This window comes from Rhinopithecus roxellana, chromosome 20, assembly GCF_007565055.1.
Source record: "Rhinopithecus roxellana isolate Shanxi Qingling chromosome 20, ASM756505v1, whole genome shotgun sequence".
NCBI lineage: Eukaryota > Metazoa > Chordata > Mammalia > Primates > Cercopithecidae > Rhinopithecus > Rhinopithecus roxellana.
Genome location: NC_044568.1, coordinates 24162281 through 24230570, shown reverse-complemented (window position 1 = coordinate 24230570; position 68290 = coordinate 24162281). Strand labels below are relative to the sequence as shown.

At 53.3% G+C, this 68290-nt stretch overlaps 4 protein-coding genes and 2 pseudogenes across 10 annotated transcripts in view; 3 read left to right on the top strand and 3 right to left on the bottom strand.

The window, feature by feature from the left end:
- Positions 1 to 119, bottom strand: part of LOC104655660 (cocaine esterase-like) — a 12763-nt gene extending 12644 nt beyond the window's left edge. The window contains 2 exon segments of the mRNA XM_010355150.2: positions 28 to 88; positions 90 to 119. Of these exon segments, the coding sequence (XP_010353452.2) occupies positions 28 to 88; positions 90 to 104 (76 nt within the window). The 5' untranslated portion in view covers positions 105 to 119.
- A 9010-nt stretch (positions 120 to 9129) lies between these two features.
- Positions 9130 to 20343, bottom strand: LOC104655658 (annotated as a pseudogene). Its single transcript, XR_004055399.1, has 12 exons — positions 19753 to 20343; positions 14997 to 15197; positions 13893 to 14038; positions 12897 to 13030; positions 12557 to 12815; positions 12046 to 12144; positions 11631 to 11774; positions 11429 to 11509; positions 11012 to 11156; positions 10460 to 10597; positions 9880 to 9951; positions 9130 to 9416 (listed from the first exon to the last, which is right to left on the bottom strand). The product of XR_004055399.1 is annotated as a cocaine esterase-like (transcript).
- A 3518-nt stretch (positions 20344 to 23861) lies between these two features.
- On the bottom strand, positions 23862 to 35966 carry LOC104655662 (annotated as a pseudogene). The gene is made up of 12 exons (XR_004055398.1): positions 35533 to 35966; positions 29904 to 30108; positions 28801 to 28942; positions 27834 to 27967; positions 27494 to 27752; positions 26967 to 27065; positions 26539 to 26682; positions 26337 to 26417; positions 25920 to 26064; positions 25367 to 25504; positions 24790 to 24862; positions 23862 to 24326 (listed from the first exon to the last, which is right to left on the bottom strand). The product of XR_004055398.1 is annotated as a cocaine esterase-like (transcript).
- CIAO2B (cytosolic iron-sulfur assembly component 2B) lies at positions 35637 to 39169 on the top strand. Of its 2 annotated transcripts, XM_010355151.2 has the most exons (5): positions 35637 to 37016; positions 37173 to 37252; positions 37500 to 37625; positions 38405 to 38450; positions 38927 to 39169. In XM_010355151.2, the coding sequence occupies exons 1-5, from the start codon at positions 36413 to 36415 to the stop codon at positions 39022 to 39024; spliced, it is 954 nt and encodes a 317-aa protein (XP_010353453.2). In that variant the 5' UTR covers positions 35637 to 36412; the 3' UTR covers positions 39025 to 39169. The 2 variants fall into 2 exon arrangements, with proteins under 2 accessions (XP_010353453.2, XP_030780624.1); XM_030924764.1 differs by lacking the exon at positions 38405 to 38450.
- A 6141-nt stretch (positions 39170 to 45310) lies between these two features.
- Positions 45311 to 49476, top strand: RRAD (RRAD, Ras related glycolysis inhibitor and calcium channel regulator). 4 transcript variants are annotated; one of them, XM_010355155.2, is made up of 5 exons: positions 45311 to 45672; positions 45886 to 46270; positions 47251 to 47324; positions 47450 to 47654; positions 48814 to 49476. In XM_010355155.2, the coding sequence occupies exons 2-5, from the start codon at positions 45901 to 45903 to the stop codon at positions 49089 to 49091; spliced, it is 927 nt and encodes a 308-aa protein (XP_010353457.1). In that variant the 5' UTR covers positions 45311 to 45672; positions 45886 to 45900; the 3' UTR covers positions 49092 to 49476. The 4 variants fall into 4 exon arrangements, with proteins under 4 accessions (XP_010353457.1, XP_030781494.1, XP_010353458.1 ...); XM_030925634.1 differs by having other exon boundaries at positions 45311 to 45618; positions 48814 to 49327; XM_010355156.2 differs by having other exon boundaries at positions 45825 to 46270; positions 48814 to 49327.
- Positions 49477 to 51915: 2439 nt separating this feature from the next.
- Positions 51916 to 62780, top strand: CDH16 (cadherin 16). The gene is given in 19 exon segments (XM_010355159.2): positions 51916 to 52093; positions 52819 to 52876; positions 53172 to 53255; positions 54491 to 54646; positions 54717 to 54855; positions 55541 to 55699; positions 56497 to 56693; positions 57297 to 57419; positions 57629 to 57779; positions 58026 to 58057; positions 58059 to 58254; positions 58358 to 58434; positions 58508 to 58696; positions 58798 to 59039; positions 59629 to 59762; positions 60449 to 60691; positions 60858 to 60965; positions 61511 to 61627; positions 62413 to 62780. Coding segments are annotated over 18 exon segments (2490 nt in total). The 5' UTR covers positions 51916 to 52093; positions 52819 to 52831; the 3' UTR covers positions 62511 to 62780.
- The last annotated feature ends 5510 nt before the right edge of the window (positions 62781 to 68290 follow it).

The following is a 68290-nucleotide window of genomic DNA, read 5'->3' as shown; positions in this document are numbered from 1 at the left end:
CCTGTTGCCCCTCCGCGGGAGCCTCACCCTGGCCGCGGACTAGAAGCAGCAGGAGCCCACAGGCCACCGCACTCAGCCGCGCTCCAAGTCCGATGCACCCGCATGGTTGGCTCGCTGGTCTCGGTTGGCTGTCCTCGGACAGGCTGCTGTTCACCCAGAGGCTGCCCGGGTCGTTCCAGCCGTGGATCAGTGCCTCGCCCAGCCTCGGAGTTTGGACTGGGCAGGGAGTGGGTGGGGTGCGCTGGCTTTGTGGGGAAAGGTGGGTCTGGTAGGAGAGCAGGACTGAGCAGTCATAGATGGGTGGGGATCTAGTGGCAGGCAGGCCCGGGCACGACCACTTCCCTTCTGCCCGGGCCCCTTTGGCACCCTCGAAAGGGGCTGCACAGCTTCTATAGCCCCACCACGATCCAGGGAATCCTCTCCTCAAACCAGTCCTTGTCCACAGGCCTGATGAACCTGCAGGAGGATCCATAGAAGCCAGCAATAAACTAGAATTGGAGAACCCAGGAGGGCTTCTCTGAGGAGGTGCAAATTCAGGATTCCCACAGATGGAGGAATGGGAAGGACTTTGGGATGAAGGAGCTTGAGCAAAGGCAGGGAGGCCTGATGGCGCCCTTCATTCTGGAAACTCCTCCTTGCTGTCAGGACTCAGTTTCTTGGGTCCCCCTAAGGAAGGAGACCACTACTACTCCTGCTGCCCTCCTTCCCACACCTTGCCTAGTTCACAAGACAGGAGGAAAGTGAGAAAGAAACAAAAGTAAGATCAATAGCCAGACAACCTTGGCACCACCACCCAGCCCTAGGAGTTAAACAAAGTAATAATAACAACATCAACCCCAGGCCTAAACTACTTGTGCTATCTATAAATTCCAGACACTGTATGAAAAAAGCATTGTAAAACTTTTTGTTCTGTTAGCTGATGCATGTAGCCCCTAGTCACGTTTCCCACGCTTGCTCAATTTATCATGACCCTTTCACGTGGACCCCTTAAAGTTGTAGGCCTTTAAAAAGGCCAAATATTTCCTTCTCGGAGAGCTTGGCTCTTAAGACGCGAGTCTGCAGACGCTCCCGACCTAATAAAAAACCTCTTCCTTCTTTAATCTGGTGTCTGATGAGTTTTGTCTGTGGCTCGTCCTGCTACATTTCTTGGTTCCCTGACCGGGAAGCGAGGTGATTAACGGATGGTCGAGGCAGCCCCTTAGGCAGCTTATGCCTGCCCTGTAGAGCATCCCTTCGGGGGAGTCTGGCCAGCTTGAGCGATGTGGATCCTGAGAGTGCTCCCGGGTAGGCATTTGCCCTGGTGGAATGCCTCCTCAGAGCAGTGCACAGCAGGCCCCTGTGGAGGATCAACACAGTGGCTGAACACCGGGAAGGAACTGGCACTTTAAGTCCGGACATCTGAAACTTGGTAAGCCTAGTCTTTGGAATTTGCCCACTCCATTTGAGTGGAAGGGTGGCCTGATCACCCATGGCGTGCCTGTACAGGCACTTTGGTTTTTGTTTTTGACTTGAATTGATTGCTTGATACTTTGGTTTTTGTTTTTGACTTGACTTGAATTGTTTGATACTTTGATTTTGGTTTTGACCTGGCTCGGATTTCTGGATACTCTGATTTTGGTTTTGATTCTGATTTGGTATAAACTGAAAAGGTGTGTGTGCGCCCTTTTTACCCGTTCTTTGTTTTGTGGTGTGCATGTGGTGTGAGCGTGGTGTTTTGTCTCGAGGAAACATGGGTCAGACACAAAGTAAGCCCACTCCGCTAGGAACTATGTTGAAAAATTTTAAGAAGGGATTTAATGGAGACTATGGGGTTACTATGACACCAGGAAAACTTAGAACTTTGTGTGAAATAGATTGGCCAGCATTACAAGTGGGTTGGCCATCAGAAGGAAGCCTGGACAGGTTCCTTGTTTCTAAGGTATGACACAAGGCAACTGGTAAGTCAGGACACTCAGACCAGTTCCCATACGTAGATACTTGGTTACAACTGGTGCTAGACCCCCCACAGTGGCTAAGAGGGCAGGCAGCAGGAGTGCTAGTAGCAAAGGGACAGACAGCCAAGAAAGGATCCCGCTCCGCTCGCCGAGGGAAATCAACTCCTGAAGTTCTGTTCGACCCAACATCAGAAGATCCATTGCAGGAGATGGCACCAGTGATCCCAGTGGTGCCCTCCCCTTACCAGGGAGAGAGGCTCCCCACTCTTGAGCCCACAGTGCTTGTGCCTCCACAAGACAAATATATCCCTAGGCCACCCAGAGTAGACAAGAGAGGAGGTGAAGCCTCGGGAGAAACCCCTCCCTTGGCAGCTGGTTTACAACCCAAAACTAAAAGGAAAACAAGGAGACTCAGAGCAGGAGGCCCCAGACAAGGAGGAGGGGGTCCTGCTCAACCTGGCAGAAGGGTTATTGAACTGAGGGGGACCCGGCTCAAGTGCCCACAAAGAGCCTATGGTCAGGATGACAGTCGGGGGTAAAGACATTGATTTTCTTGTAGATACCGGTGCTGAACATTCTGTAGTAACCACCCCAGTCGCCCCCTTATCCAAAAAGACTATTGACATAATCGGAGCCACAGGGGTTTCAGCAAAGCAAGCTTTCTGCTTGCCTCAGACTTGTACTGTAGGAGGACATAAAGTGATTCACCAGTTTTTGTACATGCCTGACTGTTCCTTGCCCTTGCTGGGAAGGGACTTGCTTAGCAAGCTGAGAGCCACTATCTCTTTTACAGAGCACGGCTCTTTGCTGCTAAACTGACCTGGAACGGGAGTCATTATGACCCTCACGGTACCCCGAGAGGAAGAATGGAAACTTTTCTTAACTGAGCTGAGCCAAGAGATAAGACCAGCTTATCTGGCCAAAAGTGTGGGCGGAAGACAACCCTCCAGGGTTGGCAGTCAACCAAGCCCCTGTACTTATAGAAGTTAAGCCTGGGCACAGCCGGTTAGGCAAAAACAGTACTCAGTCCCCAGAGAAGCTCTTGAAGGTATCCAGGTCCATCTCAAGCACCTGAGAACCTTTGGAATTATAGTTTCTTGTCAGTCTCCAGGGAATACTCCCCTCCTGCGGGTTCCCAAGCCAGGGACCAAGGACTACAGGCCAGTACAGGATTTGCGCTTGGTTAATCAAGCTACAGTGACTTTACATCCAACAGTACCTAACCCGTACACATTGTTGGGGTTGCTGCCAGCTGAGGACACCTGGTTCACCTGCTTGGACCCGAAAGACGCTTTCTTTAGCATCAGATTAGCCCCTGAGAGCCAGAAGCTGTTTGCCTTTCAGTGGGAAGATCCGGAGTTGGACCGGATTCCCACTTGGACCTGGCTTCCCCAAGGGTTCAAGAACTCCCCCACCATCTTCGGGGAGGCATTGGCTCGAGACCTCCAGAAGTTTCCCACCAGAGACCTAGGCTGCGTGTTGCTCCAGTACATTGATGACCTTCTGCTGGGACACCCCACGGCAGTCGGGTGCGCCAAGGGAACAGATGCCCTACTCTGGCACCTGGAGGACTGTGGGTATAAAGTGTCTAAGAAGAAAGCTCAGATCTGCTGACAGAAGGTACGTTACCTGGGATTTACTATCCGACAGGGGGAGCGCAGCCTGGGATCAGAAAGAAAGCAGGTCATTGGCAATCTACCGGAGCCTAAGAGCAGAAGGCAGGTGAGAAAATTCTTAGGAGCTGTGGGATTTTGCAGACTGTGGATCCCAAACTTTGCAATATTAGCCAAGCCTTTGTATGAGGTCACAAAGCGGGGGACCGGGAACCTTTTAAATGGGGATCCCAACAACAGCAAGCCTTTCATGAGTTAAACGGAAAACTTCTGTCAGCCCCAGCCTTGGGGCTACCCGATCTGACAAAGCCTTTTACATTGCATGTGTCAGAGAGAGAAAAGATGGCTGTTGGAATTTTAACCCAAACTGTGGGGCCCTGGCCGAGGAACAACTAGACGGGGTTTCTAAAGGATGGCCCCCATGTTTGAGGGCCTTGGCAGCAACTGCCCTGCTAGTACAAGAAGCAGATAAGCTGACTCTTAGGCAAAACTTGAAAATAAAGGCCCCCCATGCTGTGGTAACTTTAATGAATACTAAAGGACATCATTGGTTAACTAATGCTAGACTCACCAAGTACCAAAGTTTGCTCTGTGAAAATCCCCGTATAACCATTGAAGTTTGTAACAACCTGAACCCACCACCTTGCTCCCAGTATCAGAGAGCCCTGTCAAGCATGACTGTGTAGAAGTGTTGGACTCAGTTTACTGTAGCAGACCTGACCTCCGGGACCAGCCTTGGGCATCAGTAAACTGGGAAAGAGCAAAAAGAAAAAGAAAGACTAAGAGTAAGTGTGAAAAAAGAGAAATGAGTCATGTGAGAAGACGTGGATGTGGATGGAAATGTGAAAGAAGTCAAGTTAGGCAAGGATTCAAGACCCGGACAAGGCTAGAGCGAGATTAATGTGCGAGATGCAAAAAAAAAAGGACACTAGGGCCGGGCGCGGTGGCTCAAGCCTGTAATCCCAGCACTGTGGGAGGCCGAGGCGGGTGGATCACGAGGTCACGAGATCGAGACCATCCTGGCCAACACGGTGAAACCCCATCTCTACTAAATAATACAAAAAACTAGCCGGGCGAGGTGGCGGGCGCCTGTAGTCCCAGCTACTTCGGAGGCTGAGGCAGGAGAATGGCGTGAACCCGGGAGGCGGAGCTTGCAGAGATCCGGCCACTGCACCCCAGCCTGGGCGGCAGAGTGAGACTCCGTCTCAAAAAAAAAAAAAGGACACTAGAAGGATAAATGTTCAAAAAGGCAATAAAGGCAATGGCCAAGGCCGCAAGACAAAGAAGCCATCGGCCAAGGGCTGCCGCACCTTGGAGGAACCAAATACTGATCTGAACAGACTGACAGGAGCTGAATATAAAGACTGGGGCAGACTAAGCACCTTCTCATTAGGCTCCCAGGAGCCCATGGTCATATTAGAAGTTAAAAGCAGCAAGATTCTGCTGTATCTGGATTCCAATTTCTCACTGAAGGCTAAGCCACTAAATAGAGTTACAAAGGTGGGGGGGGGGGGGGAGTAAAACCCCTCCTCTAAGAAACTTAAACAGTAAAAAGAGCCATACCTTGTGAAAACTTCCTTATAGACTTTACAGAACTGCCCCATGCTGGAGACTATTGTACATGCTAGTGCTTGTTTGCTCATTTAAGATAAAAATCAGGTTTTTGCCTATGGTCCTCCTCCGAGTCAGGTGCATCCCCACCAAACAAACTAGGTATTTGCCCTATAAAATTTTGTTTGGTCGGCCCCCCCAAATCATAGGTCAAATTAAAGGTGACCTTCAGAAACTAAAGAAATTAACCTTAAGAAAGCAAATGCAGGCTTTAAAAATAGCCATACAAAGTGTTCATCCTTAAATAAATAAAAATGCCTATAAGCCTGACACCCCTTTATATCTAGTGACTCTGTTTAAAGTAAAATCTAATTTTTCTAGCACCCATATAGGATGGGCTCTACACTGAAACCTTGCCCACTCCCACTGCTGTTAAAGTTGCAGGTGCTGTGTCTTGGATCCACCACAGTCAGCTAACACTGGCAGCTCAGGAGAAGTGGACCAGCCAGCAGGACGCAGATCATCCAACCCGACTGATCCTGAGACGAGACCAAGCTGCCGCTGAGGACAACAGCCCTGCTCTAGTCACACACCAGAGGCTGACTAGTCTACGCACAGCCGAAGCTTGAGGACTCATCAAGCAATTAAATGTAGTTAAAAATCTTAATAGTTTTCCCGCAATACTAACTGTTTTCCTATTGTTCTGTTGCTGTGTTCAACCTTTTGCCCAAGTAAGGACCTCTTTTACCCTTGCTGGATATGAATATGCTGTACATTGTTTTGTTGTTACTACCCCCCATAACTACGCTAGAAGAAACACCTATATAAGGTGTCCCCACTGTACATTTACTGTACATTTAGGAAACCCAGACCTGTTCAGTCCAGCAACAATTCCGAGTCTTACAGTCATCTTTGAACATATAAACCAGAAGTTACCAGAACCTCTTCCTTTAGAGGTTCCTTAGTAGAACCTCTTTCTTTAGTAAAAACAGAAAAAAACCTATTTGCTCAGTTGGCTGAAAACATTGCTGGCAGCCTAGATGTTTCTTCATGTTGTGTTTATAAAAAGGCTAACATAAGAGACCAATGGCCTTGAGAAGCAAAAGAGTTAATGCCTCAAGATAACTACTTTAACTCTTTCCCCAAACAGATGCCCTGAGTTCAAGCATCTGGCTCTTAAAAACTTCTGTTATTAAAAAAAACTGTGTTACTCGCTAAGAAAAAGCTTTTCAGACCCAGTGACAAAACTAACCTGCTTAGGACATGACAAAGTTGATACATGTGCCTGTACAAGTTTAACACAGGTTTGATCCTAGGTCTTCATTTAGAAAACAGTTTCCAGCTATAAAAATTTAACACCCTCATTATAAGTATGTTACTGGTAATAGAAAGTTGCTTGCTGCTCCCCTGTGTATTACACTTGTTCCTTCAAATGATAAAAGGTTTTGTAGCTACCATGGTTCATCAGAAAACTTCAGCACAAGTATATGACATAAAACACTATCGTTCTGTCTTGCAAAGAGACTCAGAAAGTAAAAATAAAAGTGAGAACTCCCACTAATTAGTGAAAATTCTCAAAGGTGGAGATAAGGAAGGAGACCACTACTACTCCTGCTGCCCTCCTCCCCCCGCCTTGCCTAGTTCACAAGACAGGAGGAAAGTGAGAAAGAAACAAAAGTAAGATAAATAGCCAGACAACACTGGCACCACCACCCGGCCCTAGGAGTTAAACAAAGTAATAATAACAACATCAACCCCTGGCCTAAACTACTTGTGTTATCTGTAAATTCCAGACACTGTATGAAAAAAGCATTGTAAAACTTTCTGTTCTGTTAGCTGATGCATGTAGCCCCCGGTCACGTTTCCCATGCTTGCTCGATTTATCACGACCCTTTCACGTGGACCCCTTAAAGTTGTAAGGCTTTAAAAAGGCCAAGTATTTCTTTCTCGGGGAGCTCGGCTCTTATGACGCGAGTCTGCCGGCGCTCTCGGCCGAATAAAAAACCTCTTCCTTCTTTAATCTGGTGTCTGAGGAGTTTCGTCTTCAGCTCGTCCTGCTACAGTGGAATCACGACTCACTGTGGCCTTGACCTCCCAGGCTCATTGATTCGCTGGCCTTAGTCTCATGAGTAACTGAGACTACAGATGTGTGCCACCACATCCAAATATTTGCATTTTTTTTTGTAGAGATGGCATTTCTCCATGCTGCCTAGACTGGTCTCGAATTCCTGGGCTCAAGCTCAGGAGGCCCACCCCAGCCTCCAAAAGTGCTGCAATTATGGGCATGAGCCACCGCACTTGGCCTAACTGGTAATATTTATTTATTTATTTATTTATTTATTTTTTGAGGCAGGGTCTCTCTCTGTTGCCCAGACTGGAGTGCAGTGGTGCAATCTCAGCTCACTGCAACCTCTGCCTCCTGGGTTCAAGTGATTCTTATGTCTCAGCCTCCCGGGTAGCTGACATTCTAGGTGTGCACCACAAAGCCTGGCTAATTTTTGTATTTTTAGTAGAGACAGGGTTTCACCATGTTGGCCAGGCTGGTCTCAAACTCCTGGCCTCAAATGATCCGCCCACTTCGGCTTCCCAAAGTGCTGAGATTATAGGTGTGGGCCATTGCACCTAGCCTAGCCGGTAGTATTTTTGCTATAGCAGCTGAATGGATTAAGACACTAGGATTCCGGTATCCAGGTTCCCTACTGACCACTCACAGATATAGGATCACTTGGGGCTTGTGGAGAGGCAGATAGAGGCTTTTTTAGAATTTATTTTTATTTTTTCAGACCTCTCACGGATGAACAGACATAGGCTTCTCACACTCAGGTGTGGGCAACATTCTTCAAAGCACCTCCCTCAAAATGGGAAAGGCCTGGGGGCTCAGAGGAGAGAAGAGAGAAGGCAGGTGGAGGTGAGGGAGGGAGGGAGGATGGGGCCCAGCGCTCAGTGGGGTGTTGGGGAGGGTGGGTTTCCACTGGGGTTTGCCCATCCACAGCTCAGTGGTGGGATCTAGCGAGTGTGTCTAAAAAGAGAGGACCTGTGCCAGGTTTGGTAACTAACATCATGCAGTAGCTTCTTCTATTCTCTCTCTCTCTTTTTTTTTTTTTTTTTTTTTTTTGAGGCGGAATCTCGCTCTGTCACCCGGACTGGAGTGCAGTGGCCAGATCTCAGCTCACTGCAAGCTCCGCCTCCTGGGTTTACGCCATTCTCCTGCCTCAGCCTCCCGAGTAGCTGGGACTACAGGCGCCCACCACCTCGCCCGGCTAGTTTTTGTATTTTTAGTAGAGACGGGGTTTCACCGTGTTAGCCAGGATGGTCTCGATCTCCTGACCTCGTGATCCACCCGTCTCGGCCTCCCAAAGTGCTGGGATTACAGGCTTGAGCCACCGCGCCCCGGCCTTTTTTTTTTTTTTTTTTTTTCAAACGGAGTCTTGCTCTTCTTGCTGAGGCTGGAGTGCAGTGGCACAATCTCAGCTCACTGCAACCTCTGCCTCCTGGGTTCAAGTGATTCTCCTGCCTCAGCCTCCTGAGTAGCTGGGATTACAGGTGTGCACCACTGCGCCCGTCTAATTTTTGTATTTTTCGTAGAGATGCGGTTTTACCATGTTGGCCAGGCTGGTCTCAAACTCCTGTCCTCAGGTGATCTGCCCACCTTGACCTCCCAAAAGTGCTGGGATTACGGCATGAGCCACAGTGCCTTGCCTATTATTCATTTTTTATTTTTATTTTTCTCAGAGTTTTTTTCCTTATATTTTGTTTCCTTTGCTTTTCAAAAATCTGTTTTACTTGTCACTGACTTGAAGCTCAAAACTTTCCTATTTAGTTTCTAATCTCTCTCTCTCTTTTTTTTTTTTTTTGAGAAGGGGTCTCACTGTATTGCCCTGGCTGGTCTCAAACCTCTGGCCTCAAGCCATCTTCCCATCGCAGCCTCCCCAATAGCTGAGATTACGTATATGAGCCCTCATGCCTGAGTAAGTTCTTAATAAATGCTTTCTGAATGGATGGACGGAAGAATGAATGAATGGCTACATGAATGAAGGAATCAACTTCTTTCTCCTCAGTGGGCGTGTGTGGGCACATCAGGCTGATGCTCGCCTGTAAGCGAGCCCACCCCCTCCTCCCTGGCACAGGGGGCTACAGCTCTGTGTGTCTCTCTTCAGGCTCCTCGAGCTCCTGGATCTTCTGGGGCAGCACCTTCTTCCAGAACTGGAACCTGTGGGCCTTCAGCGCCCGGCCCACGGCAGGCTGTAGGTTCAGCTGCAGGTATTGCTCCTCCTGGTCGAACAGCGGCCAGTGTGGCAGACCCTCGCCGTTGGGGTTCCTATAGACGTGCCGTCCCAGCAGGGCGATACGAGGGTCATTCTGAGCCCCTGGAGCCCAGACCTGAGCACCCTGAGTCTGGTCAGGCAAGGCAGCTCAGCAGGCCAGGTAGGCTTGGGCAGTGAGGGGGGCGTCTTCCAGAAACAGGAAACAAACTCTCTCCAGCTAGTGTCAGCTCTAGTGGGGGCGGGGCGGCCGGCTCTGATGTGTCCCTCTCTCTGAGAGGGAGACCCTGCCGGTGGCACAGCACTGGTGCCCACCCTCCAGCTAGACCAGGGAGATGGAGCATGTCCACTGCCCCACGGCACCCCCACCCTGTCTGAGTGGGTCCCAGAGCTGGGGAAGGGGCTACCATGTGATTAAGGATGCAGGTGTGATCATGAGGTCACCCCAGACTAGGAGATTGCTGGATGGGCACAAGCCCCCCAACCCGGGGAGGTTGAGGCAGGAGTGTGCCGTCTCACCCGTTTCGAGCAAAGTTGGCCCAGTACTTCATCGTCTTCCTGCTAGCCCCTCCTCCTCCTCAGTGAATTTAACTGCAGAGAGGAAGGGGACCTGTGTCTTGGTCAGGATGGCCCAACTCAGCATCCCAGGTGGAGCTTGTCCATGGCCCCCCAGCCCTCGGTCCCAAGTCCTGCTTCTCTGCTTTTTCTCCCACCACCCTCAGAAGACAGCCCTCCCCTTTTCCAAATTTTCCCCTTAGCCCAGGCTCTGGCTGACTCCATCCAGGGCTCCTTCCTGGCCCTGAAGGCCCCTTCTTCCTTCTGTCACTGGGAGTCATTGAAGAAACAAACGTCCTGAAAACCTGCTCTGCACCAGGCAGACACCCAAGGGTGGGGAGGGACGGAGGGAGCACAGGCCACAGTCTGAAGGGTCATGAATTCTAATCCTGGCACAGCCTCTGGAGCTGTAAAATCTTGGACACCTGATCTCATCCTGTCTCTGAGCCTCAGTTTCCTTATCTGGGCAGTGAGGACAATCAATCACCCCTCAGGGACCCAGCCAGGGACCCAGCCCACCTCCCGGGAAAGGAAGAAGACTCACCGTTGTTGCCCCAGAAGAAAGTTCCGAAAACAAAAGGAAGCTCATCACCATGGTTTGCCTTCACGTGCGGCGGCCTGATATTCTTGACCCAGCTGGGCTGATGCTGGAACTCATAGAAGTACACAGGGGCCCGGGAACCTGTGGAGTGGACAGCCCGTGACACAGTGGCCCCTCCCCTGAAGCCTTCTTGCCTCACCCATGGTGATAAGATACCTAGGTCCAAAGCTGGCTGGAATCTGGACAGTGCGGTGTGGAGCCCCAGGCTGGGGCAGGAGCAGAGGAAGAGACGGGATAAATCATGGCCTTGGACTTCTTAGCTGTATCATCTTGGGCTAGTCACTGAAGGTCCCTAACTTCAATTTCCTCATCTGTGAAACGGGGAAATGTCTGTCTCTTGGGCTAGCCATGAGGATTTACTGCAATGATGGACCTCAAGTGTCTGCAGAGCCCAATAAACATGAGTGAGGACCTGGACAGCAGCAAGTCTCACCTGGGACCCACAGCCCTGAGCTGTACCCCTGCCAATCAGACCTTAGGTCCAAATATACTCACGCTGAAAATGTGCTACTTGGAGTGCAGGGAGCACGAACATGGAGTCTGCCATCATCTCCTGGAACTGGGCTTGGAGGTTCTGGGGCTCCCCATTGTCCCCAATGTACTCCTCCATCAGCAGGTCACCAAATGTAGGAGGCAACATCTACCCCAGGTGGATCAGGAAGAGGCAGGTTAGGCTGGATGTCAAGGGCAAGGAGGAGGTGGCCTCGGGCTTGGGGAGATGGACTGTGAGATGGAACAGGAAGTGGGAGCAAAGGCGAGGCTCTGAGGTGACCCCACCCCCAAACACACACACATTTGAGCCTTTGCTCATGGGGGTCACTACATAGGCAGGGTATCTGGGGGTTGAATTTCCTCTGCCTCAGGACAGGAGAGGAGCCCCTCTCCATTGGCGAGGGACCCCAGGAGCCTTACCATCAGCGTTAACATTTTTTGCAGAACAGCCTGGAAGTCCTCTCTGTTCATTTCCTTCTGGGTGTCATAGATACTTGTGTCCTGGGTGGCCGGGAGAGAGTCTACAGTTGGGGATGGGATGAGCCTGAAGCTGTGAAGCCCTGAACAACCACCACTACCAGATGGGCTACCCAGGCACTTGACAGCTTGGGTTGGGCCTCACAATGGGGTTGATCCAGCCAAATTCATCATTGTTGACACCAATGATGCTGGGAACAGGTTGAAACTCAGCAGAGGCCAGCAGCTCCTGGGGGTGCCGGGGCAGGAAGACCCCATCCACCACTCCGGGGATCATCATGTTGAAAGGCTGAGGGGAAATGCAAGGTCAGGGAACAAGGTCAGGTCCCAGACATCTTCCCATGCCCTCTGAGTACCTTCCACTCCTTCCCGGTTCATCCCCGGATGCTCATATCCAATCAATGCCTGGCTCGGGCATGCACCAACCTTTAGTCTCCACCCAGGGCTATGATACCCAGGCAGGCAAATAAGGTAATGTGCCCAGGGAATATGAGGACCATGCAGGCCTGCCAGCCCCATGCCTCTTGTACCCCTTCCTCTAAACATCCATTTAGACCAACCTTGTTAATTGCAAGAATCTCCTCTTTACTCTTGCCCCTCAGGCAGCCCACTAGGGCCTCAGAGTCAACTTGGTCACAGGCTGACAGATTGGCCACCACCTGCAAAGGGACGAGGCAGGGGCTGGCTCATCCTTCCGGGTAGAGAAGAGGAGTTTGCCCAAGGCCCTGGCCAAGAACAGGGACACCCCAAATCTCACAGGGTACTGCGTATGAATTCCTGCAGTTCTGACACTGTTCCAACTCAGAAGTTGCAGACATAGGAGCCATCTCATCTGCCTAGATGGTTCTCCTCATGATGGGGATCCCTAGGGTGACAACTTTGCACAGAGGCCACAGAACAAACTTGGCCTCTGCAATGGCAGAAGGATGTGCATTCTGACCCTGGAGCCCCCAGCAATTCCAAGGTAGGCGGCAGCTCCTGGGGGATGCTCCCTGATGGCCCTTGTCATCCCCACTTAACAGACAGAAGGGGAGGTAGCAGGCCTAGGCCTCCACAGCTGAGGGCACTCACCGTGGAGATAACATCTGCTGAGCTGGCAATGAGGCAGGGCATGAGGGCCACGCCACTCTCCATGATGGCCCCATGGAAGAGTCCTTGGGATACAGGGGACACAACAAGCGAAGACACACTCGTGCCACCCGCAGACTCGCCAAAAATGGCGACACGGTCAGGGTTGCCTCCAAAGTGGGCGATATTCTGCTGGACCCAGCGTAGTGCGGCCACTTGGTCCAGGTAGCCCCAGTTGCCGGTTGCATGCTTGTCTCCAGTGCTGAGAAGTAGCAGGGACAGGGATCACAGGGCTGTCCTGGCCCCGCTCAGCCCCCATTGCCCAGCCCAGCCCTAATCTCACCTGAAGAAGCCCAGGACACCCAGGCGGTACTGGATGGTGACCACCACCATGTCCTCAAAGGCAGCCAGCATGGAACCATCATACATGGAAGCCATGCCAAAAGCAAGCCCACCACCGTGGATCCACACCATCACCTGGGGAAATCAAGGCAGCTACCACGATGTTCCCATCCAGTCTGAACCCCACCAGGGCCACTACCTAGACCAACCAGTGCTTTGCCTCTGTCTACCTCCCCATTAGAACTCCAGCACAAATTCATTACGTGAGGCACAGACCAGGTACCCAGGATCTATCAGGAAGACTAGGCCTCACATCTTTTGGATTGACCTCTCGTATCAAAGCCTGGTTTCATTTGTCCCAGAAAACTCTCCAAAGTGGAAAGAAAAGGGGCGTCTCCCTGACGGCTCCACATGAACATCAATCAAAAATGACCTTAACCTGAACTACATAGCAAGACCCCCTTTCAACAGAAAATGTTTTAAAAATTAGCCAGGCATGGTGGCATAGGCCTGCATTCCCAGCTACTCGGGAGGCTGAGATGCGAGGATCGTCCAGGAATTCGAGGCAACAGAGAGCTATGTTCACGCCACTGCATTCTAGCCTGGGAAACAGAGCATGATGCCACCTCTAACAAAAAAAGTTTTTGTGTGTGCCCATTCTCATAGGCCCAAAAGATTATCCATGGCTGGGATTCTTGGTAACCTCAAGGTGCAGCCCTTGGGCACTTGAGTGGATGTCCTGGGTGTGAGTTGGCTGCGTGAGTCCTGGGTCCAGCCCAGAGCCACAGCCTTTGACCTCTGGGAGCAGCCAGAACTCTGTGACCTCATGCCCAGGGGCCAGCTGCCTAGCTGGGTAAGGAGCATTTCCTGGACCTGACAGTGAGAAGTTTCTCAGCATGGTCCACTCTGTAGCAGGGCCTGAGCTAATATTGTCCTTTCCAGCTTCTTGCAGACGATCTGTCCTCCAACTCCCAGTGAACTGTGGCCTGACACTCACCGGTAGGTTAGAGCCTTTGTGGCTATAGGCCGGCGTGTAAATGCTGAGGTACAGGCAGTCCTCGGACATGGAGACGGAAGGGATGGTCACATTGACTTGGTTCTGAACCTCTGAATCCATTATGGTGAGGTCCTGAAGACACGTGGTAACCAGAGCAAACAATCAGTCCAGTGGTTGCATCATGGCCGAAACCAGACCCTGGGTTCAGATGTGCCCCCAACCACCCTCAGCCCCTTCTCACAATATCCTGCTCACACATGATCCCTCTCAAAAACCCCTTCCCACCAAGTTACAGGCCACAGGCTCTGGGGAAGCTGGGATGGAGCTTGGACTTCCAGGGAGGTCTCGAGGTCAGTGAGGACCTTGGGTATCATTCCTCCCGACACCGGAAACCTTGACTCTCAGGGGTTTCTATGAGAACCATTGGCTGCATGTGTTGACATTCACCACTATATCACTGTACCCCCTGAGGCCTGGGACAGGGGTGTAGCCCACATATGTGTGCTACATGAGTGAATGATGTTAATTTCTCATGAGAAGGGCAGTGGGATGTCCCTCATCCCAAGTCTAAACTCAAAAACTCATCATTCCCACATGGCCTCCAGTTGGAAAAATATACACGTCTCTTGGCCAATGGCTCCTGGCCCTGTTGGTGGACACAGTGACCGTGGAGAGTGCGGGTCCCCAGGAAGCTACCACTACTGTTCTCTTCAGCTATTTGCAACATCTGCCACTAGAGTTAGGGGCTCCTACAAGGTTCATAGAGCTACATCGAACCTTTCCCAGAGACACCTGCCCCTGGTGGCAGAGAAAGCTTGGCATAACCAGAATCTGGGGAGATCTGTGTCTCTGCCCCTCCCTTCAGCACCTGGAGCCAATGCCTCCCGAATGCCAAGCCTTGAGCCAGGAGTCTGAGAAGTTATTCACCCTCCCCAGCCTCAGCATGCTCATTGGAAAAATGCACGTGGGGATCCACGAAACTCAGAAGGAAAACTGGCTGTGGGGGTTTAGGTGACATGACAATTGCAGCCTACTGAGCTCAGAGCACCCCCACCCCTGTCCCAGGGCCTGGAGTTCCCTGGACCCCTGGGAGAGCTTACGCATCCGGATGGGTGGTTCCATCTCTCACACCACTCCAAGATTCAGGGGGCTCAGGGGGTGCAAATCGCAGTGGACCTAGAGGTGGCTTGGCAAAGGGAATTCCCAGGAAGGTATGGACCCCGGTTTCGGTGCCCCTGACATGGACAAGACTCCCCAGCACCTGGCCCGTGTGTGTGGTCCGGATGGGACTGGCAGAGTCCTGGCCTGTGGGCAGAGAGACAGACATCACAGTTGGGTCTGTCCAATTGGTTGCCCTACCAGACTGTTGGTATTGCTGCCTCCTTGCCATCCTCAGCTCAGCTCAAGGGATCCTGATCTATAAACACGGGCTTTACGAACTTCCTGCCTGTGACACTCGCTTCCTGCTCTGCCTTCCTGGGCCTGTCTCCATCCCACCAGGCTGAGGCTTCTTGGGGTCCGACATCATCATTCAGCCCTAGGACCTTCAAACAAAGGGTCACATGCCCTTGATGGGACTAGAGTGTCCTTTCAACTGTGTGCCAAGTCATGTGACAGTAGGATGATGGTGGGAATTGGGCAGGCAAGGTTCCTGTCCTCAGGGATGTCATGTCCAAGGTGGCAAGAAATGACATAAATAAAGCATCCTCCAAACCATGAGTGACGTTGGTGAAAAGAGCTACAAGAGAGAAGTATGGCTGTGGCTGGGACATAGAAAGCACAGCAGCTGGCTTGGGGACCCTAGTGGGACTCTGTCTCTGAAAAAATCAAGAAAATAAAGTAGCAGGGCGAGGTAGCGCATGTCCTTAGTCCCAGCTATTTGGCAAGCTGAGGTGGGAAGATTGTATGAGCCTGGGAGGTTGAGGCTACGTTGAGCCGTGATCGGGTCACTGCACTCCAGCCTGGGTGACAGAATGAGAACCTGTCTCAAAATAAATAAATAAATAAATAAAAAAGCAGCCTATCTGCTGTGGGGATCAGGGAGGGAGGGTAGCCCTTCAAAAAACAAAACAAAATAAAACCTAAAACCCAAATCTGATTATGCCTCTAGAATATAAATACAAGTTTAGAGGGAAGACAGGGGACAGAAGAACAGTTACAAGACACCACTGGGATGCAATCAGCAAAACCTAAATGGTGGGATCCTCTCCAGAACAAATAAAGTGTTCTCTTCAACATGCAACAAAATTTAGAAAGAAAATAAAAGAGAGGCACGGGGTAAATCTGAAGACTGAAAGAGATTCAAGAAGCACATAAAAATGACACATAATAAGAAGTGTTGGTAAGGATGTGGAAAACTTAGAACTTTCATACATTGCCATTGGGAAGGCAAAATGGTGCAGCTGCTTTGGAAAATAGTCTGGCAGTTTTTCTGAGATTAAACATAGAGTTGCCATATGACTTAGCAATTCCACTCCTAAGTATAAAACCAAGAGAATTGGCCAGGCATGGAGGCTCACACCTGTAATCCCATCACTTTGGGAGGTCAAGGTGGGTGGATCACCTGAGGTCAGGAGTGCGAAACTAGCCTGGTCAACATGTGAAACACTGTCTCTACTAAAAATAGAAAAATTACCCATGCGTGGTGGCACGTGCCTGTAATTCCAGCTACTTGGGAGGGTGAGGCGTGAGGATCCCTTGAACCTGGAGATGTAGGTTGCAGTGAGCCTGGGTGACAGAGTGAGATTCCATCTCAAAAAAAAAAAAAAAACAAAAAAACTACCAATTTGCAAAGTATGAACTTTATTTAATCCTGATTTATTTTTTAAAAACTTGTATTAATACAAGTATCATTTATAAATGTTAAAGAACATTTGACTATATATTTAATTAAATTGAGAACATATTATGTTGTGGAAATATACAAGTACATATATAAATGTTTCTTTTCTTTTAGTAGGACACGATGAAAAATTTACAGATGATATGATGTCTGAGATTTGTTTCAAATAATGGTGCAAAGGGGAGGTGGCCATCCAGAAAACACCCAGTTATATTCAACCTGAGAAAGCTGATTTAAAACAAAAACAAAAACAAGATCTTTGTCATTGCTGAAGGTGGACAATGGGTACGCTGGATTTGGTACATTACTCTTTGTACCTCAGACTGGGCTCATCCCTTGATGCTGTGCAGCCCTCAAGCAGCCTTGACCCTCTCTGTGCCTCAGGGAGGTTCACCTGCTGTAGTTATTCCCACCAGCTCCCACCTGCCTGGCACCTTACCTTTTGGAATCTCAGGTTCTGCTATGTAGGATCTAGCCCAGTTCCATAATAAAAAGTCAAAAAATAGGCCAGGTGTGGTGGCTGACGTCTGTAATCCCAGCACTTTCGTAGGCTGAGGCGGGTGGATCACTTGAGGTTAGGAGTTCGAGAACAGCCTGGCCAACATTGTGAAAACCCGTCTCTACCAAAAGATACAAAAATTAGTTGGGTGTGGTGGCGCATGCCTGTAGACCCAGCTATTTGGGAGGCTGAGGCATGAGAATCGCTTGAACCCGGGAAGCAGAGGTTGCAGTATCTCAAGATGGCACCACTGCACTCAAGCCTGGGGGACAGAGTGAGACCCTGTCTCAAGAAAAAAAACAAAAATCAAAAAATGAAAACAGCCTTAGGGAGCTAATGCCACCCTACACCTGTCAGTTCAACATGGATCAACATGTTTGATGCCACCTGGTGTGGGTGAGGCCGGGGTCAATAGACATTTACAGGCACCAGAGAGGACATTTTAACAATGTCTCCAAGTCAAAAGGCCCACTCCTCTCCCCAGTAACACGCTCCTGCACACAATTCCTTGCTGGAGGGGATGTCTATCCAGGTAATTCCCTGTGGCCACTGGCCACTGATGTCTGATGTTTGTTACAGCAAAGGATGTCACCTGCTGAAATGTCCCTGGTTAGAGACCTGTTACATCAACTCATGTAATAAAGAGATTCATTACTTACTTCATCCTTGAGAGAAGCCCTTCCATTAATCAGTATGAAGAAGGTCTACCATGTAGGCGTGTGTGGAGGCCACCCTATGTGTTTGAAAGTGGAAAAGACTGGCCCCAAAAGTGGGTGATTTTATGACTGTTTAGATGAAAATCAAGGACAAGTACACACATCTGTTCTTGTGTGAACTGCTGGGCACTGTGTGTACTGCAGTGTGAACAGGCAGTTTCAAATGTGCGCCATGGGGACTTTAATGGCCCCTGAGGAGAAGCCAAGACTGGTTGGGTAAAAAGAGTACGGCACACATCACCTGTACCCTCCTATGGCTTGTCAATTATTTTTTCTGAATGTGAGTCCAACCCAAAATTTTGTATATATATTTGTCAGACAAAGTCTCCATCTGTTGCCCATATTGGAGTGCAGTAGTGTGATTACAGCTCTCTGCAGCCTCCACCTCCTGGGCTTGAGATCCTCCCACCTCAGCCTCCCTAGTGGCTAGGTGTGTGCCACTATGCCTGACGCTTTCTTTCTTTCTTTTTTTTTTTTTTGGTAGAGACAAGTCTTGTTGCCCAAGTTGGTCTCTAACTCCTAGTCTCAAGTGATCTTCCCATCTCTGCCTCTCAAAGTGCTGGCATAACAGGTGTGAACCACTGTGCCTGGCCCAAAGTATTTTAAAAGGTAGCCATCTGTGAGGTCAGGCAAATCTTCATGCCTGGGCTCCTGGTGAATTCTAGAATGTGGTGAAGGGCAGACACTGGAGGAAGCCCTGTGGGAGTGCACCATGGGGCGGGGGCGGGGGGGTATGGACTCCACCTGGGCAGATTAAATTGGGAAAGGGTCAGGAGAGACAGTCAGATCATAGACTTAGGAGAGTTTCAGGTGAGAGGACGAAAGCCCAAAACACTCCCGGAGCTTCTGAAAAATGCCTGGAGAAGCCTGGCAGGCACACAGAGCCATCACCTTTGCCCTGGAAGCCAAGCTGTGTCCTTGCCCAGGATGAGATAAATGGTATCAGGGACACCATGAGTTCTTTGACTTTTTTTTTTTTTTTTTTTTTGGAGGCAGATTTTTGCTTTTTCACCCAGGCTGGAGTGCTCTAGTGTGATGAAGGCTCACTGCAGCCTCAACCTCCCCTGCTAAAGTGATCCTCCCACCTCAGCCTCCCAAGTAGCTGGGACTACAGGTCACAGGCCACCACAGCCCTCTAATTTCTTTAAATATTTTGTACACACCGAGTCTCACTATATTGCCCAGGATGGCCTCCAACTCCTGGGCTCAAACGATTCTCCCCCTCTACCTTCCAAAGTGCTGGGATTACAAGCGTGAGCCAATCACTCCCAGCCACTTCAGCCTTTTGGATTCCCTTTAGGATTTGGCCCCTGGGGGCTTCTGTTCCCCAAGGACCACTAATCTTGTCTGAGGCCCCTTTGCAGGGGTCAGGGCGCCCCCCTGGCCAAGGACGCCACACACTCAGAGCCAGATGCTGCGAGAAGGTGTTATTGTTATTATCGGCCGGCAGCACCGGCTACGGCCACAATCATAAGAGGGAAATGGACTGAATCCCCGCACCCCCAATCCCTCACCCACTCCGACCCAGGGCTGCTGACCCGGCCTGGCATGTCCCGGCGCCCCTGGGTCCCGTGTACTCCGCTGGTTCCTCTCCGTGGTGTCCTGCAGCCAGACCCTTTCTGCGCTTCTAGGAGCCCACCTCGGGCGGCTGGGAGGCGTCGCATGGGGCTGACAAGTTCCACGCTGTCATCTCCACCAGCTCCCACCTCCCAGGCACCTTCCCTCCCGCACTGTCAGGTTCTGCCTCCGCAGCATTTGGCAGATCTGAGCCCGGTCCCTGTTGCCCCTCCGCGGGAGCCTCACTCTGGCCGCGGACTAGAAGCAGCAGGAGCCCACAGGGCACCGCACTCAGCCGCGCCCGAAGTCGGTGCAACCGCATGTCACTCGCTGGTCTCGGTTCGCTGCCGATGTACACGCTGCTGTTCACCCAGAGGCTGCCCGGGTCGTTCCAGCCGTGGATCAGTGCCTCGCCCAGCCTCGGAGTTTGGACTGGGCAGGGAGTGGGTGGGGTGCGCTGGCTTTGCGGGGAAAGGCGGATCTAGTAGGAGAGCAGGACTGAGCAGTCATAGATGGGTGGGGATCTAGCGGCAGGCAGGCCCGGGCACGGCCACTTCCCTTCTGCCCGGGCCCCTTTGGCATCCTCGGAACGGTCTGCGCGGCTTCTACAGCCCCACCGCAACGCAGGGAATCCTCTCCTCAAACCTGTCTTCCTCCACAGGCCCGATGAGCGTGCTGGGGGATCGATAGGAGGGAGCAATAAACTAGAATTGGAGAACCCAGGAGGGCTTCTCTGAGGAGGTGCACAATCAGGATCCCCACAGATGGAGAAATGGGAAGGAACTTGATCCGGGTGAAGGAACCGCTTGAGCAAAGGCAGGGAGGCGTGACAGCGCCCTTCATTCTGGAAGCTTCTCCTTGTTTTCAGGACTCAGTTTCCTGGGTCCCCCTTCACAAACCCTCATCTTACAGTCTAGCGTCTGAAGGTCGCCGCGGTCCCCTCCCTACTCAGTCACGCCCTTCTTTTGAAACGTACACGTGTCTGAGGCACTTCTTAAGGAGGGCTCCCCTTTGCCTCGGTGGCTTTCAGTTTCCTCACCTCTGGCGGAGACCAGGGCCATGGTCATTTATCCAGTTGACAAACATTTCACAAGGGCCTGGACCTGTCGTCTGAGCGCTGGGGACCCGGCACTCCCGGGCCTATGTTGCAGCAGGAGAGGCTCTCACATCACCTGGGGGTCCAGAGACACTGGGAGCCCTGACAGGCCAGAGGCAAGCAACCCACCTAGGCACAGGAGTGTGCCATGGCCCTGTAACTATAGGTTTTAGTGTCTCAAGCCCGGAGGTGGAGGCTACAGTGATGTGTGATTGCATCACTGCATTCTAGCCTGGGTGACAAAACGAGACCTTGTCTCAAAAAAAAAAAAAAAAAAAAAAAAAAGGAGGAAGTAAATTCAAATATATTTCACCATAAAGCTGATTTAAAAAAAAAAATTAACTATTAAGTCTAAACAGTAATCCTGGGAACCGACTTTGGGAAAGTATATTATACATCTGCAGAACTGAAAAACATACAGAGACATGCAGGCAGTTGGTGCTCAATAAACGCTATCAGAATGTAGTGGGAACATTATGCACCAAACAGTGTTCATTGAAAGGAAAGTCTCCTCCCTCTCTCAAATTCAAGTCAGTCCAGGCTTAATATTATCTTTGTCTACCACCGGGTGGCCAAAATGGGCAATGTGGGTGTTCTGGTCTTTCACGCCTAACTTCAAAAGGCTCTGTAGTTGGGCTTAAAGGCCGTGGGTGGAAAGAAGGGAGACTTTCCCCCTGGAAAACGGGTGCCCTGAGAGGCAAATTGGTCAGAGGTAGGGGCATAAGGGGATCGTTAGGGTCTATGGGACAGAAATACAGCCTCTTAATGACAGAGAGAATATACTTTGGTGAAACCAAGATGCTGCTTGAACACAGTTGGCCACCTTTGCACACTGAGATAAAATATGAGGTTTTTTTGCAGAGCAGGGCAGGAGAAAAGTTTAGGGACAACAATGAGGTAAGTAGGAAAATAATCATGTGGACACACACGGTGAGTTCGGGGATGCTCAGGGGGTTGAAAGGTTGGCAGGGGAATTCTGAAAGGCGAGAGGACATCTCCCTGGATAGAGGTCCCTGGGAGCCAGGGGACAGGAATCTCTTGGCAAGTGTGCTAATATCCTGCGAGTATGGGCCTTACAGTGTCTATAGAACCACTGAGAAGAACAGCAAACTTCAGGAGACGGGCCACTGAGGAAGCAGCTTGGCTTTCCTGGCCACTGTGCAGGCAGCCCAGGCTCAGGGGCCTATGGACAACCCAGTCTTGCTTCTTACAAAAGCAGAGTGAGTCACCTCTGCAGGACATCGATAGTTGGACGGGTGGCTTGTTTTTGTTTGGTTGGTTGGCTGGTTTTTGTGAGATGGTGTCACGCATTGTTGCCCAGGCTGGAGTGTAGTGCTGTGATCTCGGTTCATTGCAACCTCCGCTACCCGGGATCAAGGGATTCTCCTGCCTCAGCCTCCTGAGTAGCTGGGATTACAGGAGCCTGCCACCACGCCTGTCTAATTTTTGTATTTTTAGTAGCGATGGGGTTTCACCATATTGGCCACGCCGGTCTTGAACTCCTGACCTCAGGTCATCCCCCAACCTTGGCCTCCCAAAAGTGCTGGCATTACTGGTGTGAGCCACTGCCCCCGGCAAAAGGTTGCCAACTGTTAACCAGAGAACAAGTCTTGCCAGACACCAAATCTGCCAGCACCTTGATCCTCGATGTCCAAACCTCCAGAATTATAAACAATATATTTCTGTCATTATAAGGCACCTAGTTTGTAATATCAACCTGTAGTATTTTGTTTAAGTTTTATATCAATAGAGGAAACTCTATATTTTTTTGAGATAGGGTCCTGCTGTGCTGCCCAGGCTGCAGTATAGTGGTACAATCACCACTACACTGCAGCCTTGACTGCCCAGGCTCACTGATTTGCCGGCCTCAGCCTCCTGAGTAACTGAGACTACAGGTGTGTGCCACCACATCCAAATCATTTTTGTATTTGTTTGTAGAGATGGCGTTTCTCCATGCTGCCTAGGTTGGCCCACCTCGGCCTGCAAAAGTGCTGGGATTAAAGGCATGAGCCACCATTTCCAGACTAACCGATAATTTTACTTATTTATTAATTTAATTTATTTATTTATGAGGCAGGGTCTCGCTCTGCGACCCAAACTGGAGTGCAGTGGTGCAATCTTGGCTCACTGCAACCTCTGCCTCCTGTGTTCCTGTGATTCTCGTGTCTCAGACTCCCAAGTAGCTGACATTCTAGGTGTGCACCATAAAGCCTGGCTAATTTTTTTATTTTTAGTAGAGACAGGGTTTCATCATGTTGGCCAGGCTGGTCTCAAACTCCTGGCCTCAAGTGATCCGCCCACCTCGGCCTCCCAAAGTGCTGGGATTATAGGTGTGGGCCATTGCACCTAGCCTAGCCAGTAGTATCTTTGCTATCGCAGCTGAATGGACTAAGACACTAGGATTCCGGTATCCAGGTTTTCTGTTGGACACGCACAGATATAAGAGCACCTGGGGCTTGTGGAGAGGCAGACAGAGGCTTTTTTAAGAATTTATTTTTACTTTTTTAAGACCTCTCAGGGATGAACGGACATAGGCTTCTCACACTCAGGTGTGGGCAATATTCTTCAGAGGACCTCCCTCAAAATGGGAAAGGCCTGGGGGCTCAGAGGAGAGAAGACAGAAGGCAGGGAGAAGGTGGAGGTGAGGGACGACAGTGCCTAGGGCTCAGTGGGTTGTTGGTGAGGATGGGTTTCCACTGGGGGCATCTATCTAGTGTCTTACCAGAGCTCACTGCGGGGATCTATCTAGTGTGTCTAAAAAGAGAGGACCTGTGGCAGGTTTGGCAACTGACATCATGCAGTAGCTTCTTCTATTCTCTTTTTTTGAACGGAGTCTCGCTCTTGTTGCCCAGGGTGGAGTGCAGTGGCACAATCTTGGCTCACTGCAACCTCTGCCTCCTGGGTTCAAGGGATTCTCCTGCCTCAGCCTCCTGAGTAGCTGGGATTACAGGTGTGCACCACTGCGCCCGTCTAATTTTTGTATTTTTCAAAGAGATGAGGTTTCACCATGTTGGCCAAGATCATCTCTAACTCCTGTCTTCAGGTGATCTGCCCAACTTGACCTCCCAAAAGTGCTGGCATTACAGGAATGAGCCACAGTGACTGGCCTATTATTCTCTTTTTATTTTTAATTTTCTCATATTCCTTTTCCTTATATTTTGTTTTCTTTGCTTTTTAAAAATCTTTTCTACTTGTCACTGACTTGAAACTCAAAACTTTCCTATTTAGTTTCTAATCACTCTCTTTTTTATTTTTTTTTTGAGAAGGGGTCTCACTGTGTTGCCCTGACTGGTCTCTAACCTCTGGCCTCAAGCCATCCTCCCATCTCAGCCTCCCCAATAGCTGGGATTACATATATGAGCCCTCATGCCTGAGTAAGTTCTTAATAAATGCTTTCTGAATGGATGGACGGAAGAATGAATGAATGGCTACATGAATGAAGGAATCAACTTCTTTCTCCTCAGTGGGCGTGTGTGGGCACATCAGGCTGATGCTCGCCTGTAAGCGAGCCCAACCCCTCCTCCCTGGCACTGGGAGCTACAGCTCTATGTGTCTCTCTTCAGGCTCTTCGAGCTCCTGGATCTTCTGGGGCAGCACCTTCTTCCAGAACTGGAACCTGTGGGCCTTCAGCGCCCGGCCCACGGCAGGCTGTAGGTTCAGCTGCAGGTATTGCTCCTCCTGGTCGAACAGCGGCCAGTGTGGCAGACCCTCGCCGTTGGGGTTCCTATAGACGTGCCGTCCCAGCAGGGCGATACGAGGGTCATTCTGAGCCCCTGGAGCCCAGACCTGAGCACCCTGAGTCCGGTCAGGCAAGGCAGCTAAGCAGGCCAGGTGGGCTTAGGGAGTGAGGGGGGCGTCTTCCAGAAACAGGAAACAAACTCCCTCCAGCTAGTGTCAGCTCCAGTGGGGGCGGGGCGGCCGGCTCTGTTGTGTCCCTCTCTCTGAGAGGGAGACCCTGCCGGTGGCACAGCACTGGTGCCCACCCTCCAGCTAGACCAGGGAGATGGAGCATGTCCACTGCCCCACGGCACCCCCACCCTGTCCGAGTGGGTCCCGGGGCTGGGGAAGGGGCTACCATGTGATTAAGGATGCGGGTGTGATCATGAGGTCACCCTAGACTAGGAGATTGCTGGATGGGCACAAGCCCCCCAACCCGGGGAGGTTGAGGCAGGGGTGTGACGTCTCACCCATTTCGAGCAAAGTTGGCCCAGTACTTCATCATTTTTCTGCTTAGCCGCTCCTCCTCCTCAGTGAATTTAACTGCAGAGAGGAAGGGGACCTGTGTCTTGGTCAGGATGTCCCACCTCAGCATCCCAGGTGGAGCTTGTCTATGGCCCCCCAGCCCTCGGTCCCAAGTCCTGCTTCTCTGCTTTTTCTCCCACCGCCCTCAGAAGCCAGCCATCCCCTTTTCCAAACTTTCCCCTTGGCCCAGGCTCTGGCTGACTCCATCCTTCCTGGCCCTGAAGGCCCCTTCTTCCTTCTGTCACTGGGAGTCATTGAAGAAACAAACATGTCCCTGAAACACCTGCTCTGCACCAGGAAGACACCCAAGGGTGGGGAGGGATGGAGGGAGCACAGGCCACAGTCTGAAGAGTCATGAATTCTAATCCTGGCACAGCCTCTGGAGCTGTAAAATCTTGGACACCTGATCTCATCCTGTCTCTGAGCCTCAGTTTCCTTATCTGGGCAGTGAGGACAATCAATCACCCCTCAGGGACCCAGCCAGGGATCCAGCCCACCTCCCGGGAAAGGAAGAAGACTCACCGTAGTTGCCCCAGAATAAAGTTCCGAAAACAAAAGGAAGCTCATCACCATGGTCTGCCTTCACGTGCGGCGGCCTGATGTTCTTGAGCCAGCTGGGCTGATGCTGGAACTCATAGAAGTACACAGGGGCCCGGGAACCTGTGGGGTGGACAGCCCGTGACACAGTGGCCCCTCCCCTGAAGCCTTCTTGCCTCACCCATGGTGATAAGATACCTAGGTCCAAAGCTGGCTGGAATCTGGACAGTGGGGTGTGGAGCCCCAGGCTGGGGCAGGAGCAGAGGAAGAGACGGGATAAATCATGGCCTTGGACTTCTTAGCTGTATCATCTTGGGCAACTCACTGAAGGTCCCTAACTTCAATTTCCTCATCTGTGAAATGGGGAAATGTCTGTCTCTTGGGCTAGCCATGAGGATTTACTGCAGTGAGGGACCTCAAGTGTCCCAGGTGCCCAAAAACAATGGGTGGGGACCCGGGACAGCAGCAGGTCTCACCTGGGACCCACAGCCCTGAGCTGTACCCCTGCCAGTCAGGCCTTAGGTCCAAATATACTCACGCTGAAAATGTGCTACTTGGAGTGCAGGGATCACGAACATGGAGTCTGCCATCATCTCCTGGAACTGGGCTTGGAGGCTCTGGGGCTTCCCATTGTCCCCAGTGTACTCCTCCATCAGCAGGTCACCAAATGTAGGAGGCAACATCTACCCCAGGTGGATCAGGAAGAGGCAGGTTAGGCTGGATGTCAAGGGCAAGGAGGAGGTGGCCTCGGGCTTAGGGAGACGGACCGTGAAATGGAACAGGAAGGGGGAGCAAAGGCATGACTCTGAGGTGACCCCACCCCCAAGCACACACACACTCGGGCCTTTGCTCATGGGGGTCACTACATAGGCAGGGTATCTGGGGGTTGAATTTCCTCTGCCTCAGGACAGGAGAGGAGCCCCTCTCCATTGGCGAGGGACCCCAGGAGCCTTACCATCAGCGTTAACATTTTCTGCAGAACAGCCTGGAAGTCCTCTCTGTCCATTTCCTTCTGGGTGTCATAGATACCTGTGACCTGGGTGGCCGGGAGAGAGTCTACAGTTGGGGATGGGATGTGTCTGGAACTACAAAGCCCTGAACACTCCCCACGACCAGATGGGCTCCCCAGGCACTTGAGGGCTTGGGTTGGGCCTCACTTTGGGGATGATCCAGCCGAATTCATCATTGTTGACACCAATGATGCTGGGGACAGCTTGAAAGTCGGCAGAGGCCAGCAGCTCCTGTGGATGCCTGGGCAGGAAGACCCCATCCACTACACCAGGGATCATCATGTTGAACGGCTGAGGGGAAATGCAAGGTCAGGGAAAAAGGCTGGGTCCCAGACATCTTCCGATGACCACTGAGTACCTTCCACTCCTTCCTGGTTCACCTCCAGATGCTCATATCCACCCCAGGAGATCAATGCCTGGCTCGGGCATGCACCAACCTTCAGTCCCCACCCAGGGCTACGATACCCAGGCATGCAGATGAGGTAATATGCCCAGGGAATATGAGGAGCATGCAGGCCTGAGAGCCCCATGCCTACTGCACCCCTTCCTCTACACCCACAACTGTTTAGACCGACCTTGTTAATTGCAAGAATCTCCTCTTTACTCTTGCCCCGCAGGCAGCCCACTAGGGCCTCAGAGTCAACTTGCTCACAAGCAGACAGGCTGGCCACTACCTGCAAAGGGAGCAGGCAGGAGCTGCCTCATCCTTCCAGGTAGAGGACAGGAGTTTGCCCAATGCCCTGGCCAAGAACAGGGGCACCCCAAATCTCACAGGGTATTCCATATGAATTCCTGCAGGTCTGACACTGTTCCAACTCAGAAGTCCCAGACAGAAGGACCATCCCATCTGCCTAGATGGTTCTCCTCATGATGGGGATCCCTAGGGTGACAACTTTGCACAGAGGCCACAGAACAAACTTGGCCTCTGCAATGGCAGAAGGATGTGCATTCTGACCCTGGAGCCCCCAGCAATTCCAAGGTAGGCAGCAGCTCCTGGTGCCTGCTCCTGAATGGCTCTTGTCATCCCTGGTTAACAGACAGAGGCTCTGAGGGGTATGAGAGGAGGTAGCAGGCCTAGGCCTCCGCAGCTGAGGGCACTCACCGTGGAGATAACATCTGCTGAGCTGGCAATGAGGCCAGGCAGCAGGGCCACGCCACTCTCCATGATGGCCCCATGGAAGAGTCCTTGGGACATGGGGGACACAACAAGCGACGACACACTCGTGCCACCCGCAGACTCGCCAAAAATGGTGACACGGTCAGGGTTGCCTCCAAAGTAGGCGATATTCTGCTGGACCCAGCGTAGTGCGGCCACTTGGTCCAGGTAGCCCCAGTTGCCGGTTGCATGCTTGTCTCCAGTGCTGAGAAGTAGCAGGGACAGGGATCACAGGGCTGTCCTGGCCCCGCTCAGCCCTCATTGCCCAGCCCAGACCTAGTCTCACCTGAAGAAGCCCAGGACACCCAGGCGGTACTGGATGGTGACCACCACCACATTCTCAAAGGCGGCCAGCATGGAACCATCATACATGGAAGCCATGCCACAAACAAGTCCACCACCGTGGATCCACACCATCACCTGGGGAAATCAAGGCAGCTACCATCATGCTCCCATCCAGCCTGAACCCCACCAGGGCCACTACCTAGACCAACCAGTGCTTTGCCTCTGTCTACCTCCCCATTGGAACTCCAGCACAAATAAATTATGTGGGCCACAGGCTAGGCATCGAAGATCTATCAGGAAGACTAGGCCTCCAAACCTTTGGGTTCTACCCCTTGTTTCAAAGCATGGTTTCCTTAGTCCGAGAAAACACTCCAAAGTGGAAAGAAAAGGGGTGATGGCTCCACATGAATATTAATCAAAAATATCATTAGCCTGAAGAAAACAGACCTCGTTTGAACAGAAAATGTTTTAAAAATTAGGTCCGCAGTCCCAGCTATTCAGGAGGCTGAAGTGAGAAGATCGCCCAGGAATTCGAGGTTACAAAGAGCTATGTTCATGGCACTGCATTGTAGCCTGGGCAACAGAGCAAGATGCCATCTCTAACAAAAAAAAACTTTTTGTGTGTGCCCATTCTCATAGTCCCAACAAATTATCCATGGCTGGGATTCTTGGTAACCTCAAGGTGCAGCCCTTGGGCACTTGAGTGAATGTCCTGGGTGTGAGTTGGCTGGGTGAGTCCTGGGTCCAGCCCAGAGCCACAGCCTTTGACCTCTGGGAGCAGCCAGAACTCTGTGACCTCATGCCCAGGGGCCAGCTGCCCAGCCTGGGTAAGGAGCATTTCCTGGACCTGACAGTGAGAAGTTTCTCAGCATGGTCCACTCTGTAGCAGGGCCTGAGCTAATATTGTCCTTTCCAGCTTCTTGCAGAACTGTCCTCCAACTCCCAGTGAACTGTGGCCTGACACTCACCGGTAGGTTAGAGCCTTCATGGCTATAGGCCGGCGTGTAGATGCTGAGGTACAGGCAGTCCTCAGACATGGAGACGGAAGGGATGGTTACATTGACTTGGCTCTGAACCTCTAAATCCATTATGGTGAGGTCCTGAAGACACCTGGTAACCAGAGCAAACAATCAGTCCAGTGGTTGCATCATGGCCGAAACCAGACCCTGGGTTCAGATGTGCCCCCAACCACCCTCAGCCCCTTCTCACAATATCCTGCTCACACATGATCCCTCTCAAAAATCCCTTCCCACCAAGTTACAGGCCACAGGCTCTGGGGAAGCTGGGATGGAGCTTGGACTTCCAGGGGGGTCTTGAGGTCAGTGAGGACCTTGGGTATCACTCCTCCCGACACCGGAAGCCTTAACTCTTAGGGGTTTCTATGAGAACCATTGCTGCATGTGTTGACATTCACCACTATATCGCTGTACCCCCTCAGGGCTGGCACAGGGGAGTAGCCCACATATGTGTGCTACATGAGTGAATGGATGTTAATTTCTCATGAGAAGGGCAGTGGGATGTCCCTCATCCCAAGTCTAAACTCTCAAAAACTCATCATTCCCACATGGCCTCCAGTTGGAAAAATATACACGTCTCTTGGCCAATGGCTCCTGGCCCTGTTGGTGGACACAGTGACCGTGGAGAGTGCAGGTCCCCAGGAAGCTACCACTACTGTTCTCTTCAGCTATTTGCAACATCTGCCACTAGAGTTAGGGGCTCCTACAAGGTTCATAGAGCTACATCGAACCTTTCCCAGAGACACCTGCCCCTGGTGGCAGAGAAAGCTTGGCATAACCAGAATCTGGGGAGATCTGTGTCTCTGCCCCTCCCTTCAGCACCTGGAGCCAATGCCTCCCGAATGCCAAGCCTTGAGCCAGGAGTCTGAGAAGTTATTCACCCTCCCCAGCCTCAGCATGCTCATTGGAAAAATGCACGTGGGGATCCACGAAACTCAGAAGGAAAACTGGCTGTGGGGGTTTAGGTGACATGACAATTGCAGCCTAGCTGAGCTCAGAGCATCCCCACCCCTGTCCCAGGGCCTGGAGTTCCCTGGACCCCTGGGAGAGCTTACGCATCCGGATGGGTAGTTCCATCCCTCACACCACTCCAAGATTCAGGGGGCTCAGGGGGTGCAAATCGCAGCGGACCGAGAGGTGGCTTGGCAAAGGGAATTCCCAGGAAGGTATGGACCCCGGTTTCGGTGCCCCTGACATGGACAAGACTCCCCAGCACCTGGCCCGTGTGTGTGGTCCGGATGGGACTGGCAGAGTCCTGGCCTGTGGGCAGAGAGACAGACATCACAGTTGGGTCTGTCCTACCAGACAGTCCAATTGGTTGCCCTACCAGACTGTTGGTATTGCTGCCTCCTTGCCATCCTCAGCTTAGCTCAAGGGATCCTGATCTATAAAGACAGGCTTTACGAACTTCCTGCCTGTGACACTCCCTTCTCGCTCTGCCTTCCTGGGCCTGTCTCCATCCCACCAGGCTGAGGCTTCTTGGGGCCCGACATCATCATTCAGCCCTAGGACCTTCAAACAAGGGGTCACATGACCTTGTTGGGACTAGAGTGTCCCTTCAACTGTGTGCCAGGTCATGTGACAGTAGGATGATGGTGGGAATTGGGCAGGCAAGGTTCTTGTCCTCAGGGATGTCATGTCCAAGGTGGCAAGAAATGACATAAATAAAGCATCCTCCAAACCATGAGTGATGTTGGTGAAAAGAGCTACAAGAGAGAAGTATGGCTGTGACTGGGACATAAAAAGCACCGCAGCGGCCTGGGGACCATAGTGGGACTCTGTCTCTGCAAAAAAAATCAAGAAAATAAATTATCGGGGAGTGTTGGTGCATGCCTGTAGCCCCAGCTACTTGGCCAGCTAAGGTGGGAGGACTGCTTGAGCCTGGGAGGTTGAGGCTACATGAGCCATGATGGGGTCACTGCACTCCAGCCTGGGTGACAGAGTGAGAACCTGTCTCAAAAAAACAAAAACAAAAACAAAAAAGCATAGTCTCTGGGTGTGGTGGTGTGGGCCTGTATTGGCATGGTGGTGTGGGCCTATATTCCCAGCTACTCAGCTACTCAGGAGGCTAAGGCAGAAGGGGTTCCATGCTGCATGAGCTATGATCTGGCCCTTGTACTCTAGCCTAGGCAACAAAGCAAAACACAGTCTCCAACAATAAAAGCATAGCATGACTGCTGTAGGGATCAAGGAGGGAGAAAGTGACTGAAAATCACCTAACAGAGAAACTCAGTCCTCTTAATAGATAAAGAATTTCTACAAAGAATATGCCAGCTACACAAAAGGAAAAGCAGCATAAGAATATGTTCAGAATAAGCAATAAAAATCAGTGTCTCTCAAATAAACAAAGAGATCTTTACCTCATTCACAGTAAGAGTAATGCACATTGAATTCTCACTGTGATGTCAACTACTCATTTTGTCGTATCACAAAAAGCAAGGCAACCAGATATTACATATTTTCTTTCAGAAGTACACAGCACCACATGTGAAGTAGTCCTCCAAAAAACAAAACAAAATAAAACCTAAAACCCAAATCTGATTATGTCTCTAGAATATAAATACAAGTTTACAGGGTTGACAGGGGACAGAAGAACAGTTAGAGACTCCACTGGGATGCAATCAGCAAAACCTAAATGGTGGGATCTTCTCCAGAACAAATAAAGTGGTTTCTTCAACATGCAACAAAATTTAGAAAGAACATAAAAGAGAGGCAGAAGGTAAATTTGGAGACTGAAAGAGATTCAAGAAACACATAAAAATGACATATGATAATAAGTGTTGGTAAGGAGGTGGAAAACTTGGAACTTTCATACATTGCTGGTGGGAAGGTAAAATGGTGCAGCTGCTTTGGAAAACAGTCTGGCAGTTTTTCAAGGGATTAAACATAGAGCTGCCATATGACTCAGCAATTCCACTCCTAAGTATAAATCCAAGAGAATTGGTGGGACATGGAGGCTCATGCCTGTAATTCAAGCACTTTGGTAGATCAAGGTGGGCAGATCACCTGAGGTTAGGAGTTCGAAACGAGCCTGGCTGATATGGTGAAACCCTATCTCTACTGAAAATACAAAAATTAGCCATGTGTGGTGGCGTGTGCCTGTAATTCCAGCTACTTGGGAGGGTGAGGCTTGAGGATCCCTTGAACCTGGGGGGCAGACATTGCAGTGAGCTTGGGCGACAGAGTGAGACTCCGTCTCAAAAAAAAAAAGAAAAAAAGAAATGCCTACCAATTTGCAAAGTAGGAACCTTATTTGAATCCTGATTTAAAAAAAAAAACAAACTTGTATTAATACAAGTATCATTTATAAACATTAAAAGAATATTCGATTATATATTTCATTAAATTGAGAACAATATGTTATGGAAATACACACATACATTTATGTTCCTTTTGTTTTAGTAGGATATGATGAAAAATGTACAGATATGATGTCTGGGATTTGCTTCAAATAATGGTGCAAGGGGGAGGTGGCCATCCAGAAAACACCCGGTTATATTCAACCTGAGAAAGCTGATTTAAAACAAAAAAACAAGATCTTCATCATTGCTGAAGGTGGACAATGGGTACGTTGGATTTGGTACATTACTCTTTCTACCTCAGACTTGGCTCATCCCTTGGTGCTGTGCAGCCCTCTAGCAGCCTTGACCCTCTCTGTGTCTCAGGAAGGTTCACCTGCTGTAGTTATTCCCACCAGCTCCCACCTGCCTGGCACCTTCCCTTTTGGAATCTCAGGTTCTGTTTCTGTAGGGTTTGGGAAATCTGAGCCCAGTTCCATAATAAAAAATCCAAACACAGGCCAGGCGCAGTGGCTGATGTCTGTAATCCCAGCACTTTGGGAGGCTGAGGTGGGTGGATCACTTGAGATTAGGAGTTCAAGACCAGCCTGGCCAACATGGTGAAACCCCATCTCTACCAAAAGATACAAAAATTTGCTGGGTGTGGTGCCGTGTGCCTGTAGACCCAGCTATTTGGGAGGCTGAGGCATGAGAATCACTTGAACCCACCAAGCAGAGGTTGCAGTAATTCGAGATGGCACCACTGCACTCAAGCCTGAGCAACAGAGTCAGACCCTGTCTCAAGAAAAAAAAAAAAAAAGTCAAAAAACAAAACAGCCTTAGGGAGCCAGTGCCACCCTACACCTGTCAGTTCAACATGGATCAACATGTTTGATGCCACCTGGTGTGGGTGAGGCCGGGGTCAGTAGACATTTACAGGCACCAGAGAAGACATTTTTACAATGTCTCCAAGTCAAAAGGCCCACTCCTCTCCCCAGTAACACGCTCCTGCACACAATTCCTTGCTGGAGGGGATGTCTATCCAGGTAATTCCCTGTGGCCACTGGCCACTGATGCCTGATGTTTGTTACAGCAAAGGATGTCACCTGCTGAAATGTCCCTGGTTAGAGACCTGTTACATCAACTCACGTAATAAAGAGATTCATTACCTGCTTCATCCTTGAGAGAAGCCCTTCCATTAATCAGTAGGAAGAAGCTCTACCATGTAGGCGTGTGTGGAGGCCACCCTATGTGTTAGAAAGTGGAAAAGCCTGGCCCCAGAAAGTAGGTGATTTTATGACCGTTTAGATGAAAATCAAGGACAAGTACACACATCTATTCTTGTGTAAATTGCTGGGCACTGTGTGTACTGCAGTGTAAGCAGGCAGTTTCCAGTGCATGCCATGGAAACTTTGAAAATCCCTGAGGAGAAGCCAGGACTGGTTGGGTAAAAAGAGTACGGCACACATCACCTGTACCCTCCTATGGCTTTTCAATTATTTTTTCCTGAATGTGGGTCCAACCCAAACGTGTGTGTGTGTGTGTGTGTGTGTGTGTGTGTGTGTGTGTGTGTATGTCTGTATATATTGCCAGACAAGGTCTCCATCTGTTGCCCAGACTGGAGTGCAGTGGTGCAATTACAGCTCACTGCAGCCTCAGCCTCCTAGGCTTGAGATCCTCCCATCTCAGCCTCCTGAGTAGCTGGGAGTACACATGTGTGCCACCATGTCTCTTTTTTTTTTTTTTTTTTTTGATAGAGACAAGTCTTGTTGCCCAAGCTGGTCTCTAACTCCTAGCCTTAAGTGATCCTCCCATCTCCATCTCTCAAAGTGCTGGGATAACAGGTGTGAACCACTGTGCCTGGCCCAAAATATTTTAAAAGGTAGCCATCTGTGAGGCTGGGCAAATCTTCATGCCTGGGCTCCTGGTGAACTCTAGAATGTGGTCAAGGACAGGAACTGAGAGGGAGCCCTGCAGGAGTGCACCATGGGGTGGGGGGAGTATGGACTCCACCTGGGCAGATTAAATTGGGAGAAGTTCAGGAGAGACAGTCAGATCATACACTTAGGAGCATTTCGGGTGACAGGACCAAAGGCCGAAACACTCCCGGAGCTTCTGATAAGGGCCTGGAGAACCCTGGCAGGCACACAGAGCCATCACCTTTGCCCTGGAAGCCAAGTTGTGTACTTGCCCAGGATGAGGTCAATGGCATGAGGGACACCACAAGCTCTTTGGCTGTTTTTTTTTTTTTTAAAGACAGATTTTTGCTTTATCACCCAGGCTGGCAGAGTGCAGTAGTGCCAAGAAGGCTCACTGCAGCCTCAACCTCCTCTGCTAAAGTGATCCTCCCACCTCAACTTCCCAAGTAGCTGGGACTACAGGTCACAGGCCACCACGGCCCACTAATTTCTTTTAATTTTTTGTACACTCTGAGTCTCACTGTGTTGCCCAGGCTGGCCTCCAACTCCGGGGCTCAAGCGATTCTCCCCCTCGGTCTTCCAAGGGGTTAGGATTACAGGCATTAATCGCACCCAGCCACTTCGGCCTCTTGGTCTGCTTTATGATCTGGCACCCGGGGGCTTCTGTTCCCCAAGGACCACTAACCTTGTCTGAGGCCCCTTTGGAGGGGTCAGGGCGCCCCCCTGGCTAAGGACGCAACACACTCAGAGCCAGATGCTTTGAGAAGCTGTTATTGTTTTTTTGTGTTTTGTGTTTTGTTTTTGTTTTTGTTTTTTGGGACGGAGTCTTGCTCTGTCGCCCAGGCTAGAGCGCAGTGGCCGGATCTCAGCTCACTGCAAGCTCCGCCTCCTGGGTTTACTCCATTCTGCCTCAGCCTCCCGAGTAGCTGGGACTACAGGTGCCCGCCACCTCGCCCGGCTAGTGTTTTTTTTTGTATTTTTTTTAGTAGAGACGGGGTTTCACTGTGTTAGCCAGGATGGTCTCGATCTCCTGACCTCGTGATCCGCCCGTCTCGGCCTCCCAAAGTGCTGGGATTACAGGCTTGAGCCACCGCGCCCGGCTGAGAAGCTGTTATTGTTATGATCTGCGGGCAGCACCGGCCACAACCACAATCATAAGAGGGAAATGGACTGAATCCCCGCACCCCCAATCCCTCACCCACTCCGACCCAGGGCTGCCGACCCGGCCTGGCATGTGCCGGCGCTCCTGGGGCCCCTGTAGTCCGCTGGCTCCTCACCGTGGTGTCCCGCAGCCCGAACCTTTCTGGGCTTCTAAGAGCTCACCTTGGGTGGCTGGGAGGCGTCGCGTGGGGATCACGAGTTCCACGCTCTCATCTCCACCAGCTCCTACCTCCCAGGCGCCTTCCCTCCCGCACTGTCAGGTTCTGCCTCCGCAGCATTTGGCAGATCTGACTCCGGTCCCTGTCGCCCCTCCGCGGGAGCCTCACCCTGGCCCTGGACGAGAAGCAACAGGAGCCCACAGGCCACCGCACTCAGCCGCGCGCCAAGTCGGTGCAGTCGCATGGTCGGCTCGCTGGTCTCGGTTCGCTGCCGGTAGACACGCTGTTGTTCACCCAGAGACTGCCCCGGGTTTGGCCTCCCCCAGCCTCGGAGTTTGGACTGAGCAAAGAGTGCGCGGGGTGCGCTGGTTTGGGCCAGGAAAAGGTGGGTCTGGCAGGAGAGCAGGACTGAGCAGTCATAGGTGGGTGGGGATCTAGTGGCAGGAAGGCCCGGGCACGGCCACTTCCCTTCTGCCCGGGCCCCTTTGCATTCTCGGAACGGGCTGCGCGGTTCTGTAGCCCCTCCACGATCCGGGGAATCCTCTCCTCAAACCTGTCCTTGTCCACAGGCCCGATGAGCTTGCTGGAGGATCGATAGGAGGGAGCAATAAACTAGAATTGGAGAACCCAGGAGGGCTTCTCTGAGGAGGTGCACGTTCAGGATCCCCACAGATGGAGAAATGGGAAGGAACTTGATCGGGGTGAAGGAACCGCTTGAGCAAAGGCAGGGAGGCCTGAAGGCACCCTTCATTCTGGAAACTCCTCCTTGCTTTCGGGAGTCAGTCTCTTGGGTCCCCCATCATGGTCCCTCATCCCCTTACAGTCCAGGGTCTGAGGGTCTCCGTGGTCCCCTCCCTACTCAGTCACGCCCTTCTTTCGAAATGTACACGTGACCGCGGCACTTCTTAAGGAGCGCCCCCCTTTGCCTCTGTGGCTTTCAGTTTCCTCACCTCCCGCGGAGACCACGGCCATGGTCATTTATCCACTTGACAAACATTTCACGAGCGCCTGCCGGTCCGAGCGATGAGGACACCGCACTCCCGGGCCTATGGTGCAGCAGGGGACGCAGGCGGGTCACCGGGAGGTCCCAAGACATAAGGAGCCCTGCCAGGCCAGAGGCGACCAACCGTCGTGGATACGGGAGCTCTCGGCCAGCCCGACTTCCCGGAGGAGGCGGTGTGGGGACCACCTCCGACCGCCTTTTGTGCCCCCTGAGACCTGGCTCTGGCCTCTACGTTTCAGCCCGCTACGGGCTCGCATGACCCAGCGCCACCGGGGTCCCTTCTCAGCGCCTTTGCTCCAGCGACCATCACGTTCCCGGGTCCGCGCAGCCAACATCGTGGTCACCGCTTCTCTTACACCTCAGGCGGAGAACCCCCAACGCGGCATGTCCCTCGTGCGACCCCGTCGCCACGCCACGCCCCCTTCCCGTTCTCCGGAAGTGCGCGGGCAGGAGCGGAAGCGCACGCCTGCTAGGGTTGGCGGCGGTGATTCCGCGATGGTAGGCGGCGGCGGGGTCGGCGGGGTCGGCGGCGGCGGCCTCCTGGAGAATGCCAACCCCCTCATCTACCAGCGCTCTGGGGAGCGGCCTGTGACGGCGGGCGAGGAGGACGAGCAGGTTCCCGACAGCATCGATGCACGCGAGATCTTCGATATCCGCCGCTGCTGGGCGCGGGAGGGTTCCGAGGGCTTGCGGTCGGGGGAGCAGTGATGTCCAGCGGCTGGTGGAGCCGCATCCCAGCCGGGCGTTCCTGGCAGAGAGTTCTGAGCGGGCAAGGGCGCAGAGTCCCTTTTCCTTCACTTCCCACATCTGATTCGCTCCATCAATGACCCGGAGCATCCACTGACGCTAGAGGAGTTGAATGTAGTAGAGCAGGTGCGGGTTCAGGTGAGTCACTTCTGAGGGGAGCGAATTGCTCCAGAGAGTCAGAAAGGTTTCTGTGCACCAGGAGCTGGCGTGCTCTCCGCTCACGGACACCGAAGGGTATCTTTGGGAAGGGAGATTGTTGTGCATATTTTATGGGTGTTGAAGCCGAGGCCCATGGAAGTTGGATGATTTGCCCAAAGCAACAAACTAAGAAGAGGGGCCTTGGGCTGAGAGTGGTTGACTCTTGACATGTTCCCTCCACAACCAGGTTAGCGACCCCGAGAGTACAGTGGCTGTGGCCTTCACACCAACCATTCCGCACTGCAGCATGGCCACCCTTATTGGCCTGTCCATCAAGGTCAAGCTTCTGCGCTCTCTTCCTCAGCGTTTCAAGGTCAGTTGGAGCTGAGCCTCGGGAGTGGGACCAGGCATTGAGGGTCTACTGCTGAGGATGGGGACTGGGAGAGCATGAACATGGAGAGGACATCAGAGTGGAGCCTGGAAGGATCCCAATTATCAGAGAGGAAACTGGGAGGAAGCTTTTCAAGTCGATGTGACAAGGATAAAGATCTGAGCTGGAAAGTGGAGAAAAGTATTGAAGAGTGTGGCAGGAAGGGCAGCAGGGAGCTGCACATGGGTTTGGACCAGGGATGGGGCACAGGCAGGCCTTTAAATCAGCAGTAGTGGGCAAGTTCTTTGGATAGAATTGGAATAGCTAGGGCCGGGCGCGGTGGCTCACCCCTGTAATCCCAGCACTTTGGGAGGCTGAGGTGGGTGGATCACCTGAGGTTAGGAGTTGGAGACCAGCCTGGCCAACATGGTGAAACCTCATCTCTACTAAAAATACAAAACTTAGCGGGGCGTGGTGGCGTGCGCCTGTGGTCCCAGCTACACGGGAGACTGAGGCGGGAGAATCAAGTTGAACCTGGGAGACAGAGGTTGCAGTGAGCTGAGATCGCGCTACTGCACTCCAGCCTGGGAAAGACTCAGTCTTGGAAAAAAAAAAGAATTGGAATACCTGTGGATGGGTTTGGGGTGTAATGGAAGGGCCAGAGTCCAAAGGTATGTTTAGGAGGAAGGATCAGCTGGAGATGGTGCCTGAGGGTTTGGGGGCAGCAGGGAAAAGCGTGGGTCAGTGGGTGGGTGTTCAGGCCCTGGTTATCTCCCTCCCAGATGGACGTGCACATTACTCCGGGGACCCATGCCTCAGAGCATGCAGGTAAGGGTGGACTGGTGGTGAGGGTATTGGCTCAGGCACCCTAAGCAGTCTGAGGCTTCCCCTTTGCCCAGGAGTCTGTCGGCAAGACAGGGGATGGGTAACTGCGTGAGTGAAATTGCCAGAGACTCCTCAATGTAGGTTATAGCCTAGACCAAAGCTGGCCTGATGAGAATCTCCTGTGCTTACCATGTCCTCTTCTCCCAAATCCCTCTCACCAAATATACAGGACCAGAGTGTGTCAGACTTCAGCAGCGTGGGAGGCAGCCAGGGGGAGGGATCCTAAGAAGACAGGCTAGGTGGGCTCAGGTGGTTGAAGTAGCCTAATCAAGGTGTGGGGTCCTGGGGAGAAGGTGACAGGAGGGCTGTGTTGCTGTGGGGGACATATCCTATACAGAGGTTCAGAGGTAGGGCTGGCTAGCACTCTGGCCAGAGCTTAGCTTTGACTCTGCCTTCCCCACACTCTCCTTCCCACCTAGTGAACAAGCAGCTTGCAGATAAGGAGCGGGTGGCAGCTGCCTTGGAGAACACCCATCTCCTGGAGGTTGTGAATCAGTGCCTGTCAGCCCGCCCCTGAGCCTGGCCTTTGGCCCCTCAACCTGCATACTGGTGTCCTGGTCCCAGCTCCTGCCAGGGCTCTTACCCTTGTTTTCTTGAATCACTCACAATGAGAAACTAACATTTTGGTTTTTGTAATAAAGTTAATTTATATTCAGTTCCCAGCATGCTTTGGTGTCTTTCATCTTGGTGGAGTCATTTGGAGTTTGAGGGAGGATGGTGGTGGTAAGTGCCTCTGAAGGGTGGTGTACTTGCAACTTTAAGTAAAACAAAATCAAAATGGAAAGAGTAGTGTACGAATGTGCCTGTATGCCCACCACCACCACTAGAGTCAGTAGTTATTGACATATTACACACTGGCCTTATTTATGTGTGCATATATAAACATCAGTGTATTTGCGAGTAAGCTGCAGAGACTTGACTCTTCACTTTGAAGTACTACAGCTCCGTCTAGATGAGTAAGCCTGTATAGCCACAATACTTTCATCTGATCAGAAAATGAACAGTTCCTCAACACCATCTAATACCCAGGCATATCTGGATTTCCCTAATATGTCATTCATAGTTGTTTTTGTTTTGTTTTTGAAACAGGGTCTTACCCTGTTGCCCAGGCCCAGGTGCAGTGGCAAGATTGTAACTCACTGCAGCCTCCATCTCCTGGGTTCAAGCAATCCTCCAGCCTTGGCCTCCCAAGTAGCTTGGATTAATACAGTGGCACAATTATACCTTTCTGCAGCCTTGACCTCCTGGGCTCAAGTGATCCTCCCACCTCAGCCTCCCGAATAGCTGGAACTGTAGGCATGCACCACTGTGCCTGGCTAATTTTTAATTTTCTTGTAGAGACAGGGTCTCCCTAGGTTGCCCAGGCCGGTCTCTAGCTCCTGGGCTTAAGTGATCCTCCTGCCTCATCCTCCCAAAATATTGGGATTACAGGTATGAGCCATCCCAACCAGTCCAATTTTAAAATTTTATTTTTTTTATTTTTTGGTAGAGATGAAGCCTTGCTGTGTTGCCCAGCCTGGTCTCAAATTCTTGTCCTCAAGCAATTCTCTCACCTGGTCTGCCAAAGCACTGGGATTACAGGCTTGAGCATCACACCTAGCTGTTTTTCAGTTTTTTTAATTCAAAAAAACATTTTATTAAGAGGTAGTGTATTGCTCTGCCACCCGGGCTGGAGTGCAGTGATGCGATCAGAGCTCACTGTAGCCTCAACCTCCTAAGCCCAAGTGATCCTCCTGCCTCAGTCTCCCGAGTAGCTGGGACTACAGGCATGTGCTACCATGCCAAGCTAGTTTTTTAATTTTTTGTAGAGACTGGGTCTGCCTATGTTGCCTAAGCTGGTCCCAAACTCCCAGGCTCAAGCCTCACAAAGTGCTGGGATTACAGGTGTGAACCAATACACCTGGCCCTTTGTCTTCACAGTGATTTTTTGGAAAAGTTCAGAGAAGTCCCAGTCCTGCAGTCTGATTTGTTCCTGATTTGTGTTGTCTGTAACTGGAAGTTGGTCTAAAGGCCTCAATGAGTCCAGGTTTGAGCTTTTTGATGAAAACCCTGCCCAGGAGTGGCATATATATTTTATAAATCCACTAGTTGTTGTGTGATGCCAGCTTTTCCTGCTGTTAGTGATGCGCCGTCTGGTCCCTGGTAAGGGCAGTGACATCAGACTTCTCTGTTGAAGGGAACCTGAGACACCCTCTTGATCAGCTCTCCCAAAGGCGTGTGTCACCCGCAGTGTTGAGTAAGAGGGAAGCTCAGCACCATGAAGTGATAGGCTCAGGTCTAAGGCCTCTGTCTCCCCTTGGCCCTGTGCCCAGATTGCATTTGGTCACCTGGACAGACTGTAGGGCTTAGACCTTGGCTTAGCCGGTTAGGATCGCTTTCCCAGGGGGAACATCCTTCCTGCCTTAGTCTCATTCTCTGAGGATAAATGGCAATATTAAGAAGCAGTGCCCAACCCCACTCCATCCCTACTGAGGCTCAGATGTGATTGTGGGCAGAGAAGCCTCAGTAGGGATCTGGCCATTTTGCAGATCTGTTCTTGAGGGCCTGCTGACAGCATTGAGCCTATCCTAAGAGTGCAATTCACCTGAGGGCTTTACACTTACTATCTAGTCCTCCATCTAGCCCTATGCAGCAATTGCTATCCTCTCTTCTCTTTTTTTGTTTTTTGTTTTTTCTTTTTTGAGACACAGGATCTGGCTATGTTGCTCAGGCTGGAGTACGGTGGCTATCCATAGGTATGATTATAGCACACTACAGCCTTGAATGCCTGGGTTCCAGGGATTCTCTTGCCTCAGCCTCCTGAATACCTGGGACGACAGGCGTGTGTCATCATGCCTAGCTTGCTATTCTTTTTTTATCCCCAATTTTTAGGACAGGAAATGGTTTTCTAGAATAAATGTAGTTAGACCTCCATTATCCATGGGTTCTACATCCATGAGTACAACCCACTATGGATCCAAAATGTAGTTAGGCCTAGGATGACTGTGTCTGTACTGGACGTGTACAAACATTTGTTCTTGTTTTTATTCCCTAAACAACGCAGTCTAACGACAACTTACATAGCATTTACATTGTATTAGGTATTACAGTAGTAATCCGGAGATGACTTACAGTATATAGAAGGATGTGCAGAGGTTGTATGCAGATACTATGCCATTTTATGTAAGAGACTTGATCTCAGCCACTGAAGTTGAGTTTAAAAAATAAAGTAAAAAAATACATGTAAAGGAGTTGAGTATTCATGGATTTTGGGATTCATGGGGATCCTGGAACCAATCCCCTGTGGATACCAAGGGACAACTCTAATTTACTTCTCAAGACGTCTAGCCGGGCACGGTGGCTCACATTTGTAATCTCAGCATTTTGGGAGGCTGATGTGAGAGGATTGCCTGAGCCTAGCAGTTTGAGACAAGCCTGGGCAACATAGCAAAATCCTGTCTCTTAAAAAAAATTTTTTTTTTTTGTAATTAGTGGGGAATGGTGGTGCACGCCTGTGGTTCCAGCTACTCGGGAGGCGGAGGTGGGAGAATCGCTTGAGCCCAGGAAGTTGAGGCTGCAGTGAGCTATGATTGTGCCACTGCACTCCAGCCTGGGTGACAGCAAGACCCTGTCTCAAAAAAAAAAAAAAAAAGAAAAGAAAAAAGACTTCTGGCTAGGGAGTAAAGGAGGCCCTGAGCAGCTTGATAGGTGCTATGCAGCTGGCAGGGGGCGCCATTGCCTGCAGAAGGGGCTAAGCCCATCCTGAACTCCAACTCCTATTGCCCCCACTCAGCTCACTTTTAGGAGGGAGTGTCCTTGTCACCTAATGACCAAGAGGAGGTGCTGAATCTGGCTACCTAAGATCAGAGTGGTGAAGCCATCAGCCCCTGTTGCCCAGAGTTGCTTCATCTGTAATATGGGGATAGTCATGGCAATCACTTGGGACTGCTCTTGGGAGATTTAAATGGGTCTAGGCCTAGCTCTGATGATCTAGGCACTGTATCCCACACAGATGAGGAAGCTGAGGGCTCCAGAGAGGCAGGGTGAACAGCTGGACCTCAGGGAGCCTTCCCAAGCTGAAGGCCTCACACCCTGCGAAGTGTGTACCTTCTGCCTGACAGTCCCTGTCTGAGGTGGCCATGGTGTCTGTGTTGAGCTGGGGATGAAGGGAGTCATGGGGGCGGCAGGTGTGGTTGAGTCATTCGGCTGGCCTCCTGGCAGCCAGGCCATCGTGGGTGAGGGACACCAAACTGCTCATGCCACAGCTGATGTATCAGATAGTCCCCTTGTCACTCTTGACTCATCTGTGCCTGGCCCCTGGCTGCCTGCAGGGCCACCATCTGTGCATCCTGGGCCAGCGCCCAGGGAACTTTCTGGAACCCCAGATGCTATCTAAGGACATGGGTACAGGGGGTGGTGAAGTTTGAGGTTCCTGAAACCCTCTACCAGGTATGTCTGGCTCTGCTGTTTCTGGCCTGTGACCCCTCAGGCCTTGGTTACCATGTCTACAAAATGGGAACAACAAATCATAGCTGAGTTTGACCCGGGGATTAGATGACATGTATGAACATGCCCAGCCATATCTATTTTTGCTCATCATCCTGCCCCCAGCACAAGGGCCTGGCACACAGTAGGTATTTAGTACAGTTTAGGGGAATGAATGAATGCATTGGGCCTTAGAACACAGCAGAGGCCCCGGGGCCTGAAGGCTGTGGTGTGAGGTGGGGGTGGGGACACTGAAGCCCAGCCCAGTTCCCTCTGCAACATCTTGTCACCTGAGGGAGGGGGAAGAGTGTGGGGTCCTACAGAGAGGAGGCATGGGTATGGGGCTAAGGGAGAGGTATCTGCATTGTTCCTGAGACCTCTGCCCCACTCCTGGACAGACCACCGTCCTGGAGAGAGTGGAGCAGAAACAGGAGAGGGAACACAAATTCACCTAACCTGCCCCATCCAATCAAGGATGATGATGATAAACGTGCTCTTAGTGAGATATTACTGTGTGCCCGACTTGAGCCAACTACTGTTTTGTCTCATAATAACTGTCAGGAAGAGATGATCCCTGTTCTACACAGGAGAAACTGAGGCTCAGCCTAGATAAATGGACACAGGTGAAACAGCCAGCAAGGGGCACAGCTGGGATCTGAAGCCCAGGCCAATCTAGGGATGGTTCTAGCCTCAATTTATTCCTCCTGAGCAGCCATGCTCAGCCCAGATTGCTGGGAGGACCAGGTGGTGGGAGTGGGGGTGTCTCAAGGTCGTGTCCTGGTGTTAATCTCTGGGGCCCCTGGCCATATCTAGCTTGTGGTGAGTGTCTCTGGCCTGTTGGAGCAGCCACTGGAATGCCTGGGGCTTGAGTGGCCCTTTGTGGATGCAGTTCCCTTGGCAATGAAGAAACACTGCTGAGGTCAAGAGCTCAGATTGCCAGAGGGGAAACCCAGCTCTGCTTCTTTGCATGGCCCCCTGCTGGGAAGGGCCACAGCTACCCCCCACCCTCACCCTCTGCCAGACACCCAGAGGCTCTTTCCAGGGGCACAGTTGTGGGGTTGGACGGGACACAGGCAGCCCAGCCAGGATTCCTCATGGGAAGTGTGTGCTGGCTCTTTAGACTTGTCTGCTGATGGGAGGCTCTGGCCATAACTCCCTCTTCCCACTGGAGTTCGTTCAGGAAGCCAGAATCAGCATGGGGATGCCTAGGACTCCAAGATCCCCCAGGACCATGGGCAGGCCACACCTCTCAGCCCAGCTTTTGCCTACTTTGGAGACCTCAAGGACAAGAGGCCCCTAATCTTACCAAGCCAGGCCCTCCTCAATCCAAGGCCTTCTTAGGTGTTGCCAAGGAAACAGATGCAGCAGCCAAAGAGCCTGGCCCAGGTCTCCATGACAACCTACCACAGCCCACCAGGGTCCATCCATCTGTTATGTCACCTGAGCCCCAAATGGGTGCCCTCCCACCCCCACCACACTTGTCACAATCAGATGTCACAGTCTGATAGCAGGTCCCTGTCACAAAATACCTCACAGCCTGACCTGCAACCCTCACACCCCTGAGAGATGAGCAGGAGCTAAGACACTCCTCACGCCTTGACCACACCCTGTGTTTATACCCCTCTTGGGTGGGGGGTCTGCAGCTAGAGAGAAGAAGGGAGACCTTGGCGACTCAAAATGGCTGGCTCCTGCTGGCATTCAACACCCATTGGCCTGGATTTCCCCAACTCTGGGCAACTTCCAGTCCAGAAGCAGAATAACCAGAGCCAGGGCCAGGGCCAGGGCTGGGACAAATTATTTTTAGCAGAGTTGCTGGCAGCTGCCTGGTGGGTGCTGGGAGGTGGGATGGGGACTGAGTTTAATCCCTTCCCTCTTCTGGGCTGAGGTTTCCTCCCCAGGAGTCAAGCAGGCACCTCCACCTGCAACACTGTCAGAGCCGCCCCCACCCCCAGCAGCCCTCTCAGGGCCCCCAGGGGCTCACGGGGTGACACCAATCCTCACCCTGAAGGGTAGGCTCATTAGGGAGAATCTTCAACTCCAGGATGGGGAGAGTGGAAAGGATTTTGTGTGAAAGGACACCCCCTAAATTCTAGCTCAGACCTGAACCTCTGGGGAGTGGGTGTCATGGGCAGAGAAGAGGGATCTCTGTCCAGCCTGTAACTCCTTTACTTGCTAAGAGGACGAGCGGCGACTTGGGGAGAGGGAAGGGAGAATTCACTCTCACGGGGCCAGACCGAATTCTTCTCCTGAGGGCAGTTGCTGCTCTTGGCTGGTTGAGTTTACCCTGCTGCCTGCCTCCGCATCACGTACTCCCCCCGCAACCTCGCGCTCTCTCTCCTCACACACACACTCAACCCCGGACCTTGCCTACCGGTCAGCCCCTCTATTCCCAGACAGCTACTGCCCCTCCCCTGGCGGGTAGAGCGGGGTGTCGGGTGTGTGAGGTCCGAGGAGGAGGGTGGGGGATTCCCCTGGTGGGGGTGGACAGACACGTCAGCCCCCGCAGCAGCGTGAACCGCGGGCGGGAGCGGGGGCGGGTGGAGGCTTAAATAGGCGACTCTGGAGCCAGAGCCCAGTGCGGGCTGAGAAGGCGGTGGCTGCAGCAGCAGCGGCGGCGGAGACCCAAGAGTCCGAGTCCAGACTACGAGTGGGTGGCATCCTAACCCGAATCCTACTCCTGAGCGTGTCTGTGTGCGAGTGGGTGAGTGTCTTGGCGGAGCGGGGTCGGTGCGGCTGCAGATAGATGCGCCAGGTCAGAAGAGGTCCCGGGTGAGGGCGCCGCGACCTCGGGGCTGGGGGAGGGCTGCGGCGGGACCTCTGCCCGAGCATCCCTCCTGACTCCAGGTTGGGCAGGTGCGCCCCAGGTCCCGCCTTCCTCGCGGCTTACACGGTCACCGGGTTCCTGCTCCCCTAGACGGCCCCGGACACGATGACCCTGAACGGCGGCGGCAGCGGAGCGGGCGGGAGCCGCGGCGGGGGACGGGAGCGCGAGCGCCGTCGGGGCAGCACGCCTTGGGGCCCAGCGCCGCCGCTGCACCGCCGCAGCATGCCGGTGGACGAGCGCGACCTGCAGGCGGCGCTGGCCCCCGGGTCCCTGGCGGCGGCTGCGGTGGGGACGGGGACTCAGGGTCCCAGGCTGGACTGGCCCGAGGACTCTGAGGACTCACTCAGCTCAGGGGGCAGCGACTCAGACGAGAGCGTTTACAAGGTGCTGCTGCTGGGGGCGCCTGGCGTGGGCAAGAGCGCCCTGGCGCGCATCTTCGGCGGTGTGGAGGACGGGCCCGAAGCAGAGGCAGCAGGTGAGCGGATGGAGCTGTTCGGGATAGGGGAGATCCCGGGGCTAGGACTGAGGGCTGAGACCAGGACTCAAAGCCGCAAATACCGTGGAAGAATTATTCTTATTCTTATTCTTATTATTTTGAGATGGAGTTTCGCTCTTTCGCCCAGGCTGGAGTACAGTGGCGCGATCTAGGCTCACTGCAACCTCTGCCTTCGGGTTTCAAGGGATTCTCCTGCCTCAGCCTCCAGAGTAGCTGGGATTACAGGCGCCCACCACCACGCCCGGCTAATTTTTGTGTTTTTAGTAGAGATGGGGTTTCACCATGTTGGCCAGGCTGGTCTCGAACTTCTGACCTCGTGATCCACCCGCCTTGGCTTCCCAAAGTGCTGAGATTACAGGCGTGAGCCATCGCCCCTGGCCAATACTGTGGAATTCTATTGGTGCTTTCAGAATCATGCCTCTACCTACTCATTTCATAAATGGGGAAAGGAAAGGAGAAGGGACACCCCTCCAGCCTTTGGTAGGGAAGAAATGCCCAGAGTAGAAGGCCAGGGCATAGATATGGCTGCTCTGTGGGATGGGACCAGACATCCCTCCCTGCCTATCAGGGACAGGTCAGAGTTTCCAACCAGAGGGATTTCTAAGAGAGGAGCCCTAGGTGGCCAAGGTCCCTAGGGAGCAGGACAGTCACTATTCTAACTCAGGCCACTGGGTCAGAGCCACCTTGCGATCTAAGCAGCAGGAGGGCAGGGGGCATTGGAGCAGCCACCTGGGACATTGCTAGCTTGGGGGGCATGTGGGTAGAGGTCAGGCACACCATGCCCTCCAGCCCCCACTTCCCTGCCTGGCACTGCTGTTGCCACATACCAGCATCTGCAAGTGGAGTGGAGGACGACGAGGGCTCTGGGGAGGAGTTGGAGGGTGTGGCCAGAACAGGAAACCTGGCAGCAGGGGCTTTGACAGCCAGCTGGTAACCTTGTTTACTGGCCTCCTGCCTAGGGCACACCTATGATCGCTCCATTGTGGTGGACGGAGAAGAGGCATCACTCATGGTCTACGACATTTGGGAGCAGGTAGGATACAGGCTGAGACCCAGGGCAGGGGAGGGAGGAGTGAGTTGGGGTAGGGGTCTGGGAGTACCAGGCTTGTGTCAGGGTCATGAGGACTGTTGGGCAGACTGTGTGTGTGTGTTCCCCAGGATGGGGGCCGCTGGTTGCCCAGACACTGCATGGCCATGGGGGATGCCTATGTCATCGTGTACTCAGTGACGGACAAGGGCAGCTTTGAGAAGGCCTCAGAACTGCGGGTCCAGCTGCGGCGTGCACGGCAAACAGATGATGTGCCCATCATCCTTGTGGGCAACAAGAGCGACCTGGTGCGCTCTCGTGAGGTCTCGGTGGATGGTGAGTAGGCGGCACGTTGCAGGGGGAGGGAGTGCCCAGCTGGGCCCTGATACGGGCAGTCTTGGCTCAGCTTGAGTCCCTGGGGATCATCAGAGGCTAAAAATGTTCAGAAAGAAAACTGGCAGGGAGGGAAATGGGAGAGAGCTGGTGCCTGCTCACTGGGCTCCAGAAGGCCCCAGAGGGGTGGGGAAAGAACCAAATCTGATAGGGGAGCTGGGGGACCACAGGGCCCTCCTCTCCTGCCCCTCTTGGTCCTGGCCTGGCTGGTTTGGGGGTAAGTGGGTGGAAGAGAGTGTAGGGGAACAGGCCAGGAGGTCAGAGTCCTAGGTCTGGGCCATTCTTAGAGTAGACTTGGCCCTGGGGAAGACCTGTCCCACTTGGCCTCAGCATCCTTTCCTATGGGTCCTGGTACTGAGCCCCTCAGAGGAACCCAGCAGTGACTTGGTGACCTTGCCCCCGCAACCCCAATCCACTGCATCATTCATCATGATATAACCTCTAATTTAAAAATACTAAGTTGTGCTGGGCACGGTGGCTCACGCCTGTAATCCCAGCACTTTGGGAGGCCAAGGTGGGCGGATCATGAGGTCAGGAGATCAAGACCCATCCTGGCTAGCACAGTGAAACCCCGTCTCTACTAAAAATACAAAAAATTAGACAGGCATGGTGGCGGGCGCCTGTAGTCCCAGCTACTCGGGAGGCTGAGGCAGGAGAATGGCGTGAACCCAGGAGGCGGCGCTTGCAGTGAGCTGAGATTGTGCCAGTGCACTCCAGCCTGGGACACAGCAAGACTTCGTCTCAGAAAAAAAAAAAAACAAAAAACAAAACAAAACAAAAAACTAAGTTGTCCAACATACTTTTCATTTTCCTGTGTTTACTACTGTTGTACTTTGTTTAAGTATCAGGCTTCAAATTATTTCAATAAATGAATCTCCTTTTGAGGGCCACTGTTTTGGGGGCTCCTTAAACGCAGGCTCTCTGCCTACTGGGTGATGCAGCAGAGACTGGTACCCTCAGTACAGGAGCTGGGGTCTCTGTGTTTTGGGGGAGGACCCTGCAAATTCTCGAGTGGCAGTTTCCATGGGTGGCCAGGGTTGGAAGGGACACCTCACTCACCCACCCTTTATTTACTGGTGCCTCCCTGTCCCCACCCACACAGAGGGCCGGGCCTGCGCGGTGGTCTTTGACTGCAAGTTCATCGAGACATCAGCGGCATTGCACCACAATGTCCAGGCGCTGTTTGAAGGTGTCGTGCGCCAAATACGCCTGCGCAGGGACAGCAAAGAGGCCAACGCGCGACGGCAAGCAGGTACCCGGAGGCGAGAGAGCCTTGGCAAAAAGGCGAAGCGCTTCCTGGGCCGCATCGTAGCTCGTAACAGCCGCAAGATGGCCTTTCGCGCCAAGTCCAAGTCCTGCCACGACCTCTCGGTTCTCTAGGTCCCACCCGCTCTCAGTATGGTGGGAGACGGACGGAAGGGTTGGTGGGCTGGCCCAGCCAACTGCCCCAGGTGCCTCAGGGCTGGCTCAGACTCTGGGTCCCTCGGAGCTGCCAGCCGGGTACCCCCAACCTCATGGTCATGGACAGACAGACAGTGCTGCCCAGTGAGGCCAGGGGCCAGTGAGGGCTGGGCCCACAGAGATGCATGCGCAGGCTCATATGCGTCCCAAGCAGCCGGAGCGCAGCCGCGGGGCAGGCCTGTGTGCGGGGAGAGGACTCTGACTTTTTTCACAACCCGGGTGTGCCTGCCCTGGAGGGAGGCTGTTCAGTGCCGTGGCTATTTGTTTACATGCAGATTTTTGTAATAAAGGCTATTTCCTGATATGTCATGGCTGTTGACTGTCTTTCCTGCTATCTGGGCGCTTCAGGAGCTGGAAGGATTTCTGAAGTTGAGCGATAGGGGCTCACTGCCCCACCCTAGTGTGTGGCCATGATGTGTTAATGTGGGGGTCCGGATATAGCCAGCTGGGATGGGCATCGGGTCTGGTTGGGGGTTCAAGGAGCAGGAGACACAAACCCCTCCCAGTCCCTGTTACCCAGATTCTTCTCTTTCTGCATGGGGCCTGGCATTGCCCAACTGATTGAGGGTTCAATCACCTCACTGTCCATAAAGGGAAACTGAGGCTGCTCAAGGGAGCACATTCTGCCCTGGGTCTCACAACCAGGCAGGAACCCTGGGTCTGGCTCCACAGCTGGTATTTCTGCCCTGTTCCCTCTTGAAGGACCGGAATCAGCTGAGGTTGGGGATAGAGAACACTGAGGGATGGTTTGTGAAGGCACACACAGGCACACTCAGCTCCACATGGCTCCTCCACCTCTTCGCTGGGGTTGAGTACTGAGGAGGCCCTCACTGTTCTCTCCACCATGAGTATTCAGGCCAGAACATTTCATGCTCAGCATTGGCTAATTCAGTTTTGGTGGGAGCAGCTGCCTGGAGCCTGCCCTGCCTGGAATGAGAGGTCTTGCATATGTATAGGAAGGTGTACTCGTGCTTGTGGTTGGGGATGCACCTGTCTCCCTGCCCACCCATGCCTGTGGCTCCCTCACCCTTGGCACAAATGCTGCTAAGAGTTTTTATCTACATGGTCTCAGGAAAAATCATCCCCATTTGGTGCTGGGTGGGAAGTGGCTGAGTGGGGACTGGTATACAGGTCTGCCCATCTCCAAAGCCTGGAGGCAGCCTGGGGCGAAGTGGGGGGCAGTTTCTAAGAAGGTTCTGGGCCAGGGTCCATACATTCCTTCCTTAGTTCAATTTATTCATTCCACAGACTCCAGGGAGCCCTGGCAACCTGGTTAGAATCCTGACTGCAGCTTGTTGAATTGCAGGAGGAGGCTTGAGGGCTGCCCCTCCATGTACCAGGGAGTGCTGAGATTCACCCACGTGCTCCCCAGGGCAGAGGTAACTTCTCAGAGCTGTTGCTGCTCTGCCCTCCTCCCAACATACTTCAAAGAATATAGAAGGCATGGTATTTTCAGAGCAAGTGAGGGTCCTCAGGCCTTCCTGGCTCTGTCACTTATTGACTGTGTGACCCTAGGTAAACCACTCAGCTTCTCTGTGCCCCAGCGTGTGACATGGGTACAATGCCCCTTCAGGACGCAGTATGTGGGATAATGAAGGTATGTGCTCAGAGCAGTGCTGGGCACATAGCAGGAGCTTAACACGTGTGAAACCCCCTTCAACGTCTCCACAATGCACTGCTCCTGGTTGGGTGCCAGAGTGACCCTGAAGCAGTCACTCAGCTTGTGACAAGGCTGGGGGCAGCTGGGGGTAGCTTCTGACTTGAGAGAGACTAATCAGGTATACAGTGGGAAAGACTTCACGGGGACTATGGGAGGCTTCGCGGGGACCAAGGCTGGGGAGGGACTGGAGACCAGGATCTTCCCACCCTCTCCCCTCGTTCCAGACTCCCAGGCCTCAGAAGTGTCTCCTGGCTCTGCTTGGCTGCCCTCATTGCGGGGAGAGCCCCTGTTCAGCCCTGTAACTCCCTCAAGGTCACCTGAGCCGGTTTAATCTTCTTAGAGGCACAAGACCGCCCATTGTCTCAGCCCTGTCACTGTTGAGTGGCCAGTGTAAGGACTTGGGGAGCTCACAGGCTGCTGCACTCCCCCACCACAGGTCCCCCTGGGGGGTGGTCTGGAGCCTCAATACCCAGTTCCACTCATGCACTGCTCACCCATCCTTTGCCACCTCTAGCCCCTTGTCTTAGTTCCACAAGCCATGGGGAGTTGCCAGAGCAGAACGAGAGCCAGGTCATTTCTGAGTCCCTGAGTTCTGCTCTCAAGGGGCTCCCAGTCTAATGGAAGACGTAGACAATGACAATCTGGTGTCCTCTGTCTATTAATAGAGATAGCACGTGGCATGGCGTGAGGGGGTGGGGCTTTCCCAGAGAAGACTCCTGAACCAGCCTGGGAACACAGGGGAAGTTTCCTGGAAAAAGGAGTATTTGAGCTGAGTACTGAAGCATGAGCAGGTGCTTACCACACAGATGAATGAGTGGGAAGGGTGTTCCATGCACAAGGAACAGAGTGTGCAAAGGTGTGGCTGCAGACGCTGGAGCCTGGGAGATGAGTGAGACCAAGTCTGGAGCCACAGAAAAAGTAGTGTCCAGACCAAGAGGGCCAAGGAATACCCCCTGGGCTGTGTTGGGGTCGAGGGAGTGCCAGGCCAACCATCTCCCCACCTCCCGGGGCTGGCAGTCACGGATGCTGAGCAACTTCTAGCTTTCCAAAGTCAATGAGTAACTTGGGGGGCTGGGCGGGGCCAGGCCTGCTGCTATGGGCCCAGTGGCCTTTTCCACTCCTGAGCAAGCGTGGCTGAACCCTCCTACCTGCTCAAGTGCCCTGCCTTGCCCCACCCAGCCCAGCCTGGCCAGAGCTCCCTGGAGAAGAAGCCCTTTTGCTTAGCAGCTGGACCAAGGGAGCCAGTCTTGGGCACTGGAGGGTGAGGGACTGGGAGTGGAGGGGAGGGCATGGCTAAGGCTGGGGTTGGTGGTGGGAAAAGGAGAAACACTGCCCTGTCCCCGCCATCTGGGAAAGAATTCCCAGGGCCTCATCTTAGAGAGGTTGTTGATTTGTTGCTGCTCTGTCTGCCCAGCTCCATGACAAGGGCTGGAAAATGATGAGACAAGAGCCAGGCTCCTGCTCCGGGGGCTCTCCTTGTCTAGAAGGTGGCAGTGGGAGGCAGGACAGTGCAGGAGGCCCTGAGCTAGGAGGAATCCTCCCGTGGTCAAGTCCTCTGTGACCTTGGCCAGACCCCAGCCTTCAGGCCTTGCCAGCAACAAGAGGTGACTTCAGGAAGTGACACTCCAAGTCTTCAGGAACTTTCCAGCTTCAAACTTTTGTGATTTGGGGGGTTGCTAGAAAATTACTACTTTGGGATCTGCAATTTGGGGAGGCTATGGTGAGAAGGAGCTGAAGGTCTAGAGGTGAAATTCCAATAGAGTGCTTGAGGGCCCAAGAGCCCAGATGCAGGGTGGCTGGGCCTTGAGGCCTTGGTGGGCCTGGCTGAGGAGCAGGGCACTACCCTGCAGGAGATGGGGAACCTCAGCTCCTTTGCAGGGGAGGAAGAGGAGGCTACTCTGCAGTGCGATCCCGCTGGTTGTGTGTGTGGGATGGAAAGCCCCTCTCCACCCACCTGGGCTGGCTCCTCACTGCTATGTCCCTCAGGCCTGTCCTGACCATGGTCCCTGCCTGGCTGTGGCTGCTTTGCGTCTCTGTCCCCCAGGTGAGCTGGGCACTGCCCCCTCTCCTTCAGGTCTTGGCCTTGGGGGTTGACACCCTTGTCCCTAACTCCACCCGGACAAATTGCACTGACTGTGAGAACGGTGCAAAGCATGGGAGGGGTCAAAGCTGGGACTACAGAGCTATCGTGGGATGAGGAGGTCAAAGGCCAGAGCACGGGTGGATGAACTAAGGTATGGCCAGGCCCTGGGAAGGGGCAGAAATTCCCCTCTTCTGTTGGGTCCCAGTGCCCAGGCAGGAAGATAGAGCCTGGTGACAAGGTGAGAATCCTCCCACAGGCTCTCCCGGAGGCCCAGCCTGCAGAGCTGTCTGTGGAAATTCCAGAAAACTATGGTGGAAATTTCCCTTTATACCTGACCAAGGTGAGCCAGAGAGCTGGGGGGGTGGGAGGGTGGGGGGGGATCTCTCCCCACAAAGTCCTTCTTCTCCTTCCTCTGGCACCCTTCCTCTTGCTGTTTCTCTTTGAAACCCTGCTTTCCAGAGAGTTATACGTTATACAGGTTATCCATGTTATACAGGTTGAGTGTCCCCTATCTGAAATGCTTGAGACCAGAAGTGTTTCAGATTCTGGATTTTTTTTCAGATTTTAGAATATTTGCATATACATCATGAGATATCTTGGGGAATGGAACCCAAATCTAGACACGAAATTCATTTATGTTTCATATACACGTTATACACATAGCCTGAAGGTAACGTTATACATTTTTTTTTTCTTTTGAGACGAAGTTTCACTCTTGGCCCCCTGGGCTGGAGTGCAGTAGTGCGATCTCAGCTCACTGCAACTTCCACCTCTTGGGTACAAGAGATTCTCCTGCCTCACCTTCCTGAGTAGCTGGGATTACAGGCATGCACCACCACTCCCAACTAATTTTTTTTTTTTTTTTTTTTTGTAATTTTAGTAGAGACAGGGTTTTGCCATGTTGGCCAGGCTGGTCTTGAACACCTGACCTCAGGTGATCCACCCGTCTTGGCCTCCCAAAGTGCTGGGATTACGACTTTGGGATTTGCAAGCTGGGGAGGCTATGGCGAGAAGGAGCTGAAGGTATAGAGGTGAAATTCCAATAGAGTCCTTGAGGGGCCAAGAGCCCAGTGTGCGTCACTGCTCCTGGGTGAATATTTTTAATGATTTTGTGCATGAAACAAAGTTGTGACTGTGTGTTGACTGTGACCTGTCACATGAGGTCAAATGCGGCATTCTCCATTTGTCACATCATGTTGACGCTCAAAAAGTGTCAGATTTTGGAGTATTTCAGATTTCAGATTTTTAGGTTAGAGATGTTCAACCTGCAGTGGGAATGACTAACAGTTTTTAATCCTAGCGGAGAGTACAGCTTTAGATTAAAGAATGAAATCTTGGTGGTGAGGTTTCAAGCTTCAGAAAGAAGGGCAGGGAGTTTGGGGGAGCACCAGGTCCAGGGAAAAGAGTTCTGTCTCTGAGTCTCAGTCCTGATGCTTACTGACTGTGTGACCTCAGACAGGAGCCAGATGTCTCTGAGACTCAGTTTCCCCACATGTAAAATGAGGCCATCAGGTGGAGGGGGGTCATCTCCCAGGCCTGGCCACTGCTCCCTTCACTTCTGTTCACCCCTATCAGCTGCTGCTGCCCCGTGAGGGGGCTGAAGGCCAGATCATGCTGTCAGGGGACTCAGGCAAAGCAGCTCAGGGCCCATTTGCTATGGATCCAGATTCTGGCTTCCTGCTGGTGACCAGGGCCCTGGACCGAGAGGAGCAGGCAGAGTACCAGCTACAGGTATGGCTGGGCCAGGTGTCGGGGAGCGCAGGCAAGGCAGGGCCAGACGCTGATTCCCCTTTCCTGCCAGGTCACCCTGGAGACACAGGATAGACGTGTCTTGTGGGGTCCACAGCCTGTGCTTGTGCGTGTGAAGGACGAGAATGACCAGGTGCCCCAATTCTCTCAAGCCATCTACAGAGCTCAGCTGAGCCGGGGCACCAGGCCTGGTGAGTGACCAGGTCAGCCAATTTACAGTAAGCTCAGGTGGGCCCTGATGGAACAGTAGAGAGTAAAGAGATGGCCAGACAGTTGGCATAGGACAGGGCAGCCATTTCTGTCCCATTTCTTTTCTTGCTTTGCTTTGCTTTTTTTGTTTGTTTGTTTTTGTTTTTGTTTTGAGATAGAGTCTCACTCTGTCGCCCCCCAGGCTGGAGTGCAATGGCGTGATCTTGGCTTGTTGCAACCTCTGCCTTGGTTTAAGCAATTCTCCTGCCTCAGCCTCCCAAGTAGCTGGGATTACAGATGCCCGCCACCACACCTGGCTAATTTTTTGTATTTTCAGTAGAGACGGGGTTTTGCCTTTTCGGCCAGGTTGGTCTCCAACTCCTGGCCTCAGGTGATCCGCCCACCTCGATCTCCCAAAGTGCTGGGATTACAGGCATGAGCCACTGAGCCTGGCCCATCCTGTGCCATTTCTGTCCCATCTTGTACCTCCCTACTCCACTGAGGGTGCCATCCACTCTTGGCCTCCGTTTGCTCATCTGGGAAGTAGGACGAAAAGCCGTGACTCATCTCCAGAGTCCTGATGTGATGATGGATAGGGAAGAAAGGACAGAGGAGAAATAGGAGAGGCATGGGAGACTCTCCCCACCCTCTCTATCCCTTACAGTTTACCCTCCCACCATGAACCAGGTATCCCCTTCCTCTTCCTTGAGGCTTCAGACCAGGATGAGCCAGGCACAGCCAACTCGGATCTTCGATTCCGCATCCTGAGCCAGGCTCCAGCCCAGCCTTCCCCAGACATGTTCCAGCTGGAGCCTCGGCAGGGGGCTCTGGCCCTCAGCCCCAAGGGTGAGCCTGAGCAGGGTGTGCTGGGGAGGGAGGATCAGAGAAAGCTGGAGAAGGTGGTATCTGAACCATAAGACAAGCATGGGTGGGAGCTTGAGAGGTGAAAAAGGAGGGAAGGGCACTCTAGGTGGAGACAGCAACAAGGCAGGGGGCTGTGGAGGCAGGGCCAGGCATGGAGAGTTAGGAAATGGTGTGAATGGAGGGCCTCAACTCCACGCTCCACGGAGACCTGGGCCTAAGGAACAAGGATAGGAACAGTCTAAGGGGTTGCAGCCTAAGATGCTGCTGGGCAACCTTGCGACTGATGGCAGAGACCTGGACCTGGAAGTTCAGACCAGAGGCATGAACTAGGGATGGAAAGAAAAGTGAATCAGACATCATCATAGACAGCCATGCATTCACCCACCTACTGCCCAACCACCTACACAGTCCATCCAATCACCCATCACTACACTCTTCCATTCACACACTCAAACTCCCATCCACCTGCCAAGTCAACCACCCATTCATCCAACCAGCCCGTCATCTACCATCTACCTACCTCCTCATCCTGGTCATCCACCTACCCCTCTAGTCTATCATGCATTCGTTGTGTGGAGAGATACGGAGGTGGCTTTGCAAACTGTCATGTCCTGGTTGGAGGCTCACAATAGTGCTTAAAGTTCCTCTCTTCCCTTGGCCAAGAGAGTGTCCCAATCAACTGCCATATGCTTGGTTTTTTGTCTGGTATCTTGCTGAGAATGATGCCCTGGCCCCTGCTCCCCAGCTGCCTGCTCAGTTGACCATCCTCCCTGTTCTAGGGAGCACCAGCCTTGATCACGCACTGGAGAAGACCTACCAGCTGTTGGTACAGGTCAAGGACATGGGCGACCAGGCCTCAGGCCACCAGGCCATTGCCACTGTGGAAGTCTCCATCATAGAGAACACCTGGGTGCCCCTAGAGCCTATTCACCTGGCAGAGAATCTCAAAGTCCTATACCCACACCACATTGCCCAGGTGAGTAAGTGGCTGTCAGTGGCTAAAGCAGCCCCATGGTTGGTGCAGCTGGGCCCAAGACTCATGGATATTTGGGGGCTGGGTTTGGAACTCACATGACCCCTGCTCCTCCCTCCACTCCTCCCATCACTTCCTGCTGTGGACTGGGGTGTTCAAAGCCCCGGGTGCAGGCCCACAGCCCCTCGCCTGCCCTGCCATCCTCTAGCAGGCGTGACTCTGTGCTCTGACCTCTTGAACTTGCCCAAGGCTTCCTCAGGGAGAACAGCTGCTACCTCTTGCTGCCATAGGGATTGTCACCCCGGGCTAGGAATGTCTCAGGCCTCTTCTAGGAATGCCCTGGGGTCAGGCCCAGGCTGAGACGGTAGAAAATAAAGTAACCTGGTCACTCAGGCACGTTGGGCAGGGCCCAGGTTTGGACCAGGGCAAGGCCACTAACAACATGTACCCTGAACAGAAGGATCCCACCCAGACTCCAGGCCCAGGGAGGGCAGCACCTTGCCTGGGTCACACAACTGCGGCTCAGGCTCCTCACCCAGAAATCAGATGGGGCACAAGGGCTGACATGGATTGCTCCTGCCCCTTGGCCCGGGATGTCCCCCCCAGGTACACTGGAGTGGGGATGATGTGCACTATCGCCTGGAGAGCCAGCCCCTGGGACCGTTTGATGTGGATGCAGAGGGAAACCTCTACGTGACCAGAGAGCTGGACACAGAAGCCCAGGCTGAGGTGATATGAATGGGGAGTCAGGGATGCAGGCTGGGGGTGCTTGGTCACTGTCTAGTTGGCTTTTGGGGGTGTCACAACTACAATAGAGGCTGAGGCAGTGGGAAAGAGCCCCGAAGAGCTGCAGCTGGCCCACCAGAAGGAAACTCAGAGCCAGGCAAGGCTGGAGCTGCCCTTGGTCCTGACCTGAAGCCCCCTACTGCCCACCACAGTACGTGCTCCAGGTGTGGGCTCAGAATTCCCGTGGCGAGGATTATGCGGCCCCTCTGGAGCTGCACGTGCTGGTGATGGATGAGAATGACAACGTGCCTGTCTGCCCTCCACGTGGCCCCGCAGTCAGCATCCCTGAGCTCAGCCCCCCAGGTGAGCTACGGGATGGGAGAGGGGCAAAGTCTCTATGAACCACCCAGTCTTGCTCTTCTCTGGGATAAGGACCCAGCCTCAGGCTCCATGTCAATGTCCCTCCTTAACATACACACACACACACACACACACACACACACACACACACACACAAGCTCAAGTTCAGTTTGGCACAAAATAAGGAGTGGCTGGGGTAAGGCCTCCAGGCTGGGCTGTGGTCCTAGCCAGGCGGGTGCTGTCTTGCAGGTACTGAAGTGACTAGACTGTCAGCAGAGGACAGCAGATGCCCCAGGCTCCCCTAATTCCCACATTGTGTATCAGCTCCTGAGCCCTGAGTCTGAGGATGAGGTAGAGGGGAGAGCCTTCCAGGTGGACCCCACTTCAGGCAGTGTGACACTGGGGGCGCTCCCACTCCAAGCTGGCCAGAACATCCTGCTTTTGGTGCTGGCCATGGACCTGGCAGGCGCAGAGGGTGGTAAGTGCCCTGATTGGTGACCCAGGTCCCCATGACCCCATGAGACCCCATGAGAGCCCTCTGTTCCTACCCTGACCTCACCAACATGTCCTCCCTGCCCTAGGCTTCAGCAGCACGTGTGAGGTCGAAGTCGAAGTCACAGACATCAATGATCACGCCCCTGAGTTCACCACTTCCCAGGTAAGCAGATGCAGGGGAGAAGACCTTGGGAAGGATGCTGGCGGGGGGCTCACCATCCCTCCTCCTTCTCCAGATTGGGCCTATAAGCCTCCCTGAGGATGTGGAGCCCGGGACTCTGGTGGCCATGCTCACGGCCACTGATGCTGACCTCGAGCCTGCCTTCCGCCTAATGGATTTTGCCATTGAGAGGGAGGACACGGAAGGGACCTTTGACCTGGATTGGGAGCCAGACTCTGGGCATGTTGGACTCAGACTCTGCAAGGTGAGGGCCAGGGTGGCTGGGTAAGGGGCCCACAAATGCACGCATGCATGCATGTGTGCCTTGCCTAGGCCCCCACAGTGACCTGGGCCTCCTGATTCCAGAACCTCAGCTATGAGGCAGCTCCAAGTCACAAGGTGGTGGTAGTGGTGCGGAGTGTGGCAGAGCTGGTGGGGCCAGGGCCAGGCCCTGGAGCCACGGCCACGGTGACTGTGCTGGTGGAGAGAGTGATGCCACCCCCCAAGTTGGACCAGGAACGCTACGAGGCCAGTGTCCCCATCAGTGCCCCAGCTGGCTCCCTCCTGCTGACCATCCAGTCCTCCGACCCCATCAGCCGATCCCTCAGGTGAGCCAAAATCCCAGTCCCTTACCCGGACTGGATTTCCCCTGCTCCCTGGGGATGACCCCAGGGCCTCAGAGGGGACTCATATTGTCTACCGCCTGCAATATTTTTCAAACCATGGCAAATGCCAAGGTTGTGACTCCTGGCAGGGATCGGGGCTGGATGGACTGGGTGGGGCATGGAGAGGGGTGTTTTGGACCCCATGAGAGCTCAGATTATGCTTCAGCACCTGGAGGGAGGACCAGGCCCTCCTCCAATGCCCCCCAACAGATTACAGACAGACAAGGTTGTTCCCAGACTCCGATTCCTTCGCAGGGTGACCTGGAGTGAGCAGAGGTGAAATGGGCCTCCCAGGCTCTAAGAGTTTCTCCCCTACCCACATGATCTGTTGTTCATCCCACACCCACCACCACCACCACCACCACCACCAATCCTGAAGCTGGAGAGAGAGACTGGGCATCCCAGGCTTTGCTGTGGCCTCTGAGTCACAGAGAGGATGTAGAATTTAAGCAAGTCACATAGCCCTGGGCGATTCTGAACAAAACTCTATATGTAGTCCCAGTACCTCCTCATCCCCTTCCTTGGGTGGCAGGTTCTCCCTAGTCAATGACTCAGAGGGCTGGCTCTGCATTGAGAAGGTCTCCGGGGAGGTGCACACCGCCCAGTCCCTGCAGGGCGCCCAGCCTGGGGACACCTACACAGTGCTCGTGGAGGCCCAGGATACAGGTATGGCCAGGCAGTGGTGGGAGCCCCTGGGAGGGGGTACAAACCTCAGGCAGACAGACAGCAGGACTGAGCTTCCTCCCAGAGGCCCTTGCTGGCAACCCCCAGCCCCAAGCAGGAGAGGCAGATATGAAGCTGGGTTCAGTGTTCCTCTCTGAGAACGGATCTGCTCCTCTGGTGGGCAGGTCTGGCGTCTGCTCCCCTCTCTGACCACTCTCCTAGATCAACATGCAAAATCTCCTAACCTTGTCCTTTAGCCCCTGGAGGGCCTCTCAGGGTGTCAGCTTCAGGGACTGGTACAGGGCTGGGGAGGTGGCAGAAGGACCAGGGACTGCCCCTGGGGAAGAAGTGCTGGAGTGAATGGGCCACTGGAGCCAGGTGTGGGGGACTCTGAACACTGCTCAGGACAGAGAGCTGGCCCCTGTGTGGGGAGCCCTGGGAGGCAGGTTTCAGCTCCCAGTTGAGCTGTGATACAGGGCAGACCCAGCAGCAGTGAGCTCTGCCACAGTCAGGGATGTCCACAGTGGCATGGGGATGATGACAGGTGGAGAGAAGCATGGAGGGTGAGTGGCAGGGGAGTCTGTAGAGCGAGACTCATGGGCTGTGGGAGCAGCACAGGGACCTCAGAGCTCAGAGCTCACCCCTGCCCCTGCCAATACCTGGCCGGCTCAGCGCTGCCTCCTCTGCAGATGAGCCGAGACTGAGCACCTCTGCGCCCCTGGTGATCCACTTCCTGAAGGCCCCTCCTGCCCCAGCCCTGACTCCCGCCCCTGTGCCCTCCCGATACCTCTGCACGCCCCGCCAGGACCATGGCGTGATCGTGAGTGGACCCAGCAAGGACTCCGATCTGGCCAGTGGACACGGTCCCTACAGCTTTGCCCTTGGCCCCAACCCCACGGTGCAACGGGATTGGCGCCTCCAGACTCTCAATGGTGTGTGGTGGGGAAAGGGAGGGAGGCTGTGGCCAAGGCAGGGAAGGGGTGTCACTTGGAAGTGAGATGCCCTTCTACCATGGGGGTGGGGCTGGGCCTGGGGGGAGCAGCCCCCAGAGGGCCTGTACAGGCTGGTGATCCTGGTCATTGCCTGCTGTCCCGAAAGGTTCCCATGCCTACCTCACCTTGGCCCTGCACTGGGTGGAGCCGCGTGAACACATCATCCCCGTGGTGGTCAGCCACAATGCCCAGATGTGGCAGCTCCTGGTTCGAGGTGAGGGTGGACTTGGGTGCAGCCTGCAGTTCCTGAGGGAACTGCTGGGATGCAGGGGGAGGGAGCTGGGTACAAATGCATATGGGCTCCTCATGTGGACAGCACATGCCTGTGCACACTTGCACACCTATGGCTGGGCACACATACCTGTGTGCACACAGGAACAGGCACAGAGGCACATACATTTTTTTTGAGACAGAGTCTCACTCTGTCACCCAGGCTGTAGTGTAGTGGCACGATGTCAGCTCACTACAACCTCCGCCTCCCAGGTTCAAGCAATTCTCCTGCCTCAGCCTCCCGAGTAGCTGGGATTACAGGTGTGCACCATCACGTCCAGCTAATTTTGGTATTTTTAGTAGAGACAGGGTTTCACCATGTTGGCCAGGCTGGTCTTGAACTCCTGGCTTAAGTGATCCACCCATTTCGGCCTCCCAAAGGGCTGGGATTACAGGTGTGAGCCACCACCGCGGTGGCTGGGCTGGGGGCTCTGAGCCGCTAGGGAGCCCTCCCCTCCCTACTCTTACTTTCCTCCCCTCTCCACCCAGTGATCGTGTGTCGCTGCAATGTGGAGGGGCAGTGCATGCGCAAGGTGGGCCGCATGAAGGGCATGCCCACGAAGCTGTCGGCAGTGGGCATCCTTGTAGGCACCCTGTTAGCAATAGGTAATGGAGTTTGGACATAACCTGCGTGGGTGAGGGCGATGGGTGGTTGGAACCACAGCCTCCAAATAAACACCTTTGTCCCCATGGTGCCCCCAGCTCTGAAAAGGAAGCCCCCAACTCTCCTAGTCATTATGTGCCTGCCCCTTTGATCATAGTCATTGTCATTATCATTGATAATAAAATCTACGGTTACATGATTGCACATTGACTGGGTGGCAGGGGCTATTGCCGGGAATCCTCCCAGCAACACCGTGAGGTAGATCCTCGTATCTCCCCATTTCGCCGATGAGGTCACTGAGGTTCAGAGAGGTTAAGTGACTGGTCCAAGGTTACACAGTCAGGTTGTGACACAGCCCAGGTCTTTCTAGCCTAATTGCGTCAGTCTAAGCCACCCCTTCCATCCATCCCCTTTATTTCTTTAGCCCCTCAAATTTTCTCCTTGCTGGTTTTCCTTGCTGGTTCTAGCACACTGCTGTTATGAGCCTTTCTCTTGGAGGTCCATGGAGTTGGGGTCCAACTTACTGGTTCCCCAGTGTCCCCCAGAGAAGGGGACTTTGGAGGTTGAGTATACTGGGACAGCCTCAGAGGGGTAGGGGCCAAGCAGGCCGAGCAGTCAAGCTTCTCCAGGCACCAGGACCTACAGAGTCATACCCAGCCCAGCCTTGGGATGCTGTCCAGGAAACTCATCTCTTCACTAAGCCAATGCCAATCACAGGAAGTCCCTCGTGAAGAACAAGTCCCACAGCCCCTTCTGAGGCCTGATCCATTCCTCTTGGGTCCCACAGGAATCTTCCTCATCCTCATCTTCACCCACCGGACCCTGTCAAGGAAGAAGGACCTGGATCAACCAGCAGACAGCGTGCCACTGAAGGCGACCGTCTGAATGGCCCAGGCAGCTCTAGCTGGGAGCTTGGCTTCTGGCTCCATCCGAGTGCCCTGGGAGAGAGCCCAGCACCCAAGATCCAGCAGGGGACAGGACAGAGTAGAAGCCCCTCCATCTGCCCTGGGGTGGAGGCACCATCACCATCAGCAGGCATGTCTCCAGAGCCTGGACACCGACTTTATGGACTGTCCATGGGAGTGCTCCAAATGGCAGGACGTTTGCCCAATAATAAAGCCCCAGAGAGCTGGGCTGGGCCCTACGGGATTGGTATGTCTGTGTCTCAGTGTCTATGTGTGCAGGTGTGTGTGTGAGTGTGCGCATACCTGGTCATGTGCACACACCTGCTCTTTCATCCCTTCCCCATCTCCTGCCACATAGAAAGGGTCTGGGGTTGAAAGACAAGACTGAAGTTTCCTGCAGGGAAGGACATGAAGACATCATATGGGCTATTGGTGAGAGCTTGGGACCACAGCAAAGTGGGTCATTTTTGTGGGCATCCAGAGCCCATTAGTCGCAGATCCTGGATGGGTGAACTCTAGGCAGGTGATGGTCAAGCAGGGGTGCCTTTGAGGGTGTCATCTCTGTGTTTTCCTGGATGTCATCTTTGCTATGGGAAGGCAAAACCTTGTGAGTCTCCATCCTCTGCTCATGTATGAGCACCTTGTGCTCCTGTGCATGAGTCACCTACACCCAGGGATGGGCAGAGGTCCCTCAGTCTCTGCAGGGGCCTGGGCAGGATGGTGAGTTCCCATGGATCAGGAGCATGAGAGGTGAGGCTGGGGATGTGTCCTTCTGCCCCAGTGCAGGCTCCAAGGCAAGGCACTGCTGTGTTTCACACACAGGCTGGTGAGTGCATGAGGGCATCTGCAGGGAATCAGAGAAGGGGAGTCACTTAGATGGACACTATCGGAGCGGGACAGGCACCTCTGTGACTTACTCTGGAACTGCCCCTCTCTGAGGTTAACCCCTGGCCCTGGCCCTGGCCTAAGATTAAGCCATGTCCTGATGCTCTGATGAGCCTGGCTGAGCTCTGCTAAGAGCTGAGCTCTCCAGATTGACCTTTAATCCCTGAACTGTAGGTGACCCCAGATACAAGCTGATCCCCTATGTCCCCTTCCCAACCATCTTTGGGGAGTCAAGGTGGGACTTGCTGTCCCAAGCACCATGAGCTGATGATGGTAAATCACGGGGAAGGGAGAAAAACAACCTCTGTGAGGCCCAGGCCCTATTTTTAGGAGATAATCTCTCCACTGTTGGCAGATTCTGTGGGATAGGGGCCAAGCCCAGCTAAGAGAGACAGGGCGGGCAATCTGGCGAAGACTCAGCTAGGATCCCCAGTCCAGGGGTTGGGCTCTGAGGCTGGCCCCTGTCATCCTGGCTCAGGTACCCCCACTGCAGGCTCTGCTGACTACCCTTGTCCAGGCAGGGCTTCCCTGCCCCTCTGCCAGGATATCCTCTGCTCGGCCTGCATGCATTCAGAAATCTTCAGGGTGCAAACCTTCTGGAGGTAGTGTCTCATCTAATCTTTCCATCAACCTACGAGGGTGGCTTATTGGCCCCATTTTTCAGTGGGGAATCTTGAAGGTCAGGGAGGTTAAGGGCCGTAGCTGGGAGTCTTAGAACCAGGGCACATGGCGTAACTATCTGGTCAAGGACCATGTTATCTCTCTGGAAATGTCCGCAGCATTCAGGTGGTCTCTGCTACCCCAAGATCTGCCAGCAGGGCCTTAGAGATCACCCAGATCAGCTCCTTCTTGTAAAGATGGAAAGGTGAATTGCAAAGAGAAGGAGGGAAGTTTGTAGGTTCATACAGCCATAAGATGCGTCACTTGAGCTATAACCACCACTTTCTGGCCTTCATCCTAGATGGATAAGTAGGGAGATAGGAGGGTGTGTGGGTGAGTGGATAAGTGGATGGCTAGGCAGATGCATGGCCGGATGGATTGGTGGGTAGATGGATGGGTGGGTTGGTAATCAGGTGGGTGGGAGACCCACAGACAAAAGGGTAGATGACAGGATACCAGGACAAATGAAGGCATCTTTTCTAGTTTGAGGGCTTCTTCCCTGGGCCTCCAGGTCCCAGACCACTCTTGGTTGTGTCAATGCTGAAGCTGTCTGCCAGGTCCACAAGCCCCTTCTCCACAGACAAGGGCCCAGGTTCCTTGGGCATCTGGGGATATAAAACTTTCCTGTATCCTCAGTCCCGTTCTGCAGAGGAAGGTGGCCAGGTGCAGTGGCTCACGCCTGTAATCCCAGCACTTTGGGAGGCCAGGGTGAGAGGATTGCTTGAAGCCAGGAGTTCAAGGCCAGCCTAGGCAACAAAGTGAAACTCTGTCTCTACATAAATAGAGAAAGAGAGAAAGGTGAGGATCAGAGGCTTGTCCTGGGTCGCAGAGGAAGAGAGACACAAAGCTGATTGGTCTTTAGGCTTGGCAGTGGGCCAGTGAATGCCTGTGGAGATTAATGCTAGTGAGGCAGGCTTCATTCTGCAGTCAGGGCCTCACCCCTGCTAGAGCAAGGTGGGGGCCAACAAATAGCTGTCTGGGTAGAAGAGCATTTGTTGTGCTTATCCATGCGATGTGTTCCCAGGAAAACTGCTTCACCTCTCTGAGCCTTGGCTTACTTGGTGATCCAAGTTTTTGTCATTAGGAAAACTACATGAAATAATCCCTGCACAATGCATTTAGCACGGTGCCAGGCACTGCAGGGCTCAGTAAATGTGGCTTTCCCCAGTACATGGATTGTTGAGGGACCTACAGCCCCACACTTACACACACTGCCTAGAGGTCCCAAGAGGCCCAGGCTTTTGGGAGGGAGTTTGTAGAGGGGCCACAGCTCCAGCCCCAACGCAACAGTGCAAGACACCCCTTCTAGCCCCAGCTCCCTTCCAGGGTCCAGGTGCTCACTGGGTCTGTGATGTCCAGGGTCTCATGGGGCTCTGGGCTGGAGCTGGAGGGGGTTGCAGGGTTGGCCCCAGCAGAGCCTCATGCTGCCCCTTTCCTTGGCCCCTTCCAGAGGCACTGGGCCAGATCAAAGGGACCCAGCTCGGAGGATCGGGAGGCAGCTTGGAAAGAATGTAAACATGAGGATATTTTTAAACTTTTTCCAGCCCCAGCAATTAGGGCTCTTGAAGCCAGAGGCCCAGAGGTCAGTCTGGCCCTCACACACAAAGAAAGCAACAGTCTTGGGCCCTCAGAGACCCCACCCCACCCACACCTACCTACACCCACCCAGGACTCTAGCTGGGGCCTCGGGGCAGAAGTTCTTCCTAGGGCGTCACCTCCAGACATGCTGCTGTGGCGGGACGATGCATTTCTAATGTGAGGGACTCAGCGGCGTGGGGCCCTGACTTAAGGGGTGGTGGGGGCCTACCAGACAGGGCTGGTGTTGGAAGACTGAGCTTGGGAGACTTCCTAGTGGCCCGGTCACTCTACCAGGCGTGTGTGCACACGTGTGTCTATGGGTGTATAAGTGTATGCTGCAGTCTGGTCTGTGTGATGCATACATCAGAATGTGTGAGTGTGTGAGGAGCTTGCCTCGGCCCACCCTTCCTGGTCTTCCCTAGCATCCCTGACCTCCTCCGTGGGACCCCTTTGGTAGGTGGGTGACAGGGGGGACAAAAGAGTAAGAGTCACCTGAGAACAGGGAGGACACAAGGAGAGAAAGGCGCCAGAGCCGGGGGCAAGGAGGCTGGGGATACCAGGTCAGGGGCCATGCAATGAGTCAGGCTGTGAGAGCTGCAGGGATCACTGATGTGGGGACTGGGACTTGGCTCCCTCCATCACCCCCATGTGTCACAGGTGGAGATGAGGCTCCCTGGATCTCCTGCTTCTGGTGTCACAACTACACTCACCATGGATTCCATGACAACAGCCTCTTACCTTAGAGTGACACAGCCACCCTCACACCCTCACAGGAGTGTCACAGAACTCATACAGGGCCCCCCTAACACCACCCAGTGGTCGTATCCCAGTGATCCCTATCTGTGAGACATGAGGACCCTCACCTTCTTCACATTCCCACTGACCAGAAAGTCAGAGTTCACAGGGGCACTCAGAAGCCAGGCCAGACTGTGGTCACCAGGACAACGGGGGACCCAGCCCCTGGAGAGGCCTCAGCTGGCTATCTCTAATTCTCCGGGGACTGCTGTGCCGCCTTGCCCTGCTTGTGGGCCCTGAGAGGGACAATGTCCAGCTCCAGGTCACACAGCTCCCCAGAGGAGGGCAGGGCTCAGGCCCCAGCTCAGGATGAATGTGGCAATGGCATCCCCTCCAGATTCCCCCTGCTGAGGCAGCAGCCACAGGGGACAAGGCTTGGAGTTTTACCCTAAGATGTGGTAGGATTTGGGGCCCGGGATGATGGGGGAGCTAGGTGGGGCTGGAACTGATGAAAAGGGGAACCTGGAGACTTATCCTCAGTCTGAGGCTGAGGCTGGCCACCTAAAGACATGGTTGGTGTCCCTGTGGGTGCCCACTCACTGGGGCTGTTGCTATTCTTATCCAACTCCCAGTGGCGGTGGCAGTGGTAGTGGCAGCAGGGTCAGAGATAGCTGCTGGGTGGGAGAGAGTCATGAGCACCAGCCCTTTATCTGACACATTCCCTGGAAACTTGGCAGGGCCTGCCAGTCTCTGGGGGCCTGGGCGGGGCAGGGCGTTGGGTGGTCACAGGGATGGGATGAGGGGGCTGGGCTGGGCTCAGTGCAGATGAGGACCCGCTCCAGCCGCCTCTCCCACAGCCAGGCAAGGTCCCCTCAGAACTGGCCTGAGGGTTTCTAGTGAGATTTCTTCGATGCGGAGACTAAGACCACAGGTCACCCTCAGCTCCTACTCACCCTCAGTCCAACCCAGAACACCCTACCATTGGCCCCATCTCTGAGCTTTGGGCACTCCAGAGAACAATGTATTGGCTTCCTCAATGACGCGGCTTTCTTCACAGGAGAGCACTGGACTGTGAGCCACAGGGACCCATCTGGCGGCCGTCCTGTCCACTTCCCAGCCACGTGACCCTGGGCAAGTCACTTCCCTTCTCTGAGCCTCAATCCCCTCATCCCTCTCCTGGGCTGTGGCAGAGATGACAGGGTCCAGTGGTCAGGAAGGCAGGCTAAGGGCCGCAAAGTGTGAGTGTGTGTGCACGTGAGCACTTGGGTAGGGGGCCGGGGTGGGGAGAGGGAGGCACATGGGTCTCCCACTTTGGGAGACTCCCGCCCTATGGATTTTCCATTGGCACGTCGGCACCCTCTCCCCTGAAATAGGCTCTATGAGCCGTGTGCGACAGAGCCCAGACGGAGGGGCCTTTTTTTAGCTGGCCTTTGATTGTCAGCTCTCTAGCGGCTGCTATTTTGAGCCCCAACGCCTAGAGGAGTAGGGCCAAGTGGGGGCTGAGGTTAGCTCAGTGGGCCTGGCTGGCTCCCCGAAGGCATCCCCAAGGGGGGCTGGCTATGCCATCTCACACCCTGCATTGTTGGCAGGGAGAGCACAACATCCCCTATGGATGGGGCCTAGGGGCTCCTCTGTCCACCTCTGCGGAAGCTGCAGACCTGGCAGAAAAAAAAACATATTTATAGAGCTCACCCCACAGGCCACTGCCCAACCACCCCCACCCGGAGAAGAGCACGCTGTGGGGATTAACTGAGATAATATAAGCAAAGCCCTTACTTAGCACAGAGGCTGACACATAACTGGCTCTCAAAAAATGGAACAGCTTCTTTTATTATTGTCATTACAGCTGCAGTCATTCTTGGTTTTGCTGTTGCAGTAATGTTTTTACCAGATTTCTTTCCA

Excerpts from the sequence above, each read along its gene's own strand:
- CIAO2B (XM_010355151.2), top strand. The coding sequence starts at position 36,413 with ATGGTGCAGCAGGGGACGCAGGCGGGTCACCGGGAGGTCCCAAGACAT. Across the intron at positions 37,017-37,172 it reads CGATGCACGCGAGATCTTCG|ATCTGATTCGCTCCATCAAT; the intron begins ATATCCGCCGCT and ends TTCACTTCCCAC. Across the intron at positions 37,626-38,404 it reads CTCTTCCTCAGCGTTTCAAG|ATGGACGTGCACATTACTCC; the intron begins GTCAGTTGGAGC and ends TCTCCCTCCCAG.
- RRAD (XM_010355155.2), top strand. The coding sequence starts at position 45,901 with ATGACCCTGAACGGCGGCGGCAGCGGAGCGGGCGGGAGCCGCGGCGGG. Across the intron at positions 46,271-47,250 it reads GCCCGAAGCAGAGGCAGCAG|GGCACACCTATGATCGCTCC; the intron begins GTGAGCGGATGG and ends CCTCCTGCCTAG. Across the intron at positions 47,325-47,449 it reads TCTACGACATTTGGGAGCAG|GATGGGGGCCGCTGGTTGCC; the intron begins GTAGGATACAGG and ends TGTGTTCCCCAG.